The sequence below is a fragment of the Caretta caretta genome, chromosome 6 (genome assembly GCF_965140235.1).
Source record: "Caretta caretta isolate rCarCar2 chromosome 6, rCarCar1.hap1, whole genome shotgun sequence".
Taxonomy (NCBI): domain Eukaryota; kingdom Metazoa; phylum Chordata; order Testudines; family Cheloniidae; genus Caretta; species Caretta caretta.
The window spans coordinates 72,198-139,577 of record NC_134211.1 but is presented as its reverse complement, the minus strand read 5'-3'; the positions used below and the strand labels follow the sequence as shown (position 1 = coordinate 139,577).

Genomic DNA, 67,380 nt, shown 5'->3' with positions numbered 1-67,380 from the left:
GCTAGTGGGGGTGGTGGGGAGGGGGCTGCACCAGGTGACGCCCCTCGCCCTCCACCCCTACCTCTATCCAGTGCAGCCTGGATGTGGGGAAGCTCCAATTCTGGACAAACTGGAGAAATGGTCTGAAGTAAATAGGATGAAATTCAATAAGGACAAATGCAAAGTTCTCCATTTAGGAAGGACCAATCAGGTGCACACATACAGAATGGGAAATGACAGCCTAGAAAGGAGGCCTGGGGAAAGGGAAGGGGGGGTCAGAGTGCACGACAAGCGGCCACCCCTCTGGTCTGTGATGGGATATTAGATGGGGTGGGACCTGAGTTACCCAGGAAAGAATTTTCTGTAGTATCTGGCTGGTGAATCTTGCCCATGTGCTCAGGGTTCAGCTGACTGACATATTTGGGGTCGGGAAGGAATTTTCCCACAGGGCAGATTGGAAGAGGCCCTGGAGGTTTTTCGCCTTCCTCTGCAGCATGGGGCACGGGTCACTTGCTGGAGGATTCTCTGCTCCTTGAAGTCTTTAAACCGCGATTTGAGGACGTCAGTGGCTCAGACGTAGGAGAGGGGTTTTTCGCAGGCGTGGGTGGGTGAGATTCGGTGGTCTGCGTTGTGCCGGAGGCCGGACTGGATGATCAGAACGGTCCCTTGTGACCGTAGCGTCTGTGACTATTAGCCGGCGGGCGCCCTGGAGCCAGCCCGGGGCAGAGGGAGGGAGGCGCGAACCCGCCCCAGGGGCAGAGCGAAACGCGGTGGGTTCAGGCCCAGGATCTGGCAGCACCTGGGACGCCCCCAGTTGAGCAGCCCCCACAGTCCTCCAGGGCCATAGAGTCTAACCCGGGGGCAGGGGTAGAGTTGGTCCCTTTGAATCATCCTCCACTCTGGAGGGGCAGAGTCCTCCTTGGCCATAGAGTCCCCGCAGGGAGATAGAGCGGCTCTGCCCGAGCCTCGCTGGGGGGTCACGGCCCCTGGCAATCGTCGAGTCTCCAATGGCTAGCCAGGCTCCCACCGACAGTCAGTGGGCAGCGCGCCTCCGCGAGCGCCATAGAGTCCCCGCTCCCGTGCCGACGCGGGGACGCCTGGCGGAGGATAGAGCGGCTCCAGTGGCGCCATAGAGTCTCCCTCAGCCGGGGCTAGAGAAGCGCCTCCTGCGCAATTCTGTCTCCCCCTGGCGGTAGAGAGCCCGGCTCCCGGCACAGCATAGAGTTCTTACGAGGCGCTAGAGCGGCCGCGCCACATTTCCGGTGTGCTCGCGACGCTTTGCCGGAAGCGGCTGTCTCCCGGTTCATTCATTGGCTCTGGCGCCCGCCGCATTTGAGTCACTTCCGGTCCTGTAGAAAGATGGCGGCGCACGCGATGTTTGCCCGCGGGGGATGGAGCAGGGCCGCCGGTCAGTGACTGGGGAGTACGAAGGACGTGGGGGCAGGTCGGGGGGTCTCTGCCGGGTGGGGGCAGGTTAGGGGGCAGGAAGGACGTGGGCGGGAGGTTGGGGGTCTCTGGGGGGAGGTTACAGGAGGTGGGGGGCAGGAAGGACGTGAGGGCAGGTTAGGGGGCAGGAAGGACGTGGGCGGGAGGTTGGGGGTTTCTAAGGGGAGATTATAGCAGGAAGGATGTGGGGGCAGGTCGGGGGGGGTCTCTGGTGGGTGGGGGCAGGTTAGGGCGCAGGAAGGATGCGGACGGCAGGTTGGGGGTCTCTAAGGGGAGATTATAGCAGGAAGGATGTGGGGGCAGGTCGGGGGGGTCTCTGGTGGGTGGGGGCAGGTTACGGCGCAGGAAGGACGTGGGCGGGAGGTTGAGGGTCTCTAAGGGGAGGTTACAGGAGGTTGGGGGCAGGAAGGACATGGGGGCAGGTTGGGGGCAGGAAGGACGTGAGCGGGAGGTTGGGGGTCTCTAAGGAGAGGTTACAGGAGATGGGGGGGCAGGTTAGGGGGCAGGAAGGACGTGGGTGGGAGGTTGGGGGTCTCTAAGGGAAGGTTACAGGAGGTGGGGGGCAGGAAGGATGTGGGGGCAGGTCGGGGGGGTCTCTGGGGGGTGGGGCCAGGTTAGGGAGCAGGAAGGATGTGGGTGGGAGGTCGAGGGTCTCTGGGGGGAGGTTACAGGAGGTGGAGGGCAGGAAGGACGTGGGGGGCAGGTTGAGGGTCTCTGGGGGGTGGGGGCAGGAAGGACGTGGGCGGGAGGTTGAGGGTCTCTAAGGGGAGGTTACAGGAGGTGGGGGGGCAGGAAGGATGTGGGGGCAGGTCGGGGGTCTCTGGGGGGTGGGGCCGGGTTAGGGGGCAGGAAGGACGTGGGTGGGAGGTTGGGGGTCTCTAAGGGAAGGTTACAGGAGGTGGGGGGGGCAGGAAGGATGTGGGGGCAGGTCGGGGGTCTCTGGGGGGTGGGGCCGGGTTAGGGAGCAGGAAGGATGTGGGTGGGAGGTCGAGGGTCTCTGGGGGGTGGGGGCAGGAAGGACGTGGGCGGGAGGATGGGGGTCTCTAAGGGGAGGTTACAGGAGGTGGAGGGCAGGAAGGACATGGGGGCAGGTCGGGGGGGTCTCTGGTGGGTGGGGGCAGGTTACGGCGCAGGAAGGATGTGGGTGGGAGCTGGGGGGTCTCTAAGGAGAGGTTACAGGAGGTGGAGGGCAGGAAGGATGTGGGGGGCAGGTCGAGGGTCTCTGGGGGGTGGGGGCAGGAAGGACGTGGGCGGGAGGTTGAGGGTCTGTAAGGGGAGGTTACAGGAGGTGGGAGGCAGGAAGGACATGGGGGCAGGTTAGGGGGCAGGAAGGACGTGGGTGGGAGGTTGGGGGTCTCTAAGGGGAGGTTACAGGAGGTGGGGGGGCAGGAAGGATGTGGGGGCAGGTCGGGGGTCTCTGGGGGGTGGGGCCGGGTTAGGGAGCAGGAAGGATGTGGGTGGGATGTCGAGGGTCTCTGGGGGGAGGTTACAGGAGGTGGAGGGCAGGAAGGATGTGGGGGGCAGGTCGAGGGTCTCTGGGGGGTGGGGGCAGGAAGGACGTGGGCGGGAGGTTGAGGGTCTCTAAGGGGAGGTTACAGGAGGTGGGAGGCAGGAAGGAGATGGGGGCAGGTTAGGGGGCAGGAAGGACGTGGGTGGGAGGTTGGGGGTCTCTAAGGGAAGGTTACAGGAGGTGGGGGGCAGGAAGGACGTGGGGGCAGGTTAGGGGGCAGGAAGGACGTGGGTGGGAGGTTGGGGGTCTCTAAGGGGAGATTACAGGAGGTGGGGGCAGGAAGGACGTGGGGGCAGGTCGGGGGGTCTCTGGCGGGTGGGGGCAAGATAGGGGGCAGGAAGGACGTGGGCGGGAGGTTGGGGGTTTCTAAGGGGAGGTTACAGGAGGTGGGGGGCAGGAAGGACGTGGGGGCAGGTCGGGGGTCTCTGGGGGGTGGGGGCAGGAAGGACGTGGGCGAGAGGTTAGGGGTCTCTGAGGGGGAGGTTACAGGAGGTAGGGAGCAGGAAGGATATGGGGGGAGGTCGGGGGTCTCTGGGGATGCGGGGAGGTCTGGTTTTCACAGTGTTTAGGGGTGGAAAGGCCAGTATGATGATTTAGTCTGACTCCCGGACACAGGCCAGGGATCTGCCTCACAATAATCTTAGAGCTGATCTGTTTGAATCCACCAGAACCCTTGATAAATTGTCCTAGTCATTAATTACCATTGGGTAATTGGATGATCTGGGAAGGGCAGGGGATTTTTGCAGGGAGAAAGGATCCTGAGAGGGGAGAGAAGGATCTGGGGGTGGAATGTAGGGGCAGGTTATGTGGTGGATGGAGATTATGGGGAGGAGCAGGGGTCAAGGGAGAGGTTGGTGGGGGCAGGGAGGCTCTGGGGGCCGGAGGTGAGTTCGGGAGAGCAGGTGGCAGTGGTGGGGTGTTTGAGGGCTCAATCATGGTGGAAGGGGGGCTAAGCAGGGAGCTGGGATCCCGAGAGAAAAGGGATGACTCTGGATCAGGCCAGAAGGGATTGTGTGGAGAGCAGATGGTGCAGCACGCAGCTTACGCTGTGGAGGGGAGTTACGGGGTTATGGGGAGGAGGAGGGATCTGGGTTTGGGGGTTGGTGGTGAGAGGAGGGAGAAGGGATTTGGAGGGTGGCTGGAGTCAGGTTGTGGGACAAAAGAGGGTTATGGGGTGATGTGGGGGGAGGAATTTTGGTGGGGGCAGGGTGGTGGTGGCAGGGGAGCAGGGATTCTGAAAGGAGAGGGATGGGGTCTGGGTTGGTGGGGGTGGGGGTGGGGAGCAGAGTAGTCTGGGGGGCGTTGGAGGAAGTGGTGGGTGTGGGAAGGGGGTTACTGGGGAGAGAGGAGAACAAAGTGGTCAGGGTTAAGGGGCGATGACACCTATTGAAGGAAATTCTGAGGAGCATGGCATGGAGTCTGAAAGAGAGGGGGCAAGGCTTTGCAGGATGGAGTGCAGTAGGGTGATGAGGGCTTTGGCGGGAGAGTGACTGAGTTTGGGTAGAAACTACTGGGGGCTGCAGCTCTGGGGACGGGCTGCCTCCGCGCAGTCAGCAGGAGACACTGATTGAGATTCTCCACCAGGACTAGGTGGGAAGTCAGACTGGATGGTCACAGAATGGGTGCTTCTGGCCTGGACAGCCAAGAGTCTGAATCCATCTGGTCTGCCTCTTGCCCCATTCACCGAGATCCATCATAACCCAGGCCCTGCCTTCACCCCAGCACTGCAAGCCCTGAGTGTTTGGACCAGCAGTGCCAGCGACCACTGATCTAAAAGGGTGCCCCCTGCTCCACCCCATGGAAGGGCGCAGTCCCTGCCCCCACTGGAGCTGAGGCCAGTCAGCCACAAGTACCACCAGACACTGGGCTGGAAGGGACCTCGAGAGGTCGTCTAGTCCAGCACCAGCACCGAGGCAGGGCCAAGTAACCCTAGTCCAGCCCCAGCTGGGGTTTGTCCAGTCTGTTCTCAAAACCCTCCAGAGACAGGGACCCCACAGCATTCCTAGATAACCTGTTCCAGAGCTGAACTAGCTTCCTAGTTTGAAAGTTTTTCCTACTATCTTACTTAAATCTCCTTTGCCAAGATTGAGCCTGTTACTTCTTGTCCTGCCTTCATAGAATCATAGAATATCAGGGTTGGAAGGGACCTCAGGAGGTCATCTAGTCCAACCCCCTGCTCAAAAGCAGGACCAATCCCCAATTAAATCATCCCAGCCAAGGCTTTGTCAAGCCTGACCTTAAAAACTTCTAAGGAAGGAGATTCCACCACCTCCCTAGGCAACGCATTCCAGTGTTTCACCACCCTCCTAGTGAAAAAGTTTTTCCTAATATCCAACCTAAACCTCCCCCACTGCAACTTGAGACCATTACTCCTTGTCCTGTCCTCTTCTACCACTGAGAATAGTCTAGATCCATCCTCTCTGGAACCACCTCTAAGGTAGTTGAAAGCAGCTATCAAATCCCACCTCATTCTTCTCTTCCGCAGACTAAACAATCCCAGTTCCCTCAGCCTCTCCTCATAAGTCATGTGTTCCAGACCCCTAATCATTTTTGTTGCCCTTCGCTGGACTCTTTCCAATTTTTCCACATCCTTCTTGTAGTGTGGGACCCAAAACTGGACACAGTACTCCAGATGAGGCCTCACCAATGTCGAATAGAGGGGGACGATCACGTCCCTCGATCTGCTCGCTATGCCCCTACTTATACATCCCAAAATGCCATTGGCCTTCTTGGCAACAAGGGCACACTGCTGACTCATATCCAGCTTCTCGTCCACTGTCACCCCTAGGTCCTTTTCCGCAGAACTGCTGCCTAGCCATTCGGTCCCTAGTCTGTAGCTGTGCATTGGGTTCTTCCGTCCTAAGTGCAGGACCCTGCACTTATCCTTATTGAACCTCATCAGATTTCTTTTGGCCCAATCCTCCAATTTGTCTAGGTCCCTCTGTATCCTATCCCTGCCGTCCAGCGTATCTACCACTCCTCCCAGTTTAGTATCATGCACAAATTTGCTGAGAGTGCAATCCACGCCATCCTCCAGATCATTTATGAAGATATTGAACAAAACCGGCCCCAGGACCGACCCCTGGGGCACTCCACTTGACACCGGCTGCGAACTAGACATGGAGAGATTGATCACTACCCCTTCAGTGAACACAGATCGTTGTTCCCCGTGAAAGAAAGCGTAGAATCAAATAAAGTAAAAATCTTAAATGAACCAAACTGTACCACAGAATCTTTATGGATAGTAATTCCATGCTCTAAGAATAAGGATATAGCAGTAGGGATATATCACCAACCATCTGACCACGATGGTGTTAGTGACTGTGAAATGCTCAGTGAGATTAGAGAAGCTATTAAAATAAAAAACTCAGTTGAAATTCCCCATTATTATTATCTCCATATTGACTTGGTACTTATCGCCTCAGGACGGGATGCAGAGATAAAGCTTCTTGGCACCTTAAATGACTGATTCTTAGAGCAGCTGGTCCTGGAACTCACAAGAGGAGAAGCTGTTCTTGATTTAGTCCTAAATTGAGCACAGGATCTGGTCCAAGAGCTGAAGATAGCTGGACCACTTGGTAATAGTGACCATAATATAATTAAATTTAACATCCCTGTGGCAGGGAAAACACCACAGCAGCCCAACACTATATCATTTAATTTCAGAAAAGGGGAACCACACAAAAATGAGGAAGTTAGTTAAAAATTAAAATGTACGGCGTCAAAAGTGAAATGCCTGCGAGCTGCATGGAAACTTATGGTGTCCTTAAAAAAAGAGGCTCAACTTAAATGTACACCCCAAATTGAAAAACATAGAGAACCAAAAAAGAGCCACTGTGGCTAAACAATAAAGTAAAAGAAGCAGTGAGAGGCAAAAAGGCATCATTTAAAAAGTAGAAGTTAAATCCTAGTGAGGAGAATAGAAAGGAGCACTGGGAAAGAGAGTATAAAAATACAATTAGGAAGGCCAAAAAAGAATTTGAAGAACAGCTGGCCAAAGACTCAAAAAGTAATAGCAAAAATGTTTTTAAGTACATCAGAAGCAGGAAGCCTGCTAAACAACCAGTGGGGTCACTGGACGATCGAGATGCTAAAGGAGCACTTAAGGACGATAAGGCCATTGTGGAAAAACTAAATGAATTCTTTGCATCAGTCTTCAAGGTTAAGGATGTGAGGGAGATTCCCAAACCTGAGCCATTCTTTTTAGATGACAGATCTGAGGAACTGTCCCAGATTGAGGTGTCATTGGAGAAGGTTTTGGAACAAACTGATATACCATCTATTACTATTTAGTTTTCACCCAAGAGTTCTGAAGGAATTCAAATGTGAAATTGCAGAACTACTAACTGTAGTCTGTAACCCATCATTTAAATCGGCTTCTGTACCAAATGACTGGAGCATAGCTAATGTGGTGCCAATTTTTAAAAAGGGCTCCAGAGGTGATCCCAGCAATTACAGATCGATAAGCCTGACTTCAGTACTGGACAAACTGGTTGAAACTATAGTAAAGAACAAAATTGTCAGACACGTAGATGAACATATGTTGGGGAAGAGTCAACAGAGTTTTTTGTAAAGAGAAATTATGCCTCACCAATCTACTAGAATTCTTTGGGGGGGTCAAGAAGCATGTGGACAAGGGGGATCCGGTGGCTACAGTGTACTTTAATTTTCAGAAAGCTTTTGACAAGGCCCCTCACCAAAATCTCTTAAGCAAAGTAAGCTGTCATGGGATAAGGGGGAAGGTCCTCTCATGAATTGGTAACTGGTTAAAAGATAGGAAACAAAGGGTAGGAATAAATGGTCAGTTTTCAGAATGGAGAGAGGTAAATAGTGGTGTTCCCCAGGGATCTGTACTGCGACCAGTCCTATTCAGCATATTCATAAATGATCTGGAAAAAGGGGTAAACATTGGGGTGGCAAAATTTGCAGATGATACAAAACTACTCAAGATAGGTAAATCCCAGGCAGACTGCAAAGAGCAACAAACGGATCTCTCAAAACTGGGTGACTGAGCAACAAAATGGCAGATGAAATTCAGTGTTGATAAATGCAAAGTAATGCACATTGAAAAATGTAATCTCAACTATAATATAAAACGATGGGGTCCTAAATGAGCTGTTACCACTTGTAAGAGAGATCTTGGAGTCACTGTGGAGAGTTCTTTGAAAACATCCCCTCAATGTGCAGGAGCAGTCAAAAAAGCGAACAGAATATTGGGCATCATAAAGGGAGAGATAAGACAGAAAATATCATATTGCCTCTAATCCGTGATACGCTCACATCTTGAATACTGCCTGCAGATGTGGTCACCCCATCTCAAAAAAGATATATTGGAATTGGAAAAGGTACAGAAATGGGCAACAAAAAATGATTAGGGCTATGGAACGGTTGCTGTATGAGGAGAGATTAATAAGACTGGGACTTTTCAGCTTGGAAAAGAGACGACTAAGGAGAGATATGATAGAGGTTTATAAATCATGACTGGTGTAGAGAAAGTAGATAAGGAAGTGTTATTTACTCCTTCTCATAACACGAGAACTAGGGGTCACCAAATGAAATTAATAGGCAGCAGGTTAAAAACAAACAAAAGGAAGTATTTTTTCATACAACACACAGTCAACCTGTGGAACTCCTCACCAGAGGATGTTGTGAAGGCCAAGACTATAACATGATTCATAAAAGAACTAGATAAGTTCATGGAGGATAGGTCCATCAATGGCTATTAACCAGGATGGGCAGGGATGGTGTCCCTAGTCTCTCTTTGCTAGAAGCTGGGAATGGGTGACAGGGGATGGGTCACTTGGTGATTCCCTGTTCTATTCATTCCTTCTGGGGCACCTGGCATTGGCCACTGTCGGAAGACAAGATACTGGGCTAGGTGGATCTCTGGTCTGACCCAGTAGGGCCGCTCTTATGTTCTTACCCTCTATAACAGCCCATAACCAAGCTGAAGAGTTCCTCCTCCGTCTTCTCTTCTCTAGACTAAACAGGCCCAGATTCTTAACCTTTCCTCACAGGTCAGGTTTTCTAAACCTTTGATCAGTTTTGTTGCTCTTCTGTTGACTCTCCAGTTTGTCCCCATCTCCCCTAAACTCTGGCACCTTGAATTGCACCCAGCACTCCAGCTGAGGCCTCACCATTGCCAAGGGCAACAACTACCTCCTGTGTCTTACATACAACGCACCTGTTAATACATCCCAGACTGAGATCTGCCTTTTCGCTCCTGTGACTGCCAGCCAATGAGTCCCTGATTTGTAGCCATGCATTGGATTTTAACTTAAGTGCTTGTCTTGTCTTTACGGCTTGTTGATTTCAGTCCAACTCTCCACTTTCTCGAGGTGGTTTTGTATTGTGAGGATAATGACTAGCTGTCCGTGCTAGATCCCAGTGGAGAATGGGCCCCGGCATGCTGAGGAATGTGCAGTCTAGGTAGAGTCGGAGAGGGAAAGTGAAATATGGAAAGGAGATGGGGCTTGTTCAGTGCCGGAGCTGGGGAGTGAACCCAGGAGTCCAGCCCAGGGCCCCACCACTTGGTGTGCAAGGTGCTGCACAAACACAATAGAGACAGTCCCTGCCCCAAAGAGCTTCCGATCCAGGCACCAATCGAGAAGCACCAGGGGCTCCTGATGACCAGGGTGGGGTGGGGCCTCCAAGCTGACAGGAGATGGGTGCGCAGGGCAGTGACTGAAGAGCACGACAGGGTGATCACAGCTTTTCCCTGTCCCTCTTACAGGCCTCCGGGGCTGCCTCTCCCACCATCTGCTGGGCGTCTTGGGGACGGTAAGGAGCCACCTGGCTGGGATGGACTGTGGGGGAAACTGCCATGACCATACAGACGTACACACACACACTACCCCAGTGCACTGGGGTGTTTGGGGGCTTGGCCATGGAAGAGGGAAACTGGGGGTGAGGAGGGAGTTGGGGCAGCTATGTTGGGATGGGTTGGAGTTGTGGAGTTAGGGTAGGGAGGTGAGGGGGACATGGGTAGGGGGCCATAGGATGGGGGTTTGGGGGCTGTGATGGGGTGTGATTGGCAAAATGGGTTGTGGGGAGCCTAGCTGTGTTGGGGGGGGGGGGCTTGGAGAACCCTGGTTGGCTGGTGAGGTTGGGGGTGGCCATGGAAGCTATGTTGCATGTCGTGGATGGATGGGGAGCTGGGGCGGGGGGGATGGGGATGTGGGGGGTGGAGCCCGGGTGTGGTCAGTGGAGGGATGTGGGGAGCTGTGGTGAGTGGGGTTGGGGATGGGGATGTGGGGAGCTGTGGAGAGGGCCATGGGGGGTATACTCGTGCCAAGGCTCCCTGTGCCCCTAGGTGTCCCTGCCCAGCCCAGTCTCCCGCCTCTGCCCCATCCTGGTGCGCAGCTTCGCTGTTGAGGCCAAGAAAACCTACGTGCGGGACAAGCCCCATGTCAACGTGGGCACTATTGGGCACGTGGACCACGGCAAGACCACACTGACAGCTGCCATCACCAAGAGTGAGTGGGGGGGCCTGGAGCAAGGGGTTGTGCGTCCTGGGGTTTCCTGTGCCCCTGGCCCCATTGGTTGGGTCACGGTAGCCGCCAGAGGACCCTGCTGAGACGAGGTGCTGCCCACAACCACTGCCCAGGCGTGCCGATGCATTGTGCTGGGTGCTGCAGAGACCCAAAGGGAACAACTCCTGTCCCCAAGAGCTCCCCGGCTAAAGGGCTGAGAGTGGAAACAGGAGCCAAGTGGAGAAAGGACTGGCCCAAGGTCATAGAGAAGGTCACTGGCAGAGCTAGGAATTGAACCCAGGAGTCCTGGCTTCCAGCCTGCCTCTCCTCCCCAGCTGGTTACTCACCCCCTTTTTCTGCACCCCCCCCCGCTCCCTCCCAGTCCTAGCTGAGGCTGGAGGTGCCAGGTTCAAGAAGTACGAGGAGATTGACAACGCGCCGGAGGAGAAGGCTCGTGGTATCACCATCAACGCCTCCCATGTGGAGTACGCCACAGCCAACCGGCACTACGCCCACACCGACTGCCCTGGCCACGCTGACTACGTCAAGGTGAGGGGGATGGGGGCGGACCTGCCCCTTTCAGCCTGTGGGTGAGTCGTTGTGGCTGCCCAGTAGTACCACATTTCCCAGAATTCTGCTGTCTTAAAGGGCCAAGCCCCCCCTTGCCTCCTAGTCCCCGAATGTGCCCCCTCAATCTCTTCCTCTGTCCTCACGTGCCCACCCCCAATTGCCCCACTGTCCCTGCCCACACCCTCCTGTTCCTGCCTCTATCCCTAACCCCACAGCCCTGTGCCTGTCTCTCTGCACCTCCGTACCCCCAAAACTCACCCCCTCTAGCCTGTCCCTCCTTCTGTCCCCAAACATACTCACCTTTGTCCACCTCTGTGCCCCTCCCTTTGTCCACCCCCCTGTCCCCACATTCACCATCCTTCTGTTCCCAAAGACAGATTCTCCCCCGCAATCCCTTTGTCTGTCCTCACACACCCCCTCAGTTCCTTCGTCTGGCCCCCAAGACACCCCCACTCACCCCTGCTTCCTCCTCCTGGCCCCCGAGACAGCCCTCTGTCCCCAAACACACAGCCCACCGTCCACCCAATCCCTCCCTCTGTTCTCACATGCACCCTGCTTTCTCCTCCCGGCCCCAAGATTCTCCCCCCTCTCCCCCGCTTCCTTCTCTCGCCCCTGAGGAACAGTGGGCAGGTGGGGAGCGGCAAAGGGCAGGGGTAGACAGGCGGGGGAGCAGCAAGGGGCCTGGGTGGGGAGCAGCTGTTCTGGGGATTGGGTCTGTGTGTGTCACCCTGACAACTTCACCACCAAGCTCGGTGCATCAATAACACATTCCCGCCCCCCAGTTCTGTTCCCTCCCCATACTGTGCTGGCTCCACGGGCTCCCCTGCCCCCATCCCCTGGTCCCGGCACCTGAGCACCGCCGTCCCTGTCTTCCAGAACATGATCACTGGCACCGCTCCCCTAGACGGCTGCATCCTTGTTGTGGCGGCAACAGATGGGCAGATGCCGCAAACCCGAGAGCACTTGCTGCTGGCCAAACAGGTGAGGGGGGGTGATGGGTTCCCCAGGTGCAACCTGGAACTGGGGTACTACTGAGCCCTCTAGCTTACCAGCCTGGGGTCACTCCCTCACTGTGATGCTGGGACAAGCTGCAAACCCCTCCAGGTCCTGCACGCACACAGCCATCCACAGGCAGGGACACCGCCAGCTGAGTTAAATGAATGCTTCTCCTAGCTACTCATGAACCAACACTAGAGAGACTCCAGCCAATTTCCCCCAGCTCCGCAGCCGAGGATCCCAGACCTGGACTGTCCTGCCCTGGTCAGAAGCCTGGCTGGTGTAAGTTTATTACCCAGTCTGCCCCTTCTACAAAGGAAAGTGCATGTGCACCAACCCTTGCACCCTGAGCAGATTCCCCAAGCACTTCAAGCAAAATGCGCTGTTGTAGGTAAAATACCAAACAGATTTGTTAGCGACAGACAGATGGATTGTAAGTGATTATAAGTAATAGGCATGCAGCTCAAAGTTGGTTACCTAAGAAATAAAACACATTTGCAGTCTGAGTTCTATTAACTAGGCAGGATTTGAATCAGGCCGTATCTCACTCTGGGAGATGGTAGAGTTTCTGAATACGCGGGCTGGGGTTCTCCTTTCCAGCCTGGGATCCCCTTCCCAGTTCCGTGTCTTCCAGCCGGGTTTCCAGGTGTTGAGTTGTGGTGGGTGAGGACCAGTGATGATGTCACTTCCCCCTTTTATAGCTTCTTCCAGCTTGCGGGAAAGAGCCTTTGCTATGATTGAGTCAAGCAGCCTCCATTGTGTACCTGCTCGCTCTGAGACGTCTCCATTGTACACACTCCTGGGACAGGCCCTGGGAGTGTGGATTCCCCTTAATGGGCCATCAGCGTTGTCTGGCCCTTCTGTTGTTGTACCTGAAAGGCTGGTTGTGGTTGTCTCCCAACAACATATTTCACAAACACATACACAGCAGAACTTCATAACTTCCCATCCAATGACAGCACCTACAATCCAACAGGAGATTAATGTTCAACAGCTCAAGACTTTTAACATGATACCTCCCAGTTCCACCTGCAGGGCCGATTAGACAGGCAGAACTGCAGGGTCTCAATGCGTGGATGAGACAATAGTGTAGGGAGGAGGGGTTTAGATTTATTAGGAACTGGGGAAGCTTTTGGGAGAGGGGGAGTCTATACAGGAAGGATGGGCTCCACCTAACCAAAATGGAACCAGATTGCTGGCACTTAACATTAAAAAGGTCATAGAGCAATTTTTAAATTAGGGGCTGGGGGAAAGCCATCAGGTGTGGAGGAGCACATGGTTCGGACAGAGACATCCCTTAGGGGAGGATCTATTAATAGAGATTCTCTATGTCCTAGTGAGGATGAGAGGATGGGAAATGATAAAATACAGGCAGGGTCTGATCAGAAACAATCAAATAAGAGTCCCATTCAATTACATCATGTAATGGCAGACAGCTAAAAAGAGACAAGTTTTTTAAGTGCTTATATACCAATGCTAGAAGTCTAAATAATAAAATGGGTGAACTAGAGTGCCTTGTGTTAAATGAGGATATTGATATAATAGGCATCACAGAAACTTGGTGGAATGAGGATAATCAATGGGACTCAGTAATACCAGGGTACAAAATGTATCAGAAGGACAGAACAGGTCATGCTGGTGGGGGAATGGCACGATATGTGAAAGAAAGCATAGAATCAAATGAAGTAAAAATTGTAAATGAATTAAATTGTACCATAGAATCTCTATGGATAGTAATTCCATGCTCTAATAACAAGAATATAGCGGTAGGGAGATACTACCGACCCCCTGACCAGGATGCTGATAGCAACTGGGAAATGATCAGGGAGATTAGAGAGGCTATTAAAATTAAAAACTCAATAATAATAATAGGGGATTTCAACTATTCCCATATTGACTGGGTACATATCACCTCAGAATGGGATGCAGGAATAAAAGTTTCTTGACACCTTAAATGACGGCTTCTTGGAGCAGCTGGTCCTGGAACTCACTAGAGGAGAGGCAATTCTTGATTTAGACCTAAGTGGAGCACAGGATCTGGTCCAAGAGGTGACTATAGCTGGACCGCTTGGTAATAGTGACCATAATAAATTTAATATCCCTGTGGCAGGAAAAACACCACAGCAGCCCAACACTGTAGCATTTAATTTCAGAAAGGGGGACAACACAAAAATGAGGAAGTTAGTTGAACAAAAATTAAAAGGTACAGCGCAAAAAGTGAAACCCCTGCAAGCTGTGTGGAAACTTTTTAAAGACACCATAATAGAGGCTCAGCTTAAATGTAGCCCCCAAATTAAAAAACATTGTAAGCGAACCAAAAAAGAGCCACCGTGGCTAAACAACAAAGTAAAAGAAGCAGTGAGAGGCAAAAAGGCATTGTTTAAAAAGTGGAAGTTAAATCCTAGTGAGGAGAATAGAAAGGAACACTGGGAAAGAAAGTATAAAAATACAATTAGGAAGGCCAAAAAAGAATTTGAAGAACAGCTAACCAAAGACTCAAAAAGTAATAGCAAAAATGTTCTTAAGTACATCAGAAGCAGGAAGCCTGCTAAACAACCAGTGGGACCACTGGACAATCGAGGTGCTAAAGGAGCACTTAAGGACGATAAGGCCATTGTGGAAAAACTAAATGAATTCTTTGCATCAGTCTTCAAGGTTGAGGATGTGAGGGAGAATCCCAAACCTGAGCCATTCTTTTTAGATGACAGATCTGAGGAACTGTCCCAGATTGAGGTATCATTAGAGGAGGTTTTGGAACAAATGGATAAATTAAACAGCAGTAAATCACCAGGACCAGATGGTATCATCCAAGAGTTCTGAAGGAACTCAAATGTGAAATTGCAGAACTACTAACTGTAGTCTGTAATCCATCATTTAAATCCGCTTCTGTACCAGATGACTGGAGGATAGCTAATGTGACTCCAATTTTTAAAAAGGCTCCAGAGGTGATCCCGGCAATTACAGGCCGGTAAGCCTGACTTTAGTACTGGGCAAACTGGTTGAAACTATACTAAAGAACAATATTGTCAAACATATAGATGAACATAATTTGTGGTAGGAAGAGTCAACATGGTTTTAGTAAATGGAAATTATGCCTCACCAATCTACTAGAATTCTTTGAGGGGGTCAACAAGCATGTGGACAAGGGGAATCCAGTGGATATAGTGTACTTAGATCTTCAGAAAGCCTTTGACAAGGTCCCTCTCCAAGGGCTCTTACGCAGGGGTTCTCAAACTGCGGGTCGGGACCCCTCGGGTTCATGAGGTTATTACATGGGGGGTCTTGAGCTGTCAACCTCCACCCCAAACCCTGCTTTGCCTCCAGCATTTATAATGGTGTTAAATATATAAACAAGTGTTTTCAATTTATAAGGGGGGGGTCACACTCAGAGGCTTGCTATGTGAAAGGGGTCACCAGTGCAAAAGTTTGAGAGTCACTGCTCTTAACGCAAAAGTAAGTTGTCATGGGATAAAAGGGAAGGTCCTCTCATGGATTGGTAACTGGTTGGTTAAAAGATAGGAAACAAAGGGTAGGAATAAATGGTCAGTTTTCAGAATGGAGAGAGGTAAATAGTGAGGTCCCCCAGGGGTCTGTACTGGGCCCAGTCCTATTCAACATATTCATAAACGATCTGGAAAAAGGGGTAAACAATTAGGTGGCAAAATTTGCAGATGATACAAAATTACTAAAGATAGTTAAGACTTTGGGAGACTGCAAAGAGCTACAAAAGGATCTTTCAAAACTGGGTGACTGGGTAACAAAATGGCAGATGAAATTTAATGTTGATAAATGCAAAGTAATGCACATTGAAAAACATAATCCTAACCACTCAAGAAAGATCTTGGAGTCATTGTGGAGAGTTCTCTGAAAACATCCACTCAATGTGCAGCAGCAGTCAAAAAAGCCAACAGAATGTTGGGTATCATTAAGAAAGGAAGAGATAAGACAGAAAATATCATGTTGCCTCTATATAAATCCCTGGTTCGCCCACGTCTTGAATACTGTGTGCAGATGTGGTTGCCCCATCTCAAAAAAGATATATTGGAATGGAAGAGGTTCACAAAAGGCAACAGCAATGATTAGGGCTGTGGAACGGTTGCTGTATGAGGAGAGATTAATAAGACTGGGACTTTTCAGCTTGGAAAAGAGATGACTAAGGGGAGATATGATTGAGGTCTATAAAATCATGACTGGTGTAGAGAAAGTAGATAAGGAAGTGGTGTTTACTACTTCTCATAACACAAGAACTAGGGGGTCACCCAATGAAATTAATAGGCAGCAGGTTTAAAACAAACAAAAGGAAGTATTTCTTCACAGAACGCACAGTTAACCTGTGAAACTCCTTGCTAGAGGATGTTGTGAAGGCCAAGACCATAACTGGGTTCAAAAAAGAACTAGATAAATTCATGGAGGATAGGTCCATCAATGACTATTAGCCAGGATGGGCAGGAATGGTGTTCCTAGCCTCTGTTTGCCAGAAGCTGGGAATGAGCGACTGGGGATGAATCACTTGATGATTCCCTGTTCTGTTCATTTCCTCTGGAGCACCTGGCATTGGACCACTGTCATTAGACAGGATACTGGGCTAGACAGACCTTTGGTCTGACCCAATAGGGCCATTCTTATGTTCTTCTGTACCTCACAAGGCAGACTTTGTACCAATCAAGTCATAATCCTATCCCAGTGGTGAATATGGGGCTGACAGGGTGCTGTTGTGGGGTACAGAGTGTCACGGGTTTGCCAGAAGTCCTGGGTGTGGGCTGTGAGCCAGGGGATCCCCTCCCCAAGGACTGGGCTGGGGTTGGCTGGGTTGTCCCTCACCCTGTGGCCCCCTCAGATCGGGGTGCGGCACATTGTGGTGTACATCAACAAGGCGGATGCGGTGGAGGACCAGGAGATGCTGGAGCTGGTGGAGCTGGAGATCCGGGAGCTGCTCTCCGAGTTTGGCTACGAGGGGGAGAAGACGCCCGTCATTGTGGGCTCTGCCCTCTGCGCCCTGGAGGTGAGTGCCCCCTTCTCTTCCCCACCCTCTCAGCAGTGCCTCACCTGCCCGCTGCCCATGATAATGCCCTCCCTTCCCCCAGCACCGCAGCCCCGAGCTGGGACTGAACTCCATTCTGAAGCTGCTGGACGCAGTCGACATGCACATCCCGCTGCCCATGAGGGAGCTGGACAAGCCGTTCTTGCTGCCCATCGAGTCAATCTACTCCATCCCAGGTAATGCCCGCTGTCCCCCCTGCCCTGTGCCTTTCCAGGGACCCCCCCACTCCCCAGGGTGCCGTGGCACTGACCCCTCTGCCTTGCAGGGCGTGGGACCGTGGTGACAGGGACACTGGAGCGTGGCATCATCAGGAAGGGGGAGGAGTGCGAATTTGTGGGGCACAACCGGAACCTGCGCTCTGTGGTGACAGGTAGGGGGTGCAGCTAACAGAACCCCTCACCTCTCTCCTCCCAGTGCTGGGAGAACCCCACTGCCCAGGCTGGGGAACCCAGGCTCACCCCATCACTTCCCCACAGGCATTGAGATGTTCCACCAGAACCTGGAGCGGGCCGAGGCTGGGGACAACCTTGGTGCGCTGGTGCGGGGGCTGAAGCGGGAGGACATGCGGCGTGGCATGGTGATGTGCAAACCGGGCTCCATCAAGCCCCATCAGAAGATCGAGGCCCAGGTGGGGCCTGTGCTGGGGCAGTTGCAGCAGTGGGCTGGCTGGGGCGGGAGAAGGAGGGCTGCTGGGTGGTAACAGTTTCTCCCTCTGTCCCCCCAGGTGTACATCCTCAGCAAGGAGGAGGGTGGGCGGCACAAGCCTTTTGTCTCTAACTACATGCCTGTCATGTTCTCCCTTACCTGGGACATGGCCTGTCGGACCATCTTGCCCCCTGGAAAGGTACAGAGCCCCCCTATCCTGCCCCCAGCCACAGCCCTCCTTTTCCCCAAACTTCCTCCCCATCCCTGTCAGTGGTGGCCAGTAGCCAGCCTATGCCGCTCTGACCTGCCCCCACTCTTCCCCCATGGCAGGAGATGGTGATGCCCGGCGAGGACACAGCCCTGACCCTCACCCTGCGGCAGCCCATGGTGCTGGAGGAAGGTCAGCGCTTCACGCTGCGTGATGGCAACCGCACTATTGGCACTGGCGTGGTCACCAAGACGCTGGAAATGGGGCCAGATGATGACAAGTGGGGAGCTTAAAGGCTGGGCTGACCCAGCTCTGCCCCCAGGGCTGTGTCTGCAAACAGTGGGGGAGGGGCTAGTTCTGTCTGGTGTCCTTCTCTGTGTGGGGATGCCCCAAGAACCTGTTTATCACGGCAGCATTGCAGTCACCCAGAGCTGGGTGCAAGCTGCTGCTGTGGGGCAACAGAAATCAAACTGCTCCCCTGCCCAGAGCCCCTCCAGCAGGGGGCTAGCAGGGCTTAGGCAGCTTCCTGCTGTTTGGTTTCTTTTGTTAATAAAGGTGCGAATCACAGCTGGGTTCTTCCTGCTTCTTGGGGGGGTGCGGTGTGCTGGAGGGGACTTCTGGCATGGGAGAGCTGGTGCTAGAGGCTCACATCCCCCCAATGGGTTGGGCTCTGATAGTGATACTAGCCCTGCAGGGACCAGGCAACACTGATTCCTTAGAGGGTCCTGCTCTTGTCCAGGGCCCAGTGGACTAGCAGAGGGGCAGCACCCAGCTTTGGGTGCTTGCCAAGCAAAGCAGTGGGAGAAGGGGGTGGATTAGCTCCCAGGGAGTGGATTAGCTCCCAGGGAGCACAGCTGGGGGCTGATGAAGCTGAAGGAGAATGGTGGAACAAGGGCAAATAGGGACAAACTACCCTGGCTGAAGTCAGGGCAGAGATGGGATGGGAGGGAAAAGCCTCCCCCCAGCATGGATAGCAGGGCCCTAGTTGGTGCAGAGCCCCAGGCTCCTTCACCCCTTCCAGGAGCAGCTGGAGGCCACTAAGAGGGGGAGTCCTGCCATCAACCCCCTGCTCCAGCTGAGGGGCAGCAGCAGGGTGGAAGCTGCAGATCTCACTTCCCCCTTCACAGGCTTCTTTCTGGCTGCCCCACACTACTTTTAGCCACTCCTTTACAGGGATCATCAGCAGTGAGTGCATAGCCGCCTCACAGCCAGGCTCAGGCTAGGGCCCACCCCGCACAGCAGAAATGAAGGGACAGAGAGAAGAGAACAGAAGCCAGGACTCCAACCCCCCCCAGGCTATTCTTCCCCCCCCCCCAAGCCCCCAGAGACTCACCCCAACACCCACAATGGAGTTAGTTTAAAATTTTATTTTATTTTTTTTCCCACTTTTTAAATATTTTTATGTAATAAAAAGTCGGTGGTCATCAGTCTGGTCTGCTCCTGTGTTCGCATTACTAGGGGAGGGGAGCCCAACGCTCTGTTTAACAGCCCGATTGGAGTTATAAATAATAGAAAATAAAACCATGGCGGCTCCAGAAGCCAGGGGCAGGTGGCTCTTGCCGCTGTGCGCTCTGCAAACCAACAAAAAAGGTGCTTGGTAAAGCCCCGCCCCCAGCTGTGGCACCGTAAGGGGCAGGCTGGGGGCTCCACCTCAGGGCCCAGCTGCCAGGCCGGGGCACATACAAGGGGGCAGAAGGAGCAAACCGGATCCCGGGCAGGGGCCGGCGCTGGGAGTTCAGTTCACAGTCAGGAATCGAGGCTTCAATTTCCAGGGGGGTGGAATGGGAGCTGCTGGGATGGGTGAGACTGAACTAGAAAGAGAGCAGAGATTGTTAGTGAGCAAAGCAGGACAGGACCCCCAGCAGGGAGACAGGGCAGCAGCCCACCTGCCCGCCCACCTACCCACCCAGGTGGCCTATTCCACCCCACTCCACCCCGAGCCCCCCTCATGGGCCCTGCCCCAGGATTAGGGAGATGGGAAAAACAAGCCCACAACACCTCTCCTTCCTCCTGCAGCCAAACAGGCCCTATCCTCTCCCCTCATACTGCTACATCTATGCCCTTCATCACACCCATCTCCTGGGGCAATGAGCACTGCAGGCCTGTTCCACTTGTTGGACCCTCCATCATCTCTCAGAGCTGCCACAGGCCCGCCCCCCCAGCTCAGGGAAGGAAGGGTAGCCCCTCGACACCCTGCCAGCATGGAGGGTGGGGGGTTACTCTGGTACCAGCCTGGCCCATCACACACACCCACCAGTCCTGAGCCTCTGAGACATCCCCCCACCCCCAGCACTGACCTTGATGGTGTCCTATATAGGTGTATGGAGATGGTGTGGAGGCTGAGAGGGTGGGCACCCCGCTCTGTGGCACGCCGCCTTGGGGGGGCCCCCCATGGGTCTGCGAGGGGTGGAGCAGCATGACCTGGGGGGGATGAGGCGCCCCGGGGTGGGGGGGCGGTGCTGCTGTTATTCCAGTCTGGACATGGGCCTGCGGGAGGGGAGAGCAGGGGGATGAGCGTGGGCGGGTGGGGCCCACGCAGTGCCCGCAGCCCTGCTGCCCTACCACCTACCTGGGTGACATGGGCCATGTTGGTGTAGCTGTGTTGCAGCTGCTGGTGGGCGTGGATGGCGTAGACAGCCGGCTGGGGGAAGCTGCTCTGGGGGGACTGGGCGCTGGGCCCTGGCGTGATGGAGGGTGGCGTGGCCGTCAGCGTGGCTGTGTGGTACAGATTCTGCTGCTGCTGGGCACCGGCCAGGTGGGGCGGCTGCCCAGCCTGGTGCTGCGCCAGGACACAGGAATGTAGTGAGCAGGGTCAGGGGGTCAAACCCTCCCCCCCCACTACCCTCCCCCTCAGCCCTGGGGGAGGTCCCCCCTCACCTGCACGGGGCTGGGGGCAGCATGCTGGGCCTGCTGTTGGTTCCCTGTCGGGGTGGTGGCTGGCTGAGGCTGGTGGGGGTGCAGCTGTGTTGCATGGTGGGGATAAGACTGATGAACTGTAGCTGAAGAGAGACACCCAGTCAGACCCAGAGCAGCAGAACTGGTCCCAGCCCCCGGGGCTCCCCGGCCCCAGCCCACAGACTCACCATAGAGCGTCTGGGGCGTGGGCTGCTCCGAGGGAGGGTACTGGGGCGTGGAGGACGACACAATGGCCTGGGGGTGGCTGCCAGATGTCATCATGCGGGGATTGCTCTGCAGCATGGGGGCGAATACAGGCTGCAAGGGAAGAACCATACCTCACGGCTGTTAGAGGGACCATCCCTGCGTGCTCACCCCTCACCATACCCCTCTGTCCCCAAAGGCTGGAAGGGCCGGCCCCCATGGCTGTTAAGACAGACCATCCCCACACACTCACCCCTCTGCCCAGAGATGGCCCCACCGAGGCTGCAATGGGACAGAAGGGCCCTTCTCACCTCACCCCCATGCTCTGCCCATGCTCCTCCCTCCCCTCCCCGAGGCCCTTACCTGAGAAGGGTAGTGCGCCATAGGCTGCATCATGGTGGGTTGCCCCGTGAACTGCTGGGGGTTGTAGGAAATGTAGGAGGAGTAGGGCGTAGCTGCTACCAGGGGGGGCCCTGCTGCCGCTGCCGCCTGCATAATGGGGGGGGCGGATGTTGGCTGATGCTGGTCCGAGCGCTGGGGTGGGAGGGAACCTGTGGGAAAAGGAGCCAGCTGCTCAAAACGGACCCCAGAAGCCCCTAGGCCATATGGCTGCCTCAACCCCATGATGAGGGACCCTCCCCTCCAGCCCCACACGATGGTCCCTGCTGCCACCTCTCCCCAGACATCCCATCATCACTCCAGTGGATCAGCATCTGCTGCCCTGGGAGGGGCCCCAGGCTAGCCCCACCCAGCCCAATCTTGCCCTTTGGCCCAGCCACCAGGGAGGGGAGCTCTGCCCATGCTTTAGCCAGCTCCCCTCCCATCAGCGCAGCTGGTGCCAGACTTGCTATGCCACACTGGGAAACGCCAGGCTCACCTTTGGCCCCTCGGTACTTGCCCTGCTGGCCAGGCACAGAGCTGGAGACAGGGTAGGGGTACATCTGGGGTGCCTGCAACGAGAGAGCAGCAGTAGGGTGATTATTTGAGAACAAGGAGAGCTCCCCCCAGAGGACAGGGACCCCTAGCCCCATTTACCCACCCTCAGCAGCACCCCCTCATACTCTGGATAGGCTCTGCTCCCACACCATCCCCCACACCCTTCCCAGTTGCCCCCGCTCTGGACAGGCCCTGCTCCCCCATCCCTGCAGCCCCCACCCCAACAGACCCTGCTCCCTCATCCCCCCATCCCTGCAGCTCCCCCCCAACCCCGCACCCCTCTGGACAGGCCCTGCTCCCCCCACACCCCTGCAGCTTCCTCCCAGTACAGCGGTGGGGTGGGGCTCACCTGGACAGCAGGGCTCATGTGGATCTGAGGTATGTAGGAAATATACTGGGGGCTGTACATGCCCGTCTGGCCGGCTGTGATCACTGGGATGGAGGGAGTGGAATGGGCGCGAGGGCCCGGTGACGTGGGGGTGCTCGTTGACTTGTTCTGGAAGCAGACAGAGCAGCTGAGCATGGGGCCCAGCCAGATCCCCACCAGTGATGGGGAGGACCAGCAGCCGCTGGAGCCAATGGGGCTCCCACTCCCCCCAGCCCAGACCACTCACCACGGAGAGCAGTGTTTTCGAGGGATTGAACTCCTTGGCGTTGGGATTCAGAGTCGATTTCTTCACTTGCCTGAAACCAGTGCAGGACAAATCAGGGTTAAAAACCCTGGAAAGCTCAGCGTCCCCATCCAACCTGCCCCCACCCACTCCCCAGTGAGAACCCCCCAGGCCCTCCACTGCAGACTCACTCGGACACAGGTCCCTCTTCTTTGTCCTCGGGCTCGCCCTTGCCCGGGGGGCTGGCCACCTGCTGCTCGGCCACCTCACACAGCCCCTTCTCCTCTTTGCCACTCTCTGGCAGCAGCTCCAGGCTGGTCCCACTGGGCTTTGGCACCATGCTCACGGCGGGTGCCTGCTCGGGCCCCTCGCAGATGCCTGGCTCAAGGGCCTTCTCCTTGCCCTCCAGAGGCTCCTTGGGCCTGGCACTGAAGGACTCCAGGCTGGCCTCTGGGGAACTGCTCGGCTGGAGCTGTGGGGGAGGCAGATACTGGTGGTAAGCCCAGCCCAGACACGCCAACTCCCCCCGTCCTCCCTGCGGTCACCAGGCCTTACCTTGAACTGGGCCCCAAACTTGCGCAGCTCCTCCAGCTGGGTCCGCTTCTGCTCATTCTGCAGCCCTGCTGTGGAGAACAGCACAGAGTGAGCTGAGGGGCTGCTGCAGCCTCAGGGTGCCCCCAGGCACAGGGCAACCCCCCACTCCAACCCTGCAGCATCACTGAAGCTCTGCCAACACAGATGGATTATGCTTCCATGGGAGAGACAGATCACAGAAGACACCCCCAACAGGAGGATGCAGGCCCCTGCGTCCCTTCCCCAGGTCCCTTCGCTTGGGAAGTGGAAGCTTGGAACAGTCTCCCTCAGGGGTACACACCAGGTTCAGAGGCTTCACAGGGTGGCTGGGGGCCCGGCCCTGTCAGTGCTGACTCCCAAACTCACATACCTTTGTTGGTTGCCTTGTTGAGCTCACATGATCCGGTCACTTCCAAGGTTCTGCCAGGATCTTTAGCCACAGATGTGGGAGCCTCTTTCCCTGGGAGGGGAAAATGAGGGATAGCTCAGTGGTTTGAGCATTGGTCTGCTAAACCCAGGGTTGTGAGTTCAATCCTTGAGGGGGCCATTTAGGGATTGGGACAAAAATTGTGGATTGGTCCTGCTTTGAGCAGGGGGTTGGACTAGATGACCTCCCGAGGTCCCTTCCAACCCTGATATTCTATGAAATCCCTTAACACATTACACCACCCTGCCCACACCCAACCCCTGCTCCACAGCACAGCTCCCCAGGCCCATCTCCTCACAGCTGCCACAACAGTCCCCAGAAACCCCATGCTGCTCCCTGGGCCTTACCCTCAACAGCAGTGGCTGGCACGGGGGCTGCTACTTTGGGAGAAGGGGGGTTTGGGGAAACACTCGACTCCAGGCCAGTTCTGGCCTCTGACGGGGATGCAGGTGCTGCTGGCACGGCGGATCCCACCGAAGAATCCTGGGAAGAGACTGGAGTGGCTGAGGCAGACTTGGGAGAGCGAGGAGGGTACATGCGGCCCACTGCAGGAAGAAAGGTTAGAGATGGGGTGAGAACATAGGTCCTGATCCCCCCCACACACAACGAGAGACACAGGGACAACTACACAAACTAGGGCTCTCAGACTCTATAAACCACCACCCTTGGCTCCAAAAGGGCCCTGCAGGTTAACCCTCAGCCGCTTCTCCTGCCCACCAGGCTAACAGTGACTGGGGCGAATGTTCCAGCTGCAGACCCCTCTCTAGCCATCAGAGCATAGGCGAGGCCCTGCAGAAAGATCCCCTACCTGCAGGGGGAGCTGCCGAGACCTCCACAGGGCGGCTTGACGGGGAAGACATGGTCTTGGCACCCCGGATGGGACGCTGGGACTTCGGAGACATTCGGGAGGGTCCTGGAAAGCAAGCAAGCATAGGAGGGCGTTACAGGGCAGGTGCAGCAGCTTGGACATAGTCCCTGGCCTTCCCAGAGAGTGGTGTGCGAACTCTGGGCTGGAGGGCACTGGAGACCAGCCTCAGGCATTGCTGGAGCCCACGCCAGGAAGCCTCTCAGGTAGGTCCCCGGATCTCACCTCCATTGATCCCTCGCTGCTCCGGGACGGGACTAGAGTTGCTGTCCGGATGGTGCGCACTGCCCCGAGGAGGCATGGACCCCGCCCCTGGCCTCCCACCCCGAGAGCTGCTACACCGGACGCCTCCTCGTGAGCCCTCTCTGACGCGCTGTGGCAGCGGGACATACTTGCCCTCCCTGCAGACACAGACGGGAGAGGTGTTACATAGGCTCCCACACCCTCCCCACCCCACCCCACATGTGTGCATACACCTCTCTCACCTGGAGGCCAAGATGGGGCTGTCCCTGCCAGACACCTGCCTCTGCACAGAGCTGTGCTTCTCCTCCTCCGTCCGTCCGTCGTCGTTCTCCATGGCAATGCGCAGGCGGTACTGGGGGCTCGACTCAATCTCCCGGGCCAACTGGGCCGCCCGGGCTTCCCGCTGCCGGAACTCCTCCGAGTTATCTTTCTCTAGAGGAACGCTAGGACAGGGACAGACAGAGACAGGCCTCAGTGCCAGCTGACCCTCCCAACAGCAGTGCAGGATGCCATTGTGGCTCAGGGCTGTCTGAAGCCCCCCCTTTTGGGTGGCAATTGCTGCTCTGGTCTCCACTGGAGGAAGCCTGTTTCTGGAATTGGTTTGCCCATCTGAGTACAAGGAGGATGAAAATCAGCCTGCATGCTGTCAACGTGGAAAAAGCAGCCTCCCGGCTGGGCATGAGTACCAGTGGTGCAGCCACCGGACAAGGGAGGAAGCAGATACTTGGGAGCAGAAGCCAGCCCCGGGGCAATTCGGAACTGAAGATTGACAGGCTTTAGACAATGAAAAGCAAGCATGAGCAAGGAGTTGCTTTCACCCAGAACCACACTGAGCAGTTCCAGAACCAAGAGCTACACAGCACTTGTCTGTGTGGGATGCTGGAGAGCTGCACCCCAACCACATGCAGGTGCACAGGGAGCGAGGCTGGGCTCTGCAGGGACGTGCACACAAACACTTGGTCACTTTTGTGGTTCAGATGCATCCAGACACATTTTCTTACCAAACAGTTTTTAATCTGGACATTTTCTTAGGAAATTCTGTACCAAAAAAATCTACATGAGAGGGACACCACCTTCAGATGAAGACAATTAAAGAAAAGGAGTTGGAGGTAGTTCCAACTTCTATGTTTGCACCCAGCCTGCCCTACGCTCTATCCAAGGTCCTCCGACCTGAGCCACCCCCTCCCACCACACACACCCCCCTGCCCCTGTCCATTTTTGTGGGTTTAAAACCACCTGTTCCTATTCTAATCTCTCTCTCTCCCTTCTGCTATATGAAAGGCCCACAAGGACAAAGGAAAGAGTGTCCGACTCCCCAGGGCAGTGCTTCTCAAACCCTGGCCTGCAGGCCACATGTGGCCCAATCGGTATACAATACGGCCCATCTCACATCCTCAGGTCCATATAGGTAGTATATATATTGTGTGGATGCAGCCCACAACATACATACAACTGCATATACAGCCCACAGCGGTAAATAGGTTGAGAACCATTGGCCCAGGAAAACAGAAAGGCGGACTAGACAAATCCCCAAAGAAAACACGCTGGAAAAGGATTATATTTTTGCACGGAACAAGAGTGAACAAACTCCTTCCAACGGAGGTGTGACTTTAAATGAAAGCCAGCCTGAGCTTGACTATTCCCTCACTGCTGAGAGCAACACCCTTGTTCTTTCAACAGAGCCCTGTGTGGTACTGCAGTTCTTCTCGAAAGGGGCAGCCCCTTTGGCCTTTGTAGCTTGATACGAAGGCACTGACCCAAGAATCACACGTTCTTCCCCATGAGCAACAGCTGCCTCCCACACAGAGCCCAGGCCCACACTCACGTGTAGGAGGACAAACTGCTGTCGTACGTTGTCTTCACTCCATAGTTCTCTTCATTAAACTTGAACATCTCATTGGGATCCCAGCCATTAGACTGCAACAAGGTCAAGTGTTAGATACAGGCTCTGCAGAGCCCCCAGCGCTGAACGCCAAGCAGCAGAAGGGATCTGGGTACCCCAGAGCCCTCTCCCCAACCTAACCCCTGCCCACCACACCCCAGGCCCTGAATGCAAGGAGGAGCGAGGTTCTTACCATGTCAGACTCCAGGTCATAGTCATCACTGTTGCTGTCCCCTCCTTCCCAGCGCTGCAGCACCTTCTCTTTGTGCTCCCCATTCACCTTGGAGTTCATGGCGATGGCAGAGTCCGTGAACTTGTCTAGGAGCAGACAATGGGCCATAAGGTCTGCCACCCCCTCTGGGTGACCCCCCAGCCCCAAGCAGGGACAGGCCCCATCCAGAGGGCCAGCATTACCTTTGGTGGCGTAATTGAAATCAACATTGCGGAAATGCACCAGCATGACATCCGTGGGCTTGAAGACCATGGTGTCCACGATGTCCTCCCGCTTAGGTCCCACCAGCTGATCCGGGGTCTTCCTGTGCACCGCATCCACAGCAAGCTCAAACTGCAAACAGCCACCATTACTGCACACGGCACCCCTGCCCCAAGAACCGGCCTTCCCCTGCCATGGGGGACCCCACATGTTCACCACAGAGCTCAGATGCTCTGTGCCCTGTCCCAGGAGCCAGCCTCCCACTGTCATGGAGGATCCCACGGTTACTCCTGGGGGAATTCTGCTCCACTGCAGAATACAGAATTTCCTGTTTTCCACACAGAATTTCGGGCCACTGGGCTCTGCAGTGCCCAGATTGCAGTGACTGGAGCACCCAGCCTGGCTGGGCTGGATACTTTTTGATCCCCATTCTTGCAGGGACTGGAGAGTGCCTGGGACGACCCAGCCAGCTCTGGCAATGTGTGAGGAAGGGCACGGCTGCACCACACCATGTGCCCCGGTGAGACAGTAAAGAAGTTGTGGGGGACTAAAGGCTCTGGAGGGACTGCTGTCTGGGCTGGGGGTTACCCCATGGCTGGGCTCGGGGGAGGGGAGGGGTGCCTAGGGGGTGTCCCACGGGCTGGGCTCTGGCATGAGGGGTGTCTGGGCTGGGGGGCGCCCCGTGGCTCAGCTCTGGGGGGAAGGGGGTGTGGGTGTCTGGGCTCTGGGGGCATGACACAGCTCCCTCCAGCCCTCCAATCTGGAACTGGGTTGTTGTAGGGGTTTCTTTAACTCTTTACTCCTGGGGGAATCTTTTTTGCTGTTGTCTGTATTGTTGACAGGAAAGGTATTTTAATTATATTGTGTTATTTTGACAAATAAAATATGCAGAATTTTAAAATATTGTGCACAGAATTTTTAATTTTTTTTTTTGGGCGCAGAATTCCACCAGGACTAACATGTTAATCACTGAGCTTAGATGCTCTGCGCCATGTCCTAAGAGCCAGCCCTGCCACTGCCCAGGGGCGACCCCAGATGTTCACCACGGAACTCTGACACTGTGTGCTCTGTCTCAAGAGTCAGCCTCCTGCTTCCCAGAGAACTGGCCAGCCATGAGGACCCCAGCATTTCACTACCCCCCCAGATGCTTACCTTAGAGCTGAGGGTTTTAAAAATCCCCTCAAAGGTGCTGCCATTTTTCACCTTCACATCACACGTGGAGCCCTGGGGACAGAGCCAGAGTTTAGCACTGGCTGGGGAAGCACATACCACAGGGTCCAAGGTCCCCTCCACTAGAGCACAACCTGTCTCTCCTTCACACCATCCCCACTCCCACGGCAGCTCCCAGGGTCTCCCTGCTCACCCCCCGGTTGAAAAGAGAGAAGATGCCCGAAGTGAATCATGCTGGGAAACAGCACACACTCTCATGGGCACCTGTTACACACGGTCCTACTAGACTCACGGCTGCTCCCGGATGCCCAGCACTCCGGAGGCTCGTACTATCCTAAACCAGGCAGCACCACTCAGCTGAGGGCCCACCACTGTGACCCACTGTGAGGGCAAGAGCTGCCAGAGCCCAGGGGCAGCTTGCAGACTGGGATGGGGTGAGACCTCTGGCTGTGAAACTCCCAGACCACCCCCAAGAACATCTCTTTCTACAACAGGACACACATAGCAGCCAGTGACCTCTCCCCAGTCCCGCTGAGGACAGTGGCACACAGGTGGGGGGAATTCAGGCCTCCTGCACAGACACCCGTTTCTGGATGCTGCGTGCTGCACTTCGACACGCTGATGATGAGCGCAGGCATGGGTCAGCCAGCATTATCACCCAATCTGCAGTGCCAGCCTGGCCTTCAGCTCCTTATCCCTCCTGCCCCTGCCACCAACACAGCTGCTGCTCCTTTCCTCTCTCTTCCCACAGGCCCAGTCCCACCCCCCAGCAGAAAATACCCCAGATCCCCCCTCCCCAGACATGCCCTGCTGGATGACACCCCCCCCCCTCCCCCCGGTTCCCAACCCAAAGGCCAATGCTGGGAACAGGGAGTTTCTGACAGAGGGGACAGTATGACTCCCCTCACCCACCCCGCCAGTCAGAAACTCCTCCCTGCCCCCAAGACCCTAGCAACAGCCTGCTCCTGAATGGACCATGCTAGGCATCCCCCTCAGCACTGGAGCAGGAACTGACAGGACTTACCACAACAGCCGTCAGGAAATGCAGCATTCGAGAATTGTTATAGACACCTTCGAACACCTGTCATTAACACAGTGAGATGAACCCATCAACAAGGAGCAGTGAACACACCTCCTTCATCCCCTAGGCTTCCCCTGTACGCACCACCCTCAGCGCCCGTGTTAGGAGCCAGGGCAGTTACCAGGATGAGTAGTGTGCTAACAGCGATCACCTCGGTGATGCTAGTTACAGGGCATGCTTGGGGTACGACTCCAGGGCCAGCCACATGCTGCTGTGTGGAGACGCAGGCTTGGGTCCTGAACGACCCCCAAACTTTGGAGCCCTGAGCTCATGCCAACCCCATCTGCACCAGCAGGCCCAGAGTGAGCCTGCCCCCTCTTCTCCAGGAGGACCCAATCCAAGGATTCACAGATCTTAAGGCCAGAATGATCCAGTCTGGCCTCCTGCGTAACCCAAGCCAGAGAATCTCACCCAGCAACCCCAGCACATGGCCCAGTGAGAGGGAAGAGACAGCACTGCAGGGAAACCTCCTCCAAGGTGGATCTGAGAGAGAGACAGCTGGATGTCACAGTCCCACTAGCGACTCTGTACTCCCACAAGCACTGCAACTCCCATGCAGCTGTGCCTCATGCCCGCCCCCCCGCTCCGCTACAGGGACTGAGCCAACAGCTCTGCTGAGGGTAGATTCTGGCTGCAGCATTTGGTACTGCCAACACACAAGGCAGAGGATCCAACTTCAGGGAACCAGAGAACACATCCTTGGGCTTGGGACAAGAGCAGACTAGATTTGGGCATCATGACCATGAACCTGAAGCAGAACATCTCTTCTAAAGGAGCTTTTCAGAGCCGAACACCCCGCCCTCCCAGTGATGGGAAGCCAGTGGGGAGGTGTTCAGCTGCATACTTTGAGTGAAGGGGAGGGACCAATTTAAAAGCAGATACCCCCTGGGGATTGAGAAGGCAATTATGGGACCTTTCACCTCTAGAGTTCCAATCTGGCCCTGGGTTGTAGGAATAAATTGGCTCAGGAGATATGGGACTTTCCCCCTCCAGAGGGCACTAGTTCCAATCTGGACTGACTGGCTCAGGGGGTGAGGAATGACACCCGTCTGGCTCCATCTTGCTCCAGGCCCCAAAGGAACTGGCTGGCTCACTGCGGACCCCTGTCACACTGGTGTCCCTTGAGATCCAAGGGAAGCTAGTGCTACCAAAAAACTAAGAGACACACTCATTATGATCTGGGCCACAGGGAAGCAGTTAAAGGTCAGAGTGCTGGGTGGCAGGTCAGGTCCCTCTCTTCTCTAGCACACGCTTTTGGGAAACATCTAAACTTGCATTGCCACTACAATGCAGACAGTAAGAAATGCCAGGAAAGTCCAGCGGAGGCCTTGGGAAGAGCAGTATGGAGACTATATTGTCCGAGGCGTTAGCGGAGGCCAGCGCAAGCCATCCCCAGCCCATGCCATGTTCTCAAGAAAGAGGAAGGGCCTGCCCAGCCACCCCGGCTGCTGCGGAGGAGAAGAGGCTGTTGATCAGGAAGTCAGTGCAACAGACAGCCTGGCCCCCCTGGAAGACCAGCATGAGGTTTCCCCCCCCCCCTTAGGCAGGGCCGCAGGTACTTACTGGAGACTGGGGAGGCCCCTTCCCTGTGCTCTGCCCCCTGAAACAAACCACGGGGAGAGAGAGTTACAGAACTGCCGCGCCCCCGGGCCCGCGCCCGCGCCCGCGCCCCCGCCAGGGGCCCCACAGGCTCACCAGGCGGGCAGCCCGGACGCCTGGGTCCCAACCCCGCGCCGCCAGAGCTTTGGGGAGGGGTCTCCCTCTCCCTCGCGCCGCCGGGCGGGGATTGGCTGCAGCACCGGCCAATCAGCACCACGCTCGCGCGGCCCCCTCCGGGCGCGCGCAGTCCCGGGACCCTCCCGGCGGCCCCCCCGGCCCGCGCACGAGGAGGGGTGACCCCCTCCCTCCAGAGCCCCGCTGTTACCTGGTGCCGCCGCCGCTTCCTCCGGGGCCGCCGCCGCCCCCGCCCGGGGCCGCCGCCGCCGCCCGCCCCGCCCCGCCGCTGGGGCTGAGGCTGCCGTTGGGGCTGGGGGCGGCCCCCGGCGGCGGGGCCTTGCGGGCGGGCGGGGGCCCGGCCTGGGGCCCGGGGCCGCCCGGCGGGGGCAGCGGCTGCGGCTGCTTCAACATGGCGGCGCCGGCGCGGCCCCGGTCAACCCCAGCGGGGCGGGCGCGAGCGAATCAGCCACCCGGCGGGCGGGCGCGCGCGCGCGAGCGAGGGCGGGCGCGAGGCGGTCGGAGCTGCCGTTGGCGAGCGGCGCGCGCGGGCCGCGGGGGAGGGGCGGGCGGGCAGAACGCGGCCGGAGCGGTCTCCTCGCTGGCTCCCTCCGCACAATGAGCCTGGGTGGACCGAGAGGAGAAGGGGCAGCGCGGCGGCGAAACCAGCTCAGTGCGCCTGCGCCGACGGCCCCGCCAGCCGGGCACATCCGCACCGCAGTGATGAGTCGTACCACGTGATACCAAAAGCGCTAACTTCTCGATCCTTCCGCCGGGGTAAAAAGCCCATTCGCGGCTATTGCGCAAGCGCCGCACCACGGGGCGGAAGGGACGGAACGGCGCCGCCTCCGTACGCATGCGCGAGGTGAGGCGGGGTCTCTGGGCCCGCTATGCGTTTCAGGGAACCTTCCGGCGGCCCTCAGCTTCTGCGCATGCGTAGGGAGTCACGTAGCTCGGGGGCGGGAGCAAACACCACTCTCTCTGCGCATGTGCCTTCTTGGGAGGGAACTCGCCGGAGTTGGGGGGGGGGGGCAGGTAAAGCTGAGAGCGCAGGCGCAGAGGGATCCCTCCGCCAGGACCGCCTCACAGGGCGGACAGGAGACTCAGTCCCGGCTCCTACCCGCGCAACCTGACCCCTTCTTGACGTGTACATGTAACCTTGGTTACATACACACCCTGTACCCTCGGTGGGAATGGAGCTAGGGCAGGTGGGGGCAGAGGGGGTGGAGCTAGGGGAGGAGGTCAGGGGTTGGAGCAGAGGCAGGGGGCAGGTGGGAGCAGGGGGGCAGGTGGGGGTGGAGCTGGGGAGGAGGGCAGGGGGTGGGGCAGGGGACAGGTGGTGGAGAGGGGCAGGTGGGGGTGGAGCTGGGGGAGGAGGGCAGGGGGTGGGGTGGATTTGGGGGAGGTGGGTAGGGGGTGGAGCTGCAGCAGGGGGCAGGTGGGGGTGCCAGGAGACATTTGAGATGTTCATAGATTGCCATGCCAGAAGAGACCCTGCAATTATCTCATCTGACCTTCTGTATCACAGGCCACAGGACTGCCTTGAATTAATGCCTGTTTGAACTAGATCAGATCTTTAAGAAAAATATCCAACCTTGATTTAAAAACTGCTAGAGGAGTAGAATCCATCATGACCCTTGGGAAATTGTCCCTGTGGTTAATTACGCTCACTGTTAAAAGTTCGCAAAAAGAACAGGAGGACTTGTGGCACCTTAGAGACTAACCAATTTATTTGAGCATAAGCTTTCATGAGCTACAGCTCACTTCATCGGAAAATGAGTTGTATCGTTCTTTAATTAGGCATTTATCATACACATTCGAACATAGTGTGGACAAGATTTTCAAAAGTGACTAAAGCTTATGCTCAAATAAATTGGTTAGTCTCTAAGGTGCCACAAGTACTCCTTTTCTTTTTGCAAATACAGACTAACATGGCTGTTACTCTGAAACCTGTTAAAAGTTCACACCTTATTTCTAGTCAATCTCAGGCCATGTCTACACTGGCAGAGTTTTTTCACCAAAAGTTTTGTCAATGATCAAAAAGTGCTAAAAGAAATTTGTTTCATGTTCATGTTCTTTTCCTCTGTCAGCAAAGCGTGTCCCCACTCGGGGCAGTAGCTTCGACAAAGCAATGCACTGTGGGGAGCTATCCCACAGTTCAGCTCTCCACCTTCCGCTGCTAGGTCTTGTGGGAAAGCAGAGTGGATTGCAGTGCATCATGGGTCCGGGCTCATTGTCCCACGATGCATTGGTTTCCATCCATTGCTTTCCATCCCAGCGTTCCATGACGCTTGTATCTTCAGGAACACCAGCCTGTACAGAGAGCTGCAAGCAGGGGCTTTCTTTCCAGGCCAGATTACAGTAGGGGATATTGAAATGCCCATAATGATCCTAGGAGACCCAGCATACCCCTTAATGCCATGGCTCATGAAGCCTTATACTGGAAACATAGATAGCAGTAAGCAGCGGTTCAACAATAGGCTGAGTAGGGGCAGGATGATCATGGAATGTGTATTTGGCAGATTAACGGCATGCTGGCAATGCCTTTATGTCAGGTTAGAGCTCAATTAAGATAATATTCCCATGATCATAGCTGCATGTTGCACACTGCACAATATTTGTGAAGGTAAGGGTGAAAGTTTGCTCATGGGTGGACTGCTGAGGCAGACCACCTCGCTGCTGCATTTGAGCAGCCAGATACCTGGGCTATTAGAGGGGCACAGTGGGAAGCAATTGAAATCAGGGAGACTTTGAGACAACACTAAAGGTGAGAACCAGTAATGTATGTTGCTATGCGCTGGACTACAATGCTTAATGAAATCAAGTTTTGCAAGGAACTACTTGTGATTTTTGTGGCCTAGGACTCAATGTGAGCAAATGATTAAATTGCTTGTTTACATGTTGCTTCCATCTGCTGTCACAATTTCCAGGAAACAAATAAAGAGTGCTTCTCATTCAAAAAACTTTGCTTTTATTGCACAAAAAACTACGCCAGCACACACACGCGCTTGGGAGGAGAGGAGGTACCAGGGGAGGGCTGACTTTCAGAGCTGTGTGTAAGTCCAGCTATCATCTGAAAAGGTGTCCGTGGAGATGGCGTGAACAGGAAAGCAAGAAGTCCCAGACAGCGGAAAGGAATTTGCGGGTGGAGTTTGGGCAGGGCATGGGAAAGAGTTCTGAATGTGTTGAAGGGAAGGGCAGGCATGCATCTGCTCAGTCTGGAGCATTAGGAGGGACTGTAGCATCTCAGGTTTCAGAGTAACAGCCGTGTTAGTCTGTATTCGCAAAAAGAAAAGGAGTACTTGTGGCACCTTAGAGACTAACCAATTTATTTGAGCATAAGCTTTTGAGAGCTACAGCTCACTTCATCGGCTGCATACTGTGGAAAGTACAGAAGATCTTTTTATACACACAAACCATGAAAAAATGGGTGTTTACCACTACAAAAGGTTTTCTCTCCCCCCACCCCACTCTCCTGCTGGTAATAGCTTATCTAAAGTGATCACTCTCCTTACAATGTGTATGATAATCAAGTTGGGCCATTTCCAGCACAAATCCAGGTCCCCCCCCCCCACACACACACACAAACCCACTCTCCTGTTGGTAATGGCTTATCTAACGTATACACATTGTAAGGGGAGTGATCACTTTAGATAAGCCATTACCAACAGGAGAGTGGGTTTGTGTGTGTGTGTGGGGGGGGGGGACCTGGATTTGTGCTGGAAATGGCCCAACTTGATTATCATACACATTGTAAGGAGAGTGATCACTTTAGATAAGCTATTACCAGCAGGAGAGTGGGGTGGGGGGAGAGAAAACCTTTTGTAGTGGTAAACACCCATTTTTTCATGGTTTGTGTGTATAAAAAGATCTTCTGTACTTTCCACAGTATGCATCCGATGAAGTGAGCTGTAGCTCACGAAAGCTTATGCTCAAATAAATTGGTTAGTCTCTAAGGTGCCACAAGCACTCCTTTTCTCTTTGTAGCATCTCAGTTTGCTTCTCCATAACTTTAATCATCCTCTCCATTGCATCCCCAATGAAAGCCTCATTTTCTTTTCTGTCCAACCTTTCCATTTCCCTTCACTGCCTGCGTTCCCTCTTTTCTGCATCTGAGTATTGCAGCACCTCCTGGAACATGTCTTCTTTGCTCCATCTTGGATGCTTTCTTATCTGGTGGAAGCACTCTGCCGGTGTGTAGGGGATGCCTCTGAAGGCCACATCTGCAGAAACACAAGGAACAATACACAGAAGCATGATTAAGTATGAGCACAGCATTGAAACAGTACAGTAAAATACTCCTAAGTAACATACCAATCGCTTTCTCACTGACCAAATGCTGGCGAACACCGGCCAACACCCCAAGCGTCGTGAGTATACTTCAGGGCGGGGGACATTGTACATGGGGAGAAAATCAATATGAAAGGGTCGTGGTACAGTCGACTAGGAACAATATTCTAAATTTTCCCAACCTTTTCCACAGGTGGTGGTTGTACCAGATATCTCACTCCTGAGGGTAAGCAGGGAAGCAAGGGTGCATCTACTACACTCTTGTGGCTTCTGCCCCGATCCCTATGCTGCTCACCTGGGTGCCGCTTTGTCCCTGCACAAGTGATTGCAGAACGGCGCGGAAAAGTTTCCTTCAATGGGGCAAGGAACAAAGCAGCTCTGCCAAGAAACCTTCAGCAGAGGATTGCCAAGTACCTCCAGGAAAGTTTCCTTGAGATCTCTCTGGAGGATTCCTGTGAAATCACAATGTGCATAGCTGCACAGGGAAATGTCCAGCACACAGAAACATAGCCATTTCTATACCCTCAACCCACCTCAGCATTTCACAAAGCAAAACCACCTATCGGAGTCTCTGCTCCTGCTTCTTGCTCACTGCAGTGTGACTGCCAAGACTGGCTAGATACCTCCGGAGTGGAGAATAGCTCCTGACTGGACGCACCACCAGGCGACCCTACTGTGTGCTCCACATTGTCAGCTACCTCCACTTCTTCATCAATGACTTCATTCTCTGGGTTAGGTCCACTTTCTGCCAGCTCCATCGAAGTATCCATGGGGCTCTTGGGTGGGGGAAGTGGGGTCGCTGCCGAGGATAGCGTCCAACTCCTTATCAAAACAGCGGCACTGGAGTGATGGTTTGCCTCCCTTGCTTTCCGATACACGTGCCTCAGCTCCTTGACCTTTGCTGTGCACAGCAGCATGTCCCAAAAAGCACAGCCCTTTTTGCACAAGCTTTGAGAAATCCACCACTTGGTATTGAAATTCCTATGGCTGGAATGCAGCTGTGACTGCACAGCCTCCTCTCCCAAAATACTGAGCAGATCCAGCAGATCCACATTGGTCCAAGCAGGAGAGTGTTTGCCGCATGGAACCGCCATGGTCAGCTGGGAAGATATGATATGAGCTCTCCACACCGAGCAAACAGGAAGTGGAATTTCAAAATTTCCCAGGGCTTTAAAGGAGGAGGGGCAGACAGTTGCTTACCTGGCTGCAGGGTAGTGGAATTGGAACTGCTGACCAGAGCAGTCAGGATGGGCATTGTGGGACACCATCTGGAGGCCAATTAAAGTGATAAAAATCAAGCGCGGTGTCTACACTGGCACTTTGGCAACAATACTTTTGCATAAAAAGCCATATGACTCTCGTTTAGGTGATTTTATTTTGTCACCAAAACTGAAGAGTTTTGTTACCAAAAGTGGCCTTGCAGTACTGTTTCATCACCAAAAGCTGCCTTTTGGCCAAAAACAAACAAAAACTTTGCAGTATAGACAAGGCTAACTGCAGTTTCCAGTCATTGCCTCTTCTCTGCTAAATTGAAGAGCTCTCTGTTATTAAATTTCTGTTCCCCACTTAAGGACTTATAGACTGTGTTCAAGTCACCCTCTTTGTTAAGCTCACTAGATTTAGTTCCTGGAGTCTGTTACTATAAGGCGTGTTTTCTAATCCTTTCCTCATTCTTGTGGCTCTTCCCTGAACCTTTGCTAATTTATCAACATCCTTTCTGAATTGTTGGCACCAGGACTGGACACAAGATTCCAGCAGCAGTTGCACCAGTGCCAAATACAAAGGTAATATAACCAGTCTACTCCGATTCTATATTCCCATTTATACATTCAGGGATCACATTAACCCTTTTAGGCACAGCATTGCACTGGGAGTTCATGTCTGAATGATTGTCCATCATGACACCCAAATCTTTTCAGGGTCACTGCTTCTCAGGATAGAGTCCCCCATCCCGTAAGCACAGCATATATTCTTTGTTCCCAGATGTCTGACTTTATATCTGGCCATATTAAAATGCATATTGTTTGCTTGTGCCCAGCTGACCAAGCAATCCAGATCGCTCTGCATCAGTGACCTGTCCTCGTCATCTGCAGACTTTATAAGTGATGCTGTTATGTTCTCTTCAAGGTCATTGATAAAAATGTTATAGTGCAGGGCCAGGAACCGGTCCCTGCAGGGGCCACTGGAAACACACCTTCCCCCTATACAATTATATTTTGAGGCCTATCAGTAAGCAGACTTTTAATCCATTTAATGTGTGCCATGTTGATTTTGTATTGTTCTAGTTTCTTAATCAAAGTGTCCTGCAGTACCTAGTCAAATACCTTACAGAGGTTTAAGTATATTAAATCAACACAGACTTATATCAAACTTGTAATCTCATGAAAGAAAGTAATTGGGTTAGTTTGACAGGGAAAAAAATTATTTGAGGGCCTTTGAGGGAGAGCCTTAATGAACTCAGTCTCATCCAAAAAGAAGATTGAGTGATTACATGATTATGGTGCAGCAGGACCTTCACGGGACAAAATAGCAGGTACTAAAGGACTCTTTACTCTAGCAGAGACAGGCAGAACAAGAACCACTGGCTGGAACAAGAACCACTGGCTGGAAGCGGAAGCCAGTTGAATTCCAATAAGAAATAATCACCCTCACTGGTATAAATGTGTGCCTTACCCACTGGAACAGACTCCCAAAGGAAGTAGTGGATTGTGCATCTCTTGTTGTCTCCAGATCCAGGCTGGAGACCTTTTTGGAAAATGCTTTAGCCAAACACAAGCGATTTGGCTCAACACAGGTGGAACTGGGAAAAATTCTCTGGCCTGTGATGTACAGGAGGTAAGACTAGATGATAGCCCTGTAACAGGCCCCAAAGCTGGTCTCTTCCAGTGACTAACTCTTAGATGATGGATCTTTATGGAATGGACTACCTGAGCATACTATAAACCCCCAAAACAGGGTCTCTGAAGAAACCGTCATGTGTGCTTCAAGAGGCTAGATCCTCAGCTGGCATAAAATGACCTTGCTCCATTCAAATGAGGCAGCGTGGTCTAGTGGACAGAACACTACGTTGGAATCCAGGCCTCCTGGGTTCTCTTCCTGGCTCTGCTGCCGACCTGCCATGGGCAAGTTTCTTTTCTTCTGTTAGTCTCTGTTTCCCCACCCAGCCTTTGTCTGTCTCATCTTGAGGTCCTGATCCAGCAAAGACTTACACGCATGCTTAATTTTAGGCACTGAAGTCAATGAACTACTCACAGATGCGTAAGTCCTTGCAGGATCAGGGCCTTAAATTGGGGCAGGGCCTGCCCCTCGCTCTGTGTTTGTACAGCATCCCGCACAGCATGGCTCCGATCTCCAGGGACTACTATACTGTTCAGAGATGTTCAGGTCAGAAGGGCCCATCCGGTTTGGCTTCCTATATAATCCTGGCTAGAAAATCTCAGTGATTCCTGCATCTGGCTGAGCTAGAGCATAGCTTTTCAGGGGAGACGCTCCAGGATGATTTACAGACTCTCTGCAATCTAGAATCCAACACATCCCAAGGGGAGATGTTCCCTCCCGTTTAAAATCTGTGTCTTATTTCTACCCTGAATTCTCTTCCTTCAGCTCCCAGCCATTGGATTTCATTCTGCCTTTGTCTGATGGATTAAAGAGCCCTCTGCTATCAGAAATCCCCTCCCCACATAGGTGCCTACAGACGGGAATCTTAGCCTTCTCTTGGACATATTCAATAGATAAATCTCCTTCAGTCTTTCATTTTAAGGTAGGCTTTCCAGATCATCCTTGTAGCTCTTTTCCAAACCCTTTCTAATTTGTCACCATCCGATTTGAAGTGTGAACACCAGTCCTGGAAACAGCATCTAGCGATGGTCTCACTAATGCTGTATTCAGAGGGAAATACCACATTCTTGCTCTTACTCAATATCCCTCTGCTTATATATCCAAGGATCATATTCGCTCTCTTAGTCACAGCCTTGTACTGGGAGCTCATGTTCAGTTGGTTTCCACCACAAACCCTAAGTCCTATTCAGAGAGTCACTGCTGTCCAGAATAGGGTCCATGTAGCCGAGTGGTAGAAGGAGCTAGGGCTTCACTAGTCAATTTCCTGTCTGGAGCAGAAATCCCTGATTTGTTTTCTCAGGGCAATGTATATTTACAGAATGCATGGGGAGGCATCTTCCCTTAAACAGTGGAGCGGAGGGGGCAAGGAAACAATGCACAGGTACTGCTGCCCTGCCCCGCCCCACCCCGCCCCACCCCACAAAACATCTCCCTTACCTCAAAGCTCTGGGGCCTTCCATGCCATAAAGAGTCCTGGAGAAATGAAAGCTATCACTAAAACTGCTGGAAAGATGATAGCAATTGAGCTCCTTGAGTCTCTGTTTACCTTAACAAAGAGAAAATTAAGAGGTGACAATCTATGTATATCTACATAGGAAACAGAGGTTTGATAGTAGAGGGCTTTTCAATCTAGCAGACAGACATGTAACATGATGCAGTGTCTGGAAACTGAAATTAGACAAATTCAGATTGGAAATAAGATGCAAGTTTTTACAAGGGAACAATTTACCAGGACTGTGACAGCAATTTCTAAATCAAGATTGGATGTTTTGCTAAAACATCTATTCCAGTTCAAACAGGAATTAACTCAAGAGGAGTCCTATGGCCCATGTAATACAGGAGGTCAGACTAGATCATCACAGTGGGTTTTTCTGGGTTTATAATCTATCAACTGACAATATAATCCAGCCCACCCTACTGTACACTGAACCAAACAGGCTCTTCCAGTGTGATGTGGTGTCCAACAGGGCAAATGTGATCGTGGATATATAAACAGGGAAGTATCAAGTAGGAGCAGGGAGGGGGAGTAATAGCATCAGTGAGACCATTATTGAATACCTTGTCTAGTTGGGGTGTCCAGACTTCAAAAAGGATGTTGATAAATTGGAAAGGGTTCAGAAAAAGGGTTCACAAGAGCAACTCATGGTCTGGAAAACCTGCCTCACAGGAAGACACTGAAAAAGCACAAACTATTTAGTTTATAGAAGAGAAGGTTAAGAGGTGACATAGACTCAGCCTTTAAGGTCAGAAGGGTCTACTGTGATCACCTAATCTGACCTCCTGCACACTGCTGTTGCTGACATGTTGGGCCTACATCAGGAGGCAATTTCTCATGGTACAGGGCTCTTTCATCTAGCGCCTAGAAGCTGGAGTGAGACACATTCATATGGGAAGTAAGGCACAAGTTTTTAAGGATGGGCTGGATTCTCCATTCCTTGAAGTATTTAAATCAAGTCTGGATGGCTTCTGCTACAATTAAGACACAAATCGGACACAGTTTCCGGCGCACCTAAATCAAGACAGCCACCCCAAAACCAACTCAATCCAAAGCTTTAGCAACATGGAGCTGCAAACCAACTGAGCACACCTCTCCAGCTGAAAATGACAACAGGTGTGACAAACATGCAGGCCCCATGAGGCATTTGTATGGGGCCCACAGGTGTATTCAGATACTCCTGACCCTCAGCTTGCATTTAAAGAGTAAGTGGCTAAGCCTCATGGCTGTAGCGATAACCTTCCAAAAACAATCTGAGGGTAACCAATGCTGCTTGAGTCCACCCCTGGGAGAGGGAGGAGCTGCCACAAGCTTGACTAACACAGCACCACTGCCCTGAGTCTGCAGAGAGCCTGAGCCCATCGCTCTGAGCTGCGAACTCCCCTGGCCCGTACTAATCTGTTTGGAGCCGCACTGTAATGGGGGTAGGGGGCCTTTTGGGTCTGAAGTATCGGGGGTAGCCGTGTTAGTCTGTATCCACAAAAACAACAAGGAGTCCGCTGGCACCTTAAAGACTAAGCCATTTATTTGGGCATCAGCTTTCGTGGGTAACCCCCCCTTCTTCAGATACCCACGAAAGCTGATGCCCAAATAAATGGCTTAGTCTTTAAGGTGCCAGTGGACACCGGGGTGGGAGCTGCAGGGGGGTGAGGCAGCCGGGCAAGGACGGAGACAGAGGAGGATGGGGGTGGGCAGTGGTGAGGCAGGGGGCGGGGCTGGGTTGAGGCCCGTTCCCTGCCCCTCCCCCATGGCGCGGCGGGCAGTCGCTCCTGCAGGGGACGCGCTAGCAGCGCGCGGCGCTCTGTCCCCGCGTGGGCAGGCTCTATGGCAGGCACTGTTCCATTCAGGTTTGTGGGGAGCAGCCGCTCTCACCCTGTTCGTGAGATTCCTTCTAGCCCGACTTCCCTGCCTTCATGGTACAGTTCTCGTCCCTCTAGCCACTCATCTCTATGGTACGGATCGCCCATGGGAGGCGCTCAGGCGTAGCCCCGCTACCGCTCTATATTTGCCACCCGCGGTTGTCGCTCTAGCGAACGAGTCTCCTCTCTATGGTAACTGCCCCGCTGGAGTCATTCTAGGCAGGCGGACTCAGCCCCGCTGTGGTATCGGGGCTAGCGGACGCCGCTCTAGCCTCAGTCCAACTACCGTCTATGGTTTATGCCCGCAGCATGAGTCGCTCTAGCCCTTAACCTCCTCCTCTCTATGGTGCTCTTGTTGAGCAGCCGCTCTGGTCCCGCTCCCTGTGGGATGGGGTTTCCGGTTACTTCCCGGAAGCGGAAGCCTAGGCGTGCGACGAAGGGACGGAGCTCCCGGAAGCGGAAGTGACGATACCAGGCCCTGTCCCCTCTTGGCTGTAACGGAGACTGACTGGGAAGCTGCCGTTGCCGAGACCCGGGAGGAGCCGGAGCCGGAGCCGCCGGGCGGGATGGTGAGAATCGGCCCCGCCCCCGCAGCCCCGCCCGGGCTCCCGTTAGGCCACGCCCCGCACTCCCCCCGGCTTGGTGCGGCTGGAGCTGGACAGAGACACCCCCTCCCCCCCGCGCGCTCAGCGCCCTCCGCGCCCTCCGCGCCGCGCCGCGCGGCCCGATCCGTCCCCGCCTGGCGCCTTGGCTTGAAATGGGGACAGCCGCGCGCGGGGCGACAGCCGGACGGGTGGGGATAAAGAGCAGCTCCCTCCCCTGGCGGCGGTTTGCTACGGCAGTGCTGGCGCACCGTTGGCCAGCCTAAGAATTTTCAATTGTGATTTGTAAGCGAGGTGTGAGCGAGCTCCTCTCCGACAGCTGGTGATGAGCTGGTGAGAGGAAAAGACTTCAGGCCCAAATTGTATTTACATGAACACACCCTGCCTAGGTATCCAGCAGACAGAGCTGTGCTGCCCGAGTGGTCCAGTTTGTCTGGTGTTGGGTTACAAATCACTTTAGTATTGAATGCAGGAGTCATTAAATTTTGTTACTGCAGGAGTAAAGGGCAGCAGAACTGTGCTTAGCCTGTCCTGATTGAGGGGGTTACCCTCAGTGCTTAATTTTGTGCCAGGGCTGAGCCCTGGCACCTCTAGACTTGGCAGTTCATAGCCTCAGGACCTCTGGGCTTGCCACATCAATGATTAATGTAAAAAACTTGCTGGAGCCCTGGCACTTAATTGTTGGAACCCCAGCACCTGGTTCATTAAAAATTAAGCATTGCTCACCATCAACTGAACTGCAGTCGGTAAGCAGGGGGTTTGGATGCCGGATCCCAGTGTAGAGAAAGGATGGGGGACAGGTGTTTTGCTTGGTGGTGTCAATTCTGCCTAAGAGTCACAGGCGCCATTTGACCTGTCCGTCTCCCTGGTTTAAGAATAGAGCAGATTAGGCTCTGTAGTCTTTTGTTCTTTTAAGTGACCACTAGAGCTGAAGTCACTGATAATCAGGCCTAAGGGCTTAGACTTGCTGCAGGACAACATTTCTGTGGAAGACCGTGCCCAGCCTGCACTAGCAGTGAGGTTCCCCACTGAGAGCTGCGGAACCTCAAGAGACCGATTTGCAGAGGTCACAGTGGCAGGTGGCAGCAGAAGGTGAAGGCACAGGGCCATTGGCAGTGGCTGGAGGAACGAGCACGGTGCGTTCTCACCTCCTCGCAGGGTGGGAGGTGAACTCACACGAAAGCACCTCTGAACTCTGGGTCTCCACTGACCAAGGACAACAGCTATGAATGGGGTGTGGTGAAGGGAGGGGTACATTAAAGGAACATTTGTTTGTTGAACTACGTTTTAGTGACTTTGCTCCCAAATGCTAGATTTGTGACTGGGAAACGAATATAAATATACATTTCCTAGTAGGCCAAGATTTTTAAAGTGCATTATTTGCCAGGGTAATTATCTCTCATTGTTGCTATCTCGAGAGATTACTATATTGGAGAGTTTCAGTCCTAAACATTTGTATTGTTATGTTATAATTAGTTTTTACATAAGAACGGTCATACTGGGTCAGACCAATTGTCCATCTAGCCCAGTATCCTGTCTTCTGACAGGTTTCAGAGTAACAGCCCACCTGATGATCACTTTAGATAAGCTATTACCAGCAGGACAGTGGGGTGGGAGGAGGTATTGTTTCATATTCTCTGTGTGTATATAAAGTCTGCTGCAGTTTCCACGGTATGCATCCGATGAAGTGAGCTGTAGCTCACGAAAGCTCATGCTCAAATAAATTGGTTAGTCTCTAAGGTGCCACAAGTACTCCTTTTCTTTTTGTCTTCTGACAGTCACCGATGTCAGGTGCCCCAGAGGGAATGAACTGAACAAGTAATCATCCAGTGATCCATCCCCTGTCATCCACTCCCAGCTTCTGGCATGCATAGACTGGGGACACTCAGAGCATGGTGTTGCATTCCTGCCCATCCTGGCTAATAGCCATTGATTGACTTGTTCTCTAGGAACTTATCTAGTTCTTTTTTGAACCCCGTTATCGTTTTGACCTTCACATCATCCTCTGGCGAAGAGTTTGAAAGGTTGACTGTGCGTTGTGTGAAGAAATACTTCCTTGTTTGTTTGTTTTTAAACCTGATGCCTATTAATGTAATTGGGTGACCCCTAGGTCTTGTGTTATGTGAAGGAGTAAATAACATTTTCTTGTTCACTTTCTCCACACCAGTCAAGATTAGACCTCTATCATATCCACTTTGTCATCTCTTTTCCAAGCTGAAAAGTCCCAGTCTTATTAATCTCTCCTCATATGGAATCTATTCCATACCCCTAATTATTTCAGTTCTTCTCTGTACCTTTTCCAATTCCAAGATATCTTTTTTGACATGGGGCGACCAGAACTGCACGCACTATTCAAGATGTGAGCATACCGTGGATTTTTATACTAAAAGTGGAGGAGCTTGGTTTGCCAAACCGATCAGCAAAGCCAGTGCTGACAATCTACATGAAAAGGCTGCAAAACACCAAGCCTCTGGACTGCATCGACGTGCAGAAAGCCTTGTAAGCCAGTCACTATCAAAGCCAATTTTAGAAGAACTTAATGAGGCTTTTAAGAATGCTGGAGACGCAACACAGTTTTGAGAACAAATGTGGCTGTCGCAACAATCATACTTTCTATTTAAGCAAGAGATACCACACCCTGCAAACAGGAGACCAATGTTAAGTTCACTTTCTGTTGTTAATCTTGAAGTTGGACACTGGTTCCGAACAAGACCAGCAAATGTTTGCTATCTTTCTGCAAGAAACTCAACTAACTGGTTAGATGCATGTGATGGAGCAGTGAAAGGTTGAGCAGCTGAAAAAGTGAAGAACTCTCACTGCTTTCAGAAAATGTGGATTGATGGCTGGTGAATGAACCGATGCATGTGGGCATGAAGTATTAAGTCATTGTGATTATCTTCATGTCAGTAGTAGGCCAATAAATGCATTTTTAGATGTTCAGGTTATAGAGGACACATCAGCTGTGTCTCTGACAACCCACATCGCAGAAGAGTTAATTGCTTGTAAATTGAACCCCAAGGAGATGGCTGCTTGGGCATTTGATGGAGCTGCAAACTTCTCTGGAAGGCATAGCAGAGTACAAGCTTTGCTCAGAGAGAAGTATAACCCTAATCTCTCCTAGACATGCTGCAGAGATCATCTTTTCCGACTAGCACTAGTATGAGCTGCAGAATCTTCAAAAGATTTTAAAAAGCCATCAATTTAATGTCTTTAGTATACTCTTTTTTTTTTTTTCAGCAAGAGTCCAAAAGGACTAAATGTCTTGGAAAAAATACAGACGATACAATGGGACTGAAGTTAAAATTAGTCCAACCTGGGAAAACCCGCTGGCTTTCTCATGAGCGATCCTTGGCTGTTGTCTTAAAATTACTGCAACCATTGTTACTGGCTTTGGAAAGTATCTACCGAGGTGGGACAGATCTAAGTAGTGAGGCTGGTGGACAACTTTTGCTACTAAGTTTACAGAAGACTATCATCATTTTCTGTCTTGTAAGTCTACTGTTGAAACCACTTGGGTCATTAAACAATGCCATCCAGGCATCTGTTGCAACAGTAGTAAATCTTCATCCAGCACTAGATGCTACACTTGGATCAATCAAAAAGAGAGCCATTCAAAATGTACTGGAAGAAGCAAAGACTTCCGTCCAGAAGTTGACTAATGAAGGCACTTGTCTTCTTCACTTAAGGATTCAATATAAGAAATGTTTGTTAAGACAGCTGAAAAAGTACACAGACTTGATTCTTACAAATCTGCAACAGCAACTTCTGGATTCTACTCAACCTCCATGTAGCTTTTACAGATGCCTGTCTTATAAAACACCGACCGTTGAGTGAAGTGAGACACTACCAGCAATGGGGCTGCCATGTGATCATGACAGAGTAGAGAATTTGAACACAGAGTGGAATATCATACGATGAACGAACAAAAATTTGACTTTAGCTTTTTCTTTATCATCACTAGTGGTTCGACCCAATATTTGTGCTATGTTTCCTGGGATGAAAAAAGTAGGAATACATCTCTTGCTACTCCCAGTCTCAACAGCTACAGTTGAGTGTTCTTTTTCCTCATTGAATAGAATTTTGTGTTCTGAAAGGAGTCGCCTTCTGCATGATCATGAACATATCCTGAAGGACTGGAAGTACCGGACACATGAGAAGCCACCGAAAGTGAACGCAGTGCATTTGAGAAGCTCATTAACAGAGTTGTGCAAAGTTACAAGACGAAACCAAGAAGGATGTAGAAGTCATGCTTCATAGTAGGCTTGAGTAGCCAACTTTAATTTGTATCATGATAAATAAAATAGTTGTGAAACATTTTCAGTTTTTACTGTGGTGCCATACAACCCACCTTCACCTGCATGGTCTCACCTCTCGTCAGCCCTCACTCCCCTGTAAATTCAAACGCCCTCACCTAATTTCAATTTCCAGGAAAAACTCTGGAGCTGGGGGCCTGGCTGGGGCATGAGCCCAGAGGAGGGAGGTTTGGGGGTGGGGGCCTGGCTGGGGCAGGAGCTTGAAGGAAGGAGATTTGGGGCAACTGAGGTGTGCTGAGAGGGAGGCTAAACCTCGGCATAAGGGGAAAGGTGGAGACAGAATGATTCTACCCCTCTCCACAGCCCTTTTCCTTCCCATGGCGCTGTGCCTCCCAATACTCTCCAGTATTACACCCTGTGGCCACCTTCTCCCTCTTGCCACCTGGGCATCTCCCCACCAACTCCCCTAGGCACCTCCTTGCCCTTGGCTTCTCCTTTCATTGCACCTTCTTCCCAGGGGAATCCCCCAGCCCATCTTCCCCTCCTGGGGTTCATGCCCCCTTGGTGCAGTGGTCTGGGTACAGTGCCCTCCCACGTACTCCCATAGCCCAGCACTATGCTCCCCAGGGTATCTCTAGGGGCTCTCCCCAGCCCCTTCCCATCCCCCATCTCAAGGTCTCTGCGCTGGGCCCTCTTCCCACCCTAGAGTTCCACCCCCAGAGGATCTTCTGTCACCTTTGCTCAGTTTCCTGGCCATGTGGTGTGTCCTGGTGCTATTTCTTCTCTCTCTCTCTCTGGAGCTGTGCCCCCTTTACCCAGCGCTTCCTGGCACACCCCCAAAGTCCCGTCTGGAGCTCTGCTCCCCTGGCCTCTGGGTTCACCCCACAGTGCTGCATTCCCTGGGTTTCTTCCCTGCTTGTCTTCTCACTCTCTGTCTCCCCCACTCTCCCAGGTGAGCACGACAGTAGCAGCAGCAGCAGCAGCCTCCTGGTGGTCAGGATCCTGGCGCCCAGCCCCTCCTGGGGCTCCTGTCTCCTGGACAGCGGCAGCAGCATGAACGGCAGCGTGGCGCCACCGGGGGTGGTGGAGGCGGCGGCACCGCTGCCCTCGCCCGGCTGGCGGGATTTCTGCGAGGCCCATGCCCGGGCAGCCGCCTTGGACTTTGCACGGCGCTTCCGCGCCTTCCTGAGCGAGAACCCCCAGTTTGCAGCACCGGGGGCCGAGGCTGCCTTCTCCCGCCGCTTCGCGGAGCACTTCGTGGAGCACTTTGAGGCCGAGGTGAGCCGGGCCTGTGCCGGCGACTCACCCCCCCGCTGCGACATCGCTCCCTTCACTGGAGCCCACCATTGCCCTGGGGGCGCTTCCTCCTCCTCCACCCGTGACCTCTCAGAGACCTGCAGCGACTCCTCGGTGGCCTCTCCAGTGGAGCCGCAGCCCGGCCTGGCCTCGGGGCTGTCCAGCAGCCAGTCTCGTAGCTCCGAGGACGTCTCCGCCTCTGCCGCGACTGCCAGCACAAAGCCTAAGCTCAAAAAGCGTTTCTCCCTGCGCAACGTCAGCCGCAGCGTGCGGGGCAGCATGCGAGGCATTCTGCAATGGAAGAGCTCAGCTGAGTCCCCCACTGAGGAGGAGGCTGGCGGGGCCAACACCAATTCCAACTCCTCAGGGGGTGGGGCAGCGGACTCCTTGCCCACCGAGCGCTGGACACACAAGTTTGAGAGGCTGCGGCTCAGCAAGGCGCCTGCCCCCAAAGTGGAACTGTCCAGTGTGCGCCGGGAGGGGCTGCTCAATTATATTGTGGCCGATGACAGCGGAGGGGGGGGTGGCAGCCGGGCCCGATGGCAGAAATGCCGGCTGCTGCTGCGGAAGGCAGGCAAGGGAGAGGGCGAGGGCTACCTGCTGGAGTTCTACATCCCCCCCAAGGTGAGGGGGCAGTGGGAGTTGTGCCCCATCCTGGGGGGCAGCCACCCACCTGATGGGATTCCTCATGGGGGGCTGCTGGTAAGGATTGCCTGCAGGGGGAAGACCCTCAGGTCTGGGGTGGCAGAGAGCTGCGGTTCAGGATTGAGGACCATTGCTAGAGCTGTGCGTGCTGTGAGAGACAAGGTGGAATGAAAGGTGTTCTGTAGTCAGGGCTTCTGGGTACCTTGCCTGGCTTTGGGAGGAGAGTGGGGGTTTAACAAGGTACAGCAGTGGCTCTTAACCTTTCCAGACTACTGTACCCCTTTCAGGAGTCTGATTTGTCTTGTGTACCCCAAGTTTTATCTCTCGTAAAAACTACCGGGTTCCAAAATCAGACATAAAAATACAAGTGTCCCCCAGCACACTAGTACTGGACAATGGCTGATTTTCTCATTTTTACAATGTAATTATAAAATAAATCAGTTGGAATATAAATATTGTACTTACATTTCAGTGTATAGTGCATAGAGCAGTATAAACACATAATTGGGTGTATGAAATTTTAGTTTGTACTAGGGCTGTCAAATGATTTTTAAAATTGCAATTAATTGTGAGTTTAAAAATTAATCATGACTAATTGCCATTTTAATCGCACTGCTAAACAATAATAAAATACCATTTAAATATCTTGGGATGTTTTCTACATTTTCAAATACATTGACTTCAGTTACAACATAGAATACAAAATGGATAGTGTTCACTTGATATATTATTTTTATTGCAAATATTTGTACTGTAAAAAAAGATAAACAAAAGAGTATTTTTTAATTCACTTCATACAAGTCTTGTGCAATCTCTTTATCGCAGAGGGACGACTTATAAATGTAGAATGGTTTTGTTTTGGTTTTTTGGTACATAAGTGCACTCAAAAATAAAGCAATGTAAAACTTTAGCACCTACAAGTCCACTACTTCTTGTTCAGCCAATCGCTAAGAGAAACAAGTTTGTTTACGTTTACGGGAGATAATTTTGCCCACTTCTTATGTACAATGTCGTGAAAGTGAGAACAGGCATTCACATGGCACTGTTGTTGCTGGTGTTGCAAGGTATTTACATGCTATGTATGCTAAACATGTGTATGCCCCTTCATGCTTCGGCCACCGTTCTAAAGAGCACGCTTCCATGCTGATGATGGGTTCTCCTTGATAACGATCCAAAGCAGTGCAGACCAACGCACGTTCATTTTCATCATCTGAGTCAGATGCCACCAACAGAAGGATGATTTTTGGCGGGGGGGAATAGTTCAGGTTCTGTAGTTTCCAAATCGGAGTGTTGCTCTTTTAAGGCTTCCGAAAGCATGCTCCATGCCTCGTCCCTCTAAGATTTTGGAAGGCACTTCAGGTTCTTAAATCTTGTATCAAGTGCTGCAGCTATCTTTAGAAATCTCACATTGGTACCTTCTTTGCGTTTTGTCACATCTTCAGTGAAAGTGTTCTTAAAATGAACAACATGTGCTGGGTCATCATCCAAGACTGCTATAACATTAAGTATATGGCAGAACACAGGTAAAACCACAGAGCAGGAGACATACAATTCTCCCCCAAGGAATTCAGTGAAATTTAATTAATGCATTATTTTTTGAACGAGCATCGTCAGTATGGAACCATGTCCTCTGGAATGGTGACCAAAGCATGAAGGGGAATACGAACGTCTAGCATATCTGGCACGTAAATACCTTGCAATGCCAGCTACAAAAGTGCCATGTGAATGCCTGTTCTTGCTGTCTGGTGACACTGTAAATAAGAAGAGGGCAGCATTATCTCCTGTAAATGTAAACAAACTTGTTTGTCTTAGCAATTGGCTGAACAAGAAGTAGGACTGAGTGGACTTGTAGGCTCTGAATCATAGAATATCAGGGTTGGAAGGGACCTCAGGAGGTCATCTAGTCCAACCTCCTGCTCCAAGCAGGACCAATCCCCAATTTTTGCCCCATGATGCCTAAATGGCCCCCTTAAGGATTGAACTTGTTTTGTTTTTGAGTGCAGTTATGTAACAATCTACATTTGTCAGTTGCACTTTCACGTTAGAGATTGCACTACAGTACTTGTATGAGATGAATTAAAAATACTCTTTGGTTTTTTACAGTGCAAATATTTGTACTAAAATATATAAAGTGAGCAGTGCACACTTTGTGTTCTGTGTTGTAATTGAAATCAATTTATTTGAAAAGGTAGAAAAATATCCAAAATATGTATAATAAATATTCGTTTATTAATAATAATCTGTTATTCTTTAACAATGCAATTAAAACTGTGATTAATCACAATTAATTGTTTTAATTAATTTATTTTGCATTAATTGCTTGAATTAAGTGCAATTAATTGACACCCCTAGTTTGTACTGACTTCGCTAGTGCTTTTTATGTAGCCTGTTGTAAAACTAGGCGAATGTCTAGATGAGTTGATGTGCCCCTGGAAGATCTCTGTGTATCCCCAGAGGTACACACACCCCTGTTTGAGAACCACTGGGGTAGAGTGGGGGTAGGAGAGTCAGGTTGGACTCCTGGGTTCCTGATCTGGCTGTGCAGTCTTGGCAAAGTCCCTTCCCTGGGCTGCACCCTCAGTGTAACAGATCAGTAATGACCCCCGTCCCATCGCACTTGGCCTGTCGCAGCCCTGTGTGGGGAGGGGACGAATGGCCTGGCCCAGGGCTGGGTTGATTGTGGGTCCCATCTCACCTCGCTGTCTCTCACCTGCCCTCAGTCCACCAAGGCCCGGGTCAGCATCCTCTGCTCAGCTGTGACAGACGTGCGCACCACCACACCGCTGGAGATGCCTGACAAGGAAAACACCTTTGTCTTAAAGGTGGGTGCGGGGGACTGGGAGGGACTGTGGGGGGGAATTGCTCACAGGTGTGGGGGGGAGAGAATCAGCGCACACCCCTTCTTTGCACAGCTGCTGCTGTTGTGAGTTAGGCACAGGGCTGGGGCGGAGCAGGTGGAGCCGTCTGAGGGCTGTGCCCGCCCGCCCCCGCAGTGGGGTCGCAGGGGACCATCCCCCAGTGATGAGGGTCTGAGCAGGAAGCCCCAGCTGTGGGGCCAGGCTGTGGAGATGTTCTGTGGGGGAGGGGTGTAAGGAGGTTGGGGGTGGCCCCACAGGCATATACAGGGGCAGTTTGGGAGATGTCTTGGGGGTGCCATACTGGTTGGGGAGGGGAGGAGTGGGGTGGGAGCATCTGAGGCTGGAGTGGCAGAAGAGGGGTGCCATGGGGCTGGGGGATTCGGATGCTGGAAGGGTGGAGAGAGGAGCACCACGAGGGGCAGGGAAAGGGGTGCCTGGTGCACTGGTGCTGACCCGGTGTACCTGGCAGATGGAGAACTCTCTTGAGTACATCCTGGAGACGGTCGATTCGCTGCAGATGAGGTCGTGGCTGGCCGACATCCAGGACTGCATGAGCCTGGGGTGAGTGAGCCAGTGTCCGGCCCCGACCCCAGCTCTGACATCTCCCCCTCATGGCACCAGGGCTCCAGGTCCCCTTCGCCTTGCTGTGGGACCCCCCTGTGCCGCCAACTCCTCTGCCCCCTGCATTGCCCTGGCTCCCTGCCCCGGGACTGCGCTCAGTGCAAGGTCCAGATTCCCATTCCTAGGAGGGGGAGCCAGGCAGCATCTCCCAGGGTGGGGGTGGGGGTGTCCTTTACCTGTGAATCATGCCAGTGTCCCTGCAGGGAGAACGCGGACAGCACGGACCTGCCCTGTCTCAACCACTCGGAGAGCATGCCGAGTCGGGAGCTGCCCATGGTGCCCAGTGAGAGCAGCGAGCAGCTCTCCCAGGGTGAGTGTCAGCAGAGACCTGCCCTGCCACTGCCCCCCCTCATGTGCCAGTCCTGCCAGCTCCCCGTACCACCCCCTAAGCCATCTTCCCCCATAACCAAATCCCCAACCTCTCTACCCCATGCCCTCCCCAGCCGTGCCTCATCTCCCCCACCAACCAGCACCCCATAGCTGGCCCCCCCTGCCCTGCATCCCCCTTTACCAGAGGTCTGTAGCCAGCCGCCCAACACTTGTTTACCCTGTACCCTCCTGAGCCCTGCCTCCTTCCATACCAGCACCCCATAGGTGGATGGCATGCTCCCAGCCCTCTCTGGCTCTGTCACAGATCCACAGGATTGGTGCTATGGCCCCAGCTTTGGAACAGTCTCTCGGAGGACTTCTTCAGTGAGCCAGACCCCTGGGGTCTCTCTTCTTCCTGGATAAACCATGTGGCTTCACCGCCTGCTTAGACTTGACCTCTGGGCTGCAGCCTCCTGCTTCCCCCGTGAGCTCTGCCCAGTGAGTCCCGCTGAGCCAGACCCTGGCAGAGACGTGCCCACGCTGCCGGGACGGTGCCCTCGCCCAGCATGGCAGGGACAGTCCCTCAACCCTGGCGCACAGTCAGGTGTGTTAGTCAGCTGGGCAAGGCACGGGGAGCCCTTAGGGTCGCGCAGAGGGGTGCAGGTTACAGCCCAGTCCATTCTGCTCAGCCCAGAGCCCTGCCAGGGTGTGGGGAACCCCTTGGGTCAGGCTCTCTCCCCGTCTTTCTGATCTTCTTTGTCAGGCTCCCAGGGTGTGGTCTGCTAGAGGCAGTCAGGGTACTTAGCCTCCCTTCCCCCCTCTCCCCTCAGTCCTTTGTTTTCCAGCTGGGGAAATGCAGCTCAGCCCCCTGCTAAGAGGTGGGTTTGGCATTCCCTGGACCGGATTGCTGTGTCCCCTTAGCTCTCCAGCCTGGGGTGCCTTGGACACCGCTGTACTGTCGGAGCAGCCTGCTGACCTGCAGCTACTAGCATGGAAAACCAATCCCAGCTGCTTACGTGAATGCTCTTCCAGCCAGCCATGAGTCGATACAGGGCGGCACCCGCATATCCCCTGTCCCAGCTCTGGCTCCCCCATAAATGTGCGTCTTACACTGCTCAGTAGCCCACTGGACAGTACAAGCTCATAGATAGTTGGACATCCCAACAAACGGTAACGTTTATGCACCAAAAGAGGAGGAGGACTTGTGGCATCTTAGAGACTAACAAATGAATTTGAGCATAAGCCTTCTTGAGCTACAGCTCACTTCATTGGATGCATTCAGTGGAAAATACTGAATAGTGGGGAGATTTATATACACAGAGAACATGAAACAAGGGGTGTTACCATACAGACTGTAATGAGAGTGATCAGGTAAGGTGAGCTATTACCAGCAGGAGAGCTGGGTGCGGGGACGGGACCTTTTGTAGTGATGATCAAGGTGGACCATTTCCAGCAGTTGACAAGAATGGGGGCGGGGGAATAAACAAGGGGAAATAGTTTTACTTTGTGTAATGACCCATCCACTCCCAGTCTCTATTCAAGCCTAAGTTAATTGTATCCAGTTTGCAAATTAATTCCAATTCAGCAGTCTCTCCTTGGAGTCTGTTTTTGAAGTTTTTGTTGTTGAAGACTTGCCACTTTCAGGTCTGTAATCGAGTCTCTAAGGTGCCACAAATACTCCTTTTCTTTTTGTGGATACAGACTAACACAGCTGCTACTCTGAAACCTGTTTATGCACCAGTCTTTGTTATCTTAAGTAGAGATTTCTTAAACACTTCAATCAAACCAGCTGGTTTAGAGAAAATAATAAACCGAGTTTATTAACTGGAGAAAGACCCGGTTAAGTGATAAGGGAAAAGGCATAACAGTCAGAATTGGGTACCAAAAAAAAAAAGATAAAACCATTAGCTAATTCCTAAACTTTACTTAGCTCAATAAGATTTGAAGCAAACATCATTCTCTCCACGCCAGATGCTGCAGGCAATTCTCAGTTTACAGGCTCTCTCTCCTTTCAGCCTGGGACCACTCCCCTTAGTTCAGTATCCCTCAGGTATTCATTGATGTTATGAGCAGAGAGCTGTAAGGAGGAGAGGAGAGGTGAGGTGGCTAGTGGCATTTCTCCCCCTTTGATGCCCCAGCCCTTCTGTGCTGGACAAGCCCTTGCTGGGTCATGGGGGCAGGCAGTTCCATGGCGTACAATTGTAAATTTCCTGTTTACAAGTCCCCTGCTGGTGAATCTCTGCTTAAGCAGGCAATGATCTTTTAGCACGTAGCTGGCGTGCCAGCCTGCCTTTGTCTCTGAGAAATTGGCTTATGGGGGTTACCCAGAATCACAACCTATTTCACTAACAATCATACAGTAAAACCTCATAATTTGACATGAAGCATTGTTACACACGTTTCAACAGGGCAATGATGTTCAGCAGATTGTGAGTTTTCAAATGACACCTCAGAAGGCACACTTTGTACCAAATATATCACAACCATATAAAAGTGGTGACCATGGGGCACAGGGAGTCACAGCAGGGAAGTCGGTATGTCTCTGGGTCATTGGTTGCTAGGTATTGGATTTGTCATTGTCTTCTGAAGAGCTCCATTGATATGGGACCTGAGAGTCCAGACAGCTAGGCGACATTCATACCTGTGTCCTAGCCTGGCAAGAGCACACCGACCTGTTCTCCCCACTGAGCGACAATGCAGCACTGGAGGGAAACTCTGGCACACACAGCCTTTATAAAAATATTACAAAAAATTGTCACTTTGTGACAACCTGCCATACCAGCACCCCATAGCTGGCCCCCAAACCCTGCTTCCCGCCCTGCCCCCAGGTACCAGTGCCCTGTAGCTGCTTCCCCCCCGGATACCAGCACCCCATAGCTGGTCCCCCCAGCCCTTCCTCTAGACCAACTCCCTCAGCCGTCTTCTCCCCTACACCTGCCACGCTAGCTACGTAGTCCCTCTCTCCATATCCAGCTCCCTTCTCCCCTGTGCCTGGTTCCTCCTCCTCACACTTGGCTCCTGACTCCTCTTCCATCCCCTGCTTCTCTTGTTTACAGCTGTTTTGCTGAGTGCAGTGACCCCAGCACAGCCAAAGCTGTGGGCCCAGGGGATCTTGAAGCAGCCATGGGCTGAAAGTGTCTTATTCAGGGGCAGGGTTTGCAGGGATGGCAGTGACTATAGAGAGGAGACAGGGTAGACAATAACAGTTGGAGAGAAGAGGGAACTGAGATGGGTACATGGGGAGTGGTGGATCCAGGGAATGTGCTGCCCTGGGCCAGTGGAACTGCCTGCCACTGGATCCCACTGCATTCAGAAATTGGATGCTTCCAGAGAAAACCAGACCAGCTGGACCTGCTGAGGAGGGAGCATGAGCCACACAGCGTGGGATGGCCTCAGCATGAGCCAACCCTAAACTGGGTCTGTCCCAGCGCCCCCAGCTCTGTGGAGATTGGTAACTTCATCTGGTATCTATCCCACCAGGTGCATATGGGGGTCTGTCTGAGCGCCCCTCAGCTTCCATCTCCCCCAGCTCTGTCTCCATCGCTGCTTCCCACTTCAACTCCATGGAGCTGCTGCCTCCCGAGCTGCCCCCCCGGGTCCCCATCGATGAGGCAGCTGAGCGGCTGCAGGGTCCCTACCCCCCTGGCCTGCTGCACACGCCCTTCCCCGACACTCCCGACGCCACAGGTACGGCGCAGAGGAGTCTGTGGGGGTGGCACTGGGGGAGGAGGAATGGGGAGTTCAGGGGGACCATGTAGCCAGAGATGGGGGTGTTTCCAGGTGCTGTGTGGCAAGAGCGGGACCCAGACTGGAAAAGAGATTTTGTGGGAAGCAAAGGTGTAATTGGGAAAGGGGTGTGGGGGAGGTCTCTGGTGGGGGGTGTGCTTCGGGGGCTGGGGATAACCGGGTCTGTAGGAGGGGCATGCTGGGGGCGTGTACTGGGTCTGGTGGGGGTGTGTTCAGGGGAGGGGAGAATGGGTCTGGGGGGCCCTGCTGGGGACGGTGGCCAAGTGGGGAGGAGATCGGGGGGACGGGACAGGGTCAAGTGGGGAACAGGTTGCGGGGGACGTGCCGGGGATGGGGCCGAGTGGGGAGCAGGTCAGGGGGATGTGCCAGGGACGGTGGCCGAGTGGGGAGCAGGTCAAGGGGATGTGCCAGGGACGGTGGCTAAGTGGGGAGGAGGTCGGGGTGACGTGCCGGGGATGGGGCCGAGTGGGGAGCAGGTCAGGGGGACATGCTAGGGATGATGGCCAAGTGGGGAGGAGGTTGGGGAGGGGGACGGGGCCGAGTGGGGAGAAGGTGGGGGGGGGCGTCCTGGGGACAGGGTCCAAGTGGGGAGCAGGTTGGGGGGGGGCATGCCAGAGGCGTGCCCCCCATGTGCTGTTTCACTCCCCTTTCCTGTGTCAGGCTCGTTCCTGTTCCAGGGGGAGCCGGACCCCGGGGGAGGCGACCCAGAGCATCCCCTCTCCGAGTACCCCTGGTTCCATGGCACCTTGTCCCGGCTGAAGGCTGCCCAGCTGGTCCTGGCTGGCGGCCCCAGCAGCCATGGTGTCTTCCTGGTGCGGCAGAGTGAGACCCGGCGGGGGGAGTACGTGCTGACCTTCAACTTCCAGGGCAAGGCCAAGGTGAGCGCCCCAGCCCATGGACCCATCCCCAGAGAAGGGCCAGGAGCCCTGGGGCTGCAGAGCCTGTGGCCATGGTCTCACCCGCTTCTCCCTTCCCCCTGCCAGCACCTGCGCCTGTCACTGAACGAGGACGGGCAGTGCCGCGTGCAGCACCTCTGGTTCCAGACCATCTTCGACATGCTGGAGCACTTCCGAGTGCACCCCATCCCTCTGGAGTCGGGCGGCTCCAGTGACGTCACCCTGGTCAGCTACGTGGTGGCCTCACGGCGGCTGCATGGTGAGAGTGGGGGGCCCTGCTGCGCGGGGGGGAGGCGGAGGCGGCAGCCCAGGGCTCTGCGGGGGTGGCGCTGGGCGCCCAGGAGGGCACAGCAGCTGCAGTTCCATCGGAGGCTCATTCATAACTGGCTGGAGGAGGCGTGGCTGGAGGCTCCCTCTCTGCCTGCTCCCCCGTGGGATCTGGTGGGGAGGGGAGCAGTCTGTCTGCCTGTCTGTCTGCGTGGCTGCGTCTCCCTGCCGTGGGGTTCCCATCTGGCTGTCTGGAGAGTGTCTGTCGGGGGAAGGGTGTTCCCCATGTGTCTTGCTGCCTGGGTGAGGAAGCACACTCCTGTGGTTGGAGCGGAGGGCATGTGTCTATCTGGGGCTGGGGGAATGTGTGGAGGGAGGCGGGCGTGGGTCTGGCTCAGCAGGGGTGGGGGGGCGGCGTGTGTCCGGGGGGGATGGGTACCACACATGTCTGGCTCAGGGAGGCAGGTGCACGTGTCTGGGGGGGGGGGGCAGAGGGAGGTGGGCTCACGCGTCTGGCTCGGGGGGAGGTGGGAGTGCGTGGGTCCAGGTGGGGGTGGGGGAGGGAGGTGGGTGCGGCGTGCATATGGCTGGGGATGGGGGTGGTGCATGTATGGCTTGTGGGGGGAGGGAGGCAGGTGCGGTGTGTGTATGGTTCGGAGGGGAGGCGGGCATGGGTCTGTCTTGGGGGTGGGGGGGAAGTGGGCAGATGTGTTGGGGGAGAGGGTCGTCCAAGCCCTATCTGGCAGTTGTCCTGTCCTGTGTCTGTCCATCCGTCCGTGCTTTGTCTGTCCCCCCAGGCCGGGCGACTGTCCCCGTCTTTCCCCCCCCACGTCCGTCTGTCTGTCCCCGTATCTGACGGGCGTCTCTGTCTTCCCCCCCCTCGTGCCCCCAACCCCTGCAGGCAGGGACAGGGCGGGCAGCCGAGCCGCCGCCTGTGAGCCGACCCAGCGCAGCCCTGACTCGCCCGGCCTCGTCTCCATCGGCGCGAATGACTGTTTGTAAGTGTGAGCCGCGCCGGGGGGCATGGCCCCGAGGGAGTGAGTGTCTGTTGTGTGCGCCATGGCCCATCATGCCACCCATGGGGATGGGAGGGGGGGCGTGTCTGTGAGCTGCCGCTGCTCACCCCCATTCCCCAGAGCTCCTGCGGGCGGGGGGCCGTTACAGATGTTGCGGGGCAGCAGCTGCTGGGGGAGAGGGGTCCCAGGTCTGTCAGGCTGGTGCTTCTGGCCTCCCGGTGGCCCATTGGGCCATGGCAGCCTGTGACCCTGGCCCTGATGTTGGGGGAGGGGGGGAGCGAGGAAGGGGGGCTGTCACCCTGTTATTGCTCAGGGAGTGGGGGCTGGGGTTTCAGTGTCAGGTGCATCAGCTAACACCTGACCCTGTCTGTCTGTCTGTCTGTCTCCACAGAGCCGAGCACCTCCCATAGCCTGCCCCCCCAACCCCCATCCTGGCACGCAGCTCCAGAGGGGGGGCCCCTGCAGCCCCCCTGGCTCATCCCCGAAGCCCCAGCCCCCGGCAACCCCTCCCTGCCGCAGGAGGAAGAGGAAGGGGGCAGCACAGGGGACCTGGAAGATGGGGCCACAGGGAGGCTCCTGCAGCTCCAGGCTGAGGAGCCAGAGGGAGACACGGGGCATGCCCGGGCCATCAACAACCAGTACTCCTTTGTCTGAGCCATGTTGGGGATGGGGCAGCCCCACTGAGCTCCCCCCAGGCCCTGTGGCAGGGGTGCCCCAGCCCCACTGTACACCCCCAGACCTCGTGAGAGGGGGGCCAGCCCCCTTGAATCCAGCTTCCCAACCCCCCACCTTACATGTGATCATTGAGCCTCTCCCCTCCCCACAAGGTTGGCCTCAGCGGTACAGAGCCCATTGGGGCAGGAAGGTACGTCGCCCCCCACTGGCAGAGGGGCTGGGCACTGAAACACTACAAGAGAGCCCTCTAGGTCAGGGCCTCTAGAGCGCTAAGGGGTGTAAGGGGCTGGTCTTCTCCAGGCCAGGAGGGCCTGTCCCTCCCCCTGTGGCTCCACACGCTGTCACTGAATGTATCGAGTTTCCGAATGTATCCTCATGCATCCCCCAGTGTTCCCTCTGACCCCAGGGGGTTCAGCCCCCTTCTGGCCCTGTCCTCCTCCCACCCCAAAGCAACATATTTATACACCTCCCGGAGCCAGCCTAGGGCTACAGGCCAGGCCCTGACACCCGCGTTCGACTGGCCGCACCTTACGGACCCCCAGTAAATTAAAGAGAAGATACTATATATGTCTGTCCCCTCGTATGTCCCCCAGCCTGTGCACTGCCCCCATCTGTTCTCTCCTCCCCGCCCGATCTCACCCTGCACAGAGTGCCCCTCGCCCCCCACGGCGCGCCCTCCTCACCCCCTTTCAAAATTATTTTTCTACTGTGGAGTAGTTAGACTCTCTTCCCCTGACCCAGCCCCTCACCCTGCCCCACCCCAGCCCCCTGACTCCGCCCTGCCTGGTTTTTAGTTGGCCGGGGTCCGTTTGTTGGTTTTTTGTTAATTTTTTGGGCGTTTGTACGAACCTCGTTCACCTTTTAAAGAAAAAGAGGGAAAGAAAAGCTTGACTGCAATGGCAGTGTCTCCGTCTCTTCTGTGCCCTGGGGCTGGAACGTCACAGCCCGCACTGGCCTCGCCCCCAGGAGCAGCCACCCCAGCGCCAAGGGAGTGTGAAGCACCCCCCCCACCGGGTCTGGGGACGGTGCTGGCAAAGGAGTGGGGTGACTATGGAAGAGTAAATGCCTCCCCACTGCTGGGGGAGTTGCAGCCACAGGGGGCATGGAGAGGCTAAAGGGACACCTCCTGCATCCAGCATGGGAGTGAGATCCTGGGGGATAAATACTCCCCTGTGCCTCCCAGGACAGAGGCCGCAGGGAGCGGGGCCAGCGCTGGGAAGGGAGAGGGCTAACACCTCTCCCCCAGGCCAGAGTCCCCAGCACGCTGACCATGAGGGTACAGGATAGACACCTGCTGAGCCCCAGCTGCTTTGGGGCCGGGGCCACACTGGGGATGATGGCAGTACAGGCAAGGGGGGAGGGTAAACCCCTCAGTCCTCCCCTCCCCCCGGCCTCCAGAGCCCATGGTGCTGCTGACGGTGTGCAGTCCCCTCTGCCCTGGCCGCAGACCTGGCCTTGTCCCGCCCGCTTGGCACCGCAGCCTGGCTGTGGGGGTGCCTGCCGCGGGTGCTGCAAGGTCAGTGCAAATCTGTGGCGCTGACCCCTGGCCAGAGCTGGGCTGGTTGCTTAGCTCAGTGGGGAGACCCCCCTGCCACAGCTGGGACGCCTGTGGGGACAGCATGGGATACCCCTGCCCCAGACTGGCGCAGTGGGGCCTGCCCCCTAGCGCTACCATGGGGGAGGTGAAGGAGAACACCCCCCCCCCCCCCGCACCCTGGGCTGCGCAGCTCACATTGGGGGCAGGCCCCTGCTGGCTCCTAGCTGCAGCCCCTCTGTCCCTGCACTGGCTCCAGGTACAATGGACCTGAGTCCCCCCGCCCAGCACTCGGGGCCAGGGAGGACCAGGCTGACCTGGGAGGTGGGTGCTGGGAGCTGATCGAGCCACCAGGGGGAGGTGCTGGTCCCTGTGATTTCCTACAGAGCCCCTGGGCCGAGCTTTTCACCTCCCCTCCTGGGAGCTGGTGTGTCCGTCCCCCCCCATCTCCCCCACCACCACCAGGGGGAGGTGCTGGTCCCTGTGATTTCCTACAGAGCCCCTGGGCCGAGCTTTTCACCTCCTCTCCTGGGAGCTGGTGTGTCCGTCCCCCCCCATCCCCCCCCCACCACCAGGGGGAGGTGCTGGTCCCTGTGATTTCCTACAGAGCCCCTGGGCCGAGCTTTTCACCTCCTCTCCTGGGAGCTGGTGTGTCCGTCCCCCCCCCCAATCCCCCCCACCACCACCAGGGGGAGGTGCTGGTCCCTGTGATTTCCTACAGGGTCCCTGTGATTTCCTACAGAGCCCCTGGGCCGAGCTTTTCACCTCTCCTGGGAGCTGGTGTGTCCGTGTCCCCCCCCATCCCCCCCACCACCACAGAGCTGAGAGCCAATAAACCAGAATCGCTGCAGATGGGAGATCAGAAGTGGGGGTCAGGAGGGGCACTGGCAGAGCTGGGGGGGGCAGGGCTGGGCTTGCAGGGGGCTGTGGGTTGGGAGTGAGGGGCACCGGCAGAGCTGGGGGGGCAGGGCTGGGCTGACAGGGACTGCGAGTCGGGAGTGAGGGGCACCAGCTGATCAGGGGAGGTGGGCAGGAGTCCAGGACTGGGCTAGTAGGGGGTTGAAGGGCATCAGCAGAGCTTGTGGTTGCCTCATTGGGCTTCTGTGCCCAGATCAGACAGCAGCTGCCCTTGTTGTCTGGGTTGTGGGGGCTGTGATTCGGAGAGGTCTGAGGAGAGGCGGGTGTGTGGGGGCTGAGGGGAGAGCAGTGATGCAGGGAAGGGATGGCAGCTGGAATGGGAGGGGCTGGCATTTGTCCCATAGGCTCCGCTCTTCACCCAGTGTGGGGCAGTACCGGCTCCCAGGTCCAGGTTGGAGCAATGTCCTGGCACAGGGGCTCACGGGTCCTGATGCCTCTTGGGTCTGGTACTAAATTGCTGGGGTTCCCCTGCAAGACGTACTGCCTGGGGAGACTGAGCCAAAGCCCTTGGTCCCCAGCTGGATCCACTGGGGGGGGCCCTCAGTCCAGTTCTGTGGGGAAGCCTGCTCCTGCCCCTCCCCCACATGAATGGGGTATGGAGACTTTACTTATTTCGGGGGTTGTGGAAGCCCCAGCTTTGCTCCCCAGAGCACCCTGCCCGAGCCTGCTCTGTGTGACCTTGTTCCCAGCAGCCACCTGGCCCTGTGGAGACAGACAGGGCCAGCTGCGGGGGTCGGCGGGGGTGGGGGCAAGAACCAGCCAACCTCATCAGGGATCCCTTGGAAAACTGATTGCCACATTCAACGGGGTGGGTGAAGGAGGAGGGAAGGCCCCTGGGTGGGGGGCTGGAGGTGGGGCGCAGGCAGGGTTAGCCCATCATTTGGGACTCTGGCCTCATGAGAGGCCTTAGTGCATGTCTGACCTTTCCTTGGGGCCTCGCACCTTGCCACAGACCCCCAAATAAGACCAGCCAGGTGGCCCCCTCCAGCAGCTCAGCTAGATTCAGGGCTGCTAGGGCAGGAAGGGCCCAGCCCAGAGGCCTCCTGCAGGGAGCCCCATGATCGGTGCTGAGTGTTCAGAGTGAGCGATGCCTGGAACGGCAGAGAATCCAGTCCCCAAAGCCACGTTGGTCCAAAGCATCAGTTCCTAGAGGAGCTGGGAAAATGGGACTTTTGCCTCATGGATTTTTTTCACAGGAAAAAGTAACCCTAGTGAAAACAGGAATTGCTGACACGAAGCCAGAGTGCTTTTTCATGTGGGCTTCCAATTCGTGGTATGTGTTTATGTGTCTTACAGGAGCACCCTCGAGCTGCAGTCCTGGGGCAGGAGCCTGGTGCTGTACAAATACAGCGGTACGTTGGGTTGGTTTTGGAACCAAATAAACAGTTTGAGCAACTGGGGAAGCTCCTGCTCACTCACCCCACACCCACGCAAGTGAGTGCTTGCTGCTGGGCCAGACTGCCTCAGAGCATCCCTCTCAATGGGTGTGGCGTCAGCACAGCCATCGCCATCCCACCTCAAGTGTTCATCAACTGAGATCAGCTTGAAAACCAGGTTTTTCACCATGCAAAATGCCGGAGGCTGCTTATTTGCCTGCTGCCTCTGCAGCTTTCGTGGGGTTGCATCCCCACAACCTGTCTCACTGACTGCAAAGGGCAAGAATCTGACTTAGGGACGCCAAGATCCTGCCGCAATCACAGGATTCCAGAAGCTGGGGCTCAGTGGAAACCCTCAAACAGGATGAGAGCTGACAGCACTGCAGGGATGGGGCATGGAGCCAGCATTCTTGGGTGGGGGCATGGCCACTGGCTACACCCAGGTTCCTGGACCTCTTTGACCCATGCAGGCATCAGGGCAATTGGGGATGATTTTGCATCCTTGGCAGCTGGGTGGATGTCACTGGGGAAGCAGCTTCCCAGGACCCTACCAGCCAGCTTGAGGCTAAAGGGCTCCTGGGGTTTTCTTCTGGCCATGGGAGAAGGCTGGGTGGGGACTGGGGGCCTGAATTGCAGCCCAGGGCTCTGGGTGGCTGGCTGGCTGGCTTCTCATAACCCCTCTGCCTCGGAGGGAGGGGGAGCGCTGTGTTGGTTGGGGGGAGGAGAGTCAGAGACGGCCAACCCCCACCACAGAGGGGACTTCATCTCCTCCAGGGGCCTGAGCTGGAGCACGAAGGGGCTCAGCTCACAGGGCCCTGGGCCCCTCACTGGGTCTGGAACGCAGCACCCCTGGCCCACGGATGTGCCCTGGGTTGAGGCTGGCACCCCACATGTGGGACATGGGGCGGGGTTAGTGTGCACCAGAGGCTTCTTGCCAAAGGGTCTGCTGGTCTTTGCAACCAGCTCTCACTGCAGACCTGACAAACTCACTGCTCCAAACACGCCATACTGGCCGTTTTGCCAGAAGGAGGAACATGAGAGGCATCTGTAGGAGGCGCCTGACTTGTCAAGAGTCACAATCCTTGTGCGCCATGTGCCCCACAGAGCCAACAACCAGTGTGCGTGCGGGGCTCGGGGTGCGACTCAGCCACCGGGGGCGGGGGTGTCCCAGCGGTGAAGCGGTCACTGACCCCCGACCCTCATTAGCCAGGTAATGCCGGATTCTAGTTTGCCCTGGCCACAGCCCAGCCCAGTTGCTGGAAAACCAGCAAAGACCAGTGCCGCTGAGCACAGCCAGTGGGAGGTGGCCCAGCCCTCCGGAGAGCGCTCTGGTGGGGAGCAAAGACAATCGAGTCTCAGGGTAGCAGAGGCCCTCGGTGCACAGTCATTGAGGGAACCCCTGGAGGGGGCTTCCATGAACATCTGGCTCCTGGGCCTTGGGCGTGGCAGGGAACCCTGCTGTTAGCTAGACCGGAGTGCTACAGAGATAGGTGGAGCTTTGCTCTGGGTTGTAACCAGGTGTTCCCATCACTTCTCATCATTCCCATAAACTTGCATATGATTTGTTCCAAGAGCACCTGGTTTGCGGGAACGCTGGGGCCCATGGCTCCTGTGGGGCAGAGGCTCTGGGATGGCTACGAGCAGCCAGTGGGAGGCTGCATGGCACAGGGGAGCAATGCAAAGCGACGCGGGAACTGGGGGGCACCTACCATTACCCTGCAAGGCGAGCTCAGGGTTGCTGTAGCCCAGAGAGAGCAGGAGCAGCTGTCAGGCTGGTGGGGCCAGGAGCTGCGTGGCTGCTGGGCAGGGGTACCAAGGGGGTCTCAGAGTCCTGGTACCCCAAGAATCATCACAGTTAGTGCCTCTTGTACCGGCCGTGGGGATCACAAGCGGTCAGTGCCCACTCTATGGGGTGGGTTTAGGGTCCCATGTGCAGGTTGCAGGGGCTCAGCGTCCCGTAGGCAGGACACGGGGCTGTAACTGGCTCCTTAGCGGATGCAGGCCCACGTGGGGCGGTGTCCCAGCCGGCAGGCAGGGCTGGGCCCCAGGGAGGAGACAGAGCTGCATGGGAGGGGGGCATGGGTGGTGCCCTGGGCCCATTCCCCAGGAGTGTGGGGGGTGGGGGTGGAGCCATGGAGCAATAGTACCATGGGGGGCAGTGCCATGGTGTGGGACAGGGGGTTGGTGCTGGGGGGTTCAGTGCCTGGGGTCTGCTCCCCGGTGTGGCGCTGGCAGCTGCGGCCAGGGCTGGGGTGGTGGAAATCTCTGCGCTAGGATCCCTAATCCGGGGGCAGCAGCTGCTCCCCCTCCCCCGGCCGGGCTGTTTATTTTCAGCGCACGGAGCCCAGCGGGTCCCTTATAGGGTAACAGAGCGTGGCCCAGCCCCACAGCTCCTTCAAGACAGATAAGGGGGGCAAGGTCCCTGAGCAGCCCCTGCACACACCCGTGTGCCAGGGGACAGCGCTTGCACTAGTGTCACCGACATGCTCCCCCAAGGCACTACCGGCCCCTTCCATGGGTGTGAACTCACCACTGACACTGACATGGGGGGGTGGCACACAATGCAGCCTCCTCTGCACCATACGCGGCCTCTCCTCAGACGCAGCGAGGATGGGGGATTAGAGCTCCCAGCTCCCCGGCCACCTCAATACGCCCCCAATGCCCCCAGCTCCCTCCAATTCACCCAGCCCCCCATACACCCAGCCCCCTCCAATCTCCCCAGCCCCCAACGCACCCAGCTCCCCTGATCCACACAGCCCCCCACGCACCCAGCTCCCCCATGCCTCCAGCCCCCAACACACAGAGCTCCTCCTATACACCCAGCCCCCATGCACCCAGCCCCCCACTCAATACATCGACCCAACACACCCAGCTCCCTGCACCCACCCATCCCACAATACACAGAGCTCCCCCGATCCACCCAGCCCCGAATGCACCCAACTTCCCCATACACCCAGCCCCCAACACACCCAGCTCCCCTATGTACCCAGCCCCCCATCTCAATACACCACTCCAACGCAAACAGCTCCCTGCACGCATCCATCCCCAAACACCAAGAGCTCCCCAGTCCACCCAGCCCCGAATGTACCCAACTCCCCATGCACCAGGCCCCCAATGCATACAGTTCCCCCATCCACCCAGCTCCCCCATCCCCCAATGCCCCCAGCTCCCCTGATCCACCCAGCCCCCAATGCACCCATCTCCCTCCAAACCACCCATCCCACAATGCACCCAGCTCCCCACCAGCTCAATACACTGCCCCAACACACCCAGCTCCCACAATGCACCCACCCAGCTCCCCCATCCACCCATCCCCCAATGCCCCCAGTCTTCCTGATCCACTGAGCCCCCAAGGTACCCAGCCCCCCACCTCATTACACTGCCCCAATGGACCCAGGTCCCCCCCAACACAACCAGCTCCCCCACCTCAATACATCTCCCCAATGCACCCAGCCCCCCACGCATCCTGCTCCCCAATCCACCCAGCCCCTAACACACCCAGCTTCCCCATGCACCCAGCTCCCAACAAACTCAGCTGCCCCATACACCCAGCGCCCAATTCTCCCAGCTCCCTGATTCACCCAGCCCCCCTATTCACCCAGTTCCCCCTATGCACCCACCCCAGTGCACCCAGCTCCTCCATCCCCAACCTCAAAGTGCCCTGGCCCCACCCCTCCCTCCAGCACAGTCACATGCAGGATGGACCCTCATTGTGTCCCATGGAGCCTGCTCCTCCTAGTGCCATTCCCTCTCCCCCATGTCAGGGAATCCCCTCTTGTCGTTCACGACTCTCCCCTCCCCCCTTGCTGGGATTCCCTGTCCTTGAGACCTGGAGCAGCCTCAGATCACCACCCCCACCCCCACCCCGGGGGGGTGTGGGCAGGGAGCAGACCAGGTCAGCTGAGGCCCCCAGCATAAGGCGTGAGAGTATGAGAACCGTCCCCATTTCAGGGAAGGGGGAGACTGGCTCCTTTAAACCAGTCACCCTGGTTCAAAGTCAGACATGGGTGCATCTCAGAAGCCAGGACTCCTGGGTTCTTCCACCAGATCTGGGAGGGGAGTGGGGGACTGGGGGAAAGGAGCCTTGGTTCTATTCCCTGCTGTGCCCCAGGTCTCGGTGTGATCAGCCCCTTCACAGCTCTGGGTCTCAGTTTCCTTTTACTCAGTGCTTACCTTCCTCCTCCCCACCCCCCACATCCAGCTGTCTGTCATTCTCTTCAGCACCTGGCCCACGGGGCTGTGGTCCCAGCTGCAGCAGCCGGGGTGGGGGCAACCCGTCTGCTTCAGAGACCCCCGGCACCAAGAGGGTCTGGAGTTTGATGCCATCTGTGTGTGTGTGTGTGTGTGTGTGTGAGAGAGAGAGAGAGAGAGAGAAAGAGAAACAGCTGTGGGGAGCCAGCTGTGGGGAGCCCCCCCAACCCTGCAGAGCTGAGGGTCACAGGCCCCACTCTGACCACCCCCAGCACGATTCTTCCCCCATCCCTGCCCCCAGCCTGTTCCCCTGTGGGCGCTGACATGGCCAAACAGCAAAGGTTGTGAGGGTAACTGGAGCCGGGACAGGCAGCAGCTGCTGCTCGAATTACACGTCTCTTACCGGCCTCGGGGGGAGGGGGAGCAAGTCTGAAGGCTCAGGCTCTCTGCAGACTCTGGCAGCGTTGCTGCATTGGTCCCTCAGAGCAGCTCCCCAGTTGCCCCAGTGCAATCAGCAGACTCAGACTTGACTCTGGATTCAACTGGTGTGACTGAGACCAGAATCTGCACCCCCATTCACAGCAAGGCGCGTGGCCAGAGCTGGACAGGGCTGCGTGGGGGGCAGGGCTCTGTGCTGCTGCACTGTCTCTGGGAAGACTCAGAGGCTTTGAAAATGGGGTCAGAGATGGAAATGCCTCACTAGGTTGGAAGATTAATGTTCCCCAACTCCTCTGGGAGCCAGGACTCCTGGGTTCTATCCCCAGCTCTGGGAGGGGAGTGGGGGTCTAGTAGTT

At 55.0% G+C, this 67,380-nt stretch overlaps 3 protein-coding genes and 2 long non-coding RNA genes across 17 annotated transcripts; 2 read left to right on the top strand and 3 right to left on the bottom strand.

Annotated features, from left to right (window-relative positions):
• Positions 1-1,257: 1,257 nt before the first annotated feature.
• TUFM (Tu translation elongation factor, mitochondrial) lies at positions 1,258-18,434 on the top strand. Its single transcript, XM_048855437.2, has 11 exons — positions 1,258-1,387; positions 9,669-9,715; positions 10,248-10,410; positions 10,790-10,956; positions 11,854-11,958; positions 16,811-16,975; positions 17,058-17,190; positions 17,280-17,384; positions 17,491-17,642; positions 17,739-17,858; positions 17,990-18,434. The coding sequence occupies exons 1-11, from the start codon at positions 1,339-1,341 to the stop codon at positions 18,158-18,160; spliced, it is 1,377 nt and encodes a 458-aa protein (XP_048711394.1). The 5' UTR covers positions 1,258-1,338; the 3' UTR covers positions 18,161-18,434.
• LOC142072431 (uncharacterized) lies at positions 12,382-16,922 on the bottom strand. Its single transcript, XR_012668780.1, has 2 exons — positions 16,795-16,922; positions 12,382-12,935 (listed from the first exon to the last, which is right to left on the bottom strand). It is a non-coding gene; the product is annotated as an uncharacterized LOC142072431 (long non-coding RNA).
• Positions 18,435-19,214: 780 nt separating the features above from the next.
• On the bottom strand, positions 19,215-31,329 carry ATXN2L (ataxin 2 like). Of its 10 annotated transcripts, none has more exons than XM_048855429.2 (24): positions 31,112-31,329; positions 30,751-30,787; positions 29,599-29,670; positions 29,131-29,187; positions 28,089-28,160; positions 26,918-27,068; positions 26,697-26,821; positions 26,447-26,538; positions 24,864-25,064; positions 24,604-24,779; positions 24,322-24,426; positions 23,861-24,058; positions 23,457-23,546; positions 23,069-23,136; positions 22,705-22,985; positions 22,517-22,586; positions 22,252-22,398; positions 21,844-21,916; positions 21,330-21,517; positions 20,951-21,080; positions 20,745-20,866; positions 20,437-20,646; positions 20,165-20,354; positions 19,417-19,678 (listed from the first exon to the last, which is right to left on the bottom strand). In XM_048855429.2, exons 1-24 carry the CDS (start codon positions 31,312-31,314, stop codon positions 19,629-19,631), a joined length of 3,108 nt encoding a protein of 1,035 aa, XP_048711386.1. In that variant the 5' UTR covers positions 31,315-31,329; the 3' UTR covers positions 19,417-19,628. The 10 variants fall into 10 exon arrangements, with proteins under 10 accessions (XP_074985190.1, XP_074985191.1, XP_074985193.1 ...); XM_048855428.2 differs by having other exon boundaries at positions 19,417-19,673; XM_075129089.1 differs by lacking the exon at positions 20,165-20,354 and having other exon boundaries at positions 19,215-19,678.
• A 3,505-nt stretch (positions 31,330-34,834) lies between these two features.
• LOC125639027 (uncharacterized) lies at positions 34,835-41,793 on the bottom strand. Of its 2 annotated transcripts, XR_007357356.2 has the most exons (4): positions 41,396-41,793; positions 40,087-40,202; positions 39,466-39,574; positions 34,835-35,123 (listed from the first exon to the last, which is right to left on the bottom strand). It is a non-coding gene; the product is annotated as an uncharacterized LOC125639027 (long non-coding RNA). The 2 variants fall into 2 exon arrangements; XR_007357357.2 differs by lacking the exon at positions 40,087-40,202 and having other exon boundaries at positions 41,396-41,719.
• A 20-nt stretch (positions 41,794-41,813) lies between these two features.
• Positions 41,814-63,940, top strand: SH2B1 (SH2B adaptor protein 1). Of its 3 annotated transcripts, none has more exons than XM_075129087.1 (10): positions 41,814-41,951; positions 47,190-48,157; positions 50,899-51,000; positions 51,506-51,597; positions 51,861-51,967; positions 55,447-55,653; positions 56,374-56,591; positions 56,697-56,868; positions 57,778-57,874; positions 62,316-63,940. In XM_075129087.1, exons 2-10 carry the CDS (start codon positions 47,291-47,293, stop codon positions 62,455-62,457), a joined length of 2,004 nt encoding a protein of 667 aa, XP_074985188.1. In that variant the 5' UTR covers positions 41,814-41,951; positions 47,190-47,290; the 3' UTR covers positions 62,458-63,940. The 3 variants fall into 3 exon arrangements, with proteins under 3 accessions (XP_074985188.1, XP_048711384.1, XP_074985189.1); XM_075129088.1 differs by lacking the exon at positions 62,316-63,940 and adding an exon at positions 58,284-58,399 and having other exon boundaries at positions 41,815-41,951; XM_048855427.2 differs by lacking the exons at positions 57,778-57,874; positions 62,316-63,940 and adding an exon at positions 58,284-59,464.
• Positions 63,941-67,380: the final 3,440 nt, after the last annotated feature.

Bases quoted from the DNA above. Each gene is read 5' to 3' on its own strand.
- TUFM (XM_048855437.2), top strand. From the start codon at position 1,339: ATGGCGGCGCACGCGATGTTTGCCCGCGGGGGATGGAGCAGGGCCGCC. The intron at 17,643-17,738 runs GTGGGGCCTGTG...CTGTCCCCCCAG, and splicing joins ATCAGAAGATCGAGGCCCAG to GTGTACATCCTCAGCAAGGA. The intron at 17,859-17,989 runs GTACAGAGCCCC...CCCCCATGGCAG, and splicing joins CCATCTTGCCCCCTGGAAAG to GAGATGGTGATGCCCGGCGA.
- ATXN2L (XM_075129089.1), bottom strand. From the start codon at position 31,314: ATGTTGAAGCAGCCGCAGCCGCTGCCCCCGCCGGGCGGCCCCGGGCCC. The intron at 23,137-23,456 runs GTATGTGAGTTT...TGTTCTCCACAG, and splicing joins CAACAAGGCAACCAACAAAG to CAGGGCTGCAGAATGAGCAG. The intron at 21,081-21,329 runs GTAAGGGCCTCG...CTTCCCTTGCAG, and splicing joins TGGCGCACTACCCTTCTCAG to CCTGTATTCGCCCCCATGCT.
- SH2B1 (XM_048855427.2), top strand. From the start codon at position 47,291: ATGAACGGCAGCGTGGCGCCACCGGGGGTGGTGGAGGCGGCGGCACCG. The intron at 51,968-55,446 runs GTGAGTGTCAGC...CTATCCCACCAG, and splicing joins CAGCGAGCAGCTCTCCCAGG to GTGCATATGGGGGTCTGTCT. The intron at 56,869-58,283 runs GTGAGAGTGGGG...CTGTCTCCACAG, and splicing joins GGCCTCACGGCGGCTGCATG to AGCCGAGCACCTCCCATAGC.